Source organism: Hyla sarda, chromosome 7 (genome assembly GCF_029499605.1).
Source record: "Hyla sarda isolate aHylSar1 chromosome 7, aHylSar1.hap1, whole genome shotgun sequence".
NCBI classification, from domain to species: domain Eukaryota; kingdom Metazoa; phylum Chordata; class Amphibia; order Anura; family Hylidae; genus Hyla; species Hyla sarda.
Window position 1 is genome coordinate 612147 of NC_079195.1, and position 72089 is coordinate 684235.

The following is a 72089-nucleotide window of genomic DNA, read 5'->3' on the forward strand; positions in this document are numbered from 1 at the left end:
GTATACATCCACAGCGTATACATCCACAGCGTATACATCCACAGCGTATACATCTACAGCGTATACATCCACAGCACATACATCCACAGCGTATACATCCACAGCGTATACATCTACAGCGTATACATCCACAGCGTATACATCCACAGCGTATACATCCACAGCGTATACATCCACAGCGCGTACATCCACAGCGCGTACATCCACAGCGCGTACATCCACAGCGCATACATCCACAGCGTATACATCCACATCACATACATCCACAGCGTATACATCTACAGCGCATACATCCACAGCGTATACATCCACAGCGCATACATCCACAGCACATACATCCACAGCGTATACATCCACAGAGTATACATCCACAGAGTATACATCCACAGCGTATACATCCACAGCGCATACATCCACAGCGTATACATCCACAGCGTGTACATCCGCAGCGCGTACATCCACAGCGTATACATCCACAGCGCGTACATCCACAGCGTATACATCCACAGCATATACATCCACAGAGTATACATCCACAGCGTATACATCCACAGCGTATACATCCACAGCGTATACATCCACAGCGTATACATCCACAGCGTATACATCCACAGCGTATACATCCACAGCGTATACATCCACAGCGCATACATCCACAGAGTATACATCCACAGAGTATACATCTACAGCGTATACATCCACAGCGTATACATCCACAGCGTATACATCCACAGCGTATACATCCACAGCGTATACATCCACAGGGTATACATCCACAGCGTATACATCCACAGCGTATACATCCACAGCGTATACATCCACAGCGTATACATCCACAGCGTATACATCCACAGCATATACATCCACAGCGTATACATCCACAGCGTATACATCCACAGCGTATACATCCACAGCGTATACATCCACAGCGTATACATCCACAGCGTATACATCCACAGCGTATACATCCACAGCGCATACATCCACAGCGTATACATCCACAGCGTATACATCCACAGCGCATACATCCACAGCGTATACATCCACAGCGTATACATCCACAGCGTATACATCCACAGCGTATACATCCACAGCGTATACATCCACAGCGTATACATCCACAGAGTATACATCCACAGCGTATACATCCACAGCGTATACATCCACAGCACATACATCCACAGCGTGTACATCCACAGCACATACATCTACAGCGTATACATCCACAGCGTATACATCCACAGCGTATACATCCACAGCGTATACATCCACAGCGTATACATCCACAGCACATACATCCACAGCGTATATATCCACAGCGTATACATCCACAGCGTATACATCCACAGCGTATACATCCACAGCGTATACATCCACAGCGTATACATCCACAGCGTATACATCCACAGCACATACATCCACAGCACATACATCCACAGCGTATACATCCACAGCGTATACATCCACAGCGTATACATCCACAGCGTATACATCTACAGCGTATACATCCACAGCGTATACATCCACAGCGTATACATCCACAGCGTATACATCTACAGCGTATACATCCACAGCGTATACATCTACAGCGTATACATCTACAGCGTATACATCCACAGCGTATACATCCACAGCGCATACATCCACAGCGCATACATCCACAGCGTATACATCCACAGCGCATACATCCACAGCGTATACATCCACAGCGTATACATCCACAGCGTATACATCCACAGCGTATACATCCACAGCGCATACATCCACAGAGTATACATCTACAGCGTATACATCCACAGCGTATACATCCACAGCGTATACATCCACAGCGTATACATCCACAGCGTATACATCCACAGCGCATACATCCACAGCGTATACATCCACAGCGTATACATCCACAGCGTATACATCTACAGCGTATACATCCACAGCGTATACATCCACAGCGTATACATCCACAGCACATACATCCACAGCGTATACATCCACAGCACGTACATCCACAGCGCGTACATCCACAGCGCATACATCCACAGCGTATACATCCACAGCGTATACATCTACAGCGTATACATCCACAGCGTGTACATCCACAGCGCGTACATCCACAGCGTATACATCCACAGAGTATACATCCACAGCGTATACATCCACAGCGTATACATCCACAGCGCATACATCCACAGCGTATACATCCACAGCGCATACATCCACAGCGTATACATCCACAGCGCATACATCTACAGCGTATACATCCACAGCGTATACATCTACAGCGTATACATCCACAGCGTATACATCCACAGCGCATACATCCACAGCACATACATCTACAGCGTATACATCCACAGCGTATACATCTACAGCGTATACATCCACAGCGTATACATCCACAGCGTGTACATCCACAGCGTATACATCCACAGCGTATACATCCACAGCATATACATCCACAGCGTATACATCCACAGCACATACATCCACAGCGTATACATCCACAGCACATACATCTACAGCGTATACATCCACAGCGTATACATCTACAGCGTATACATCCACAGCGTATACATCCACAGCGTGTACATCCACAGCGTATACATCCACAGCGTATACATCCACAGCATATACATCCACAGCGCATACATCCACAGCACATACATCCACATCACATACATCCACAGCGCATACATCCACAGCGCATACATCCACAGAGTATACATCCACAGCACATACATCCACAGCACATACATCCACAGCGTATACATCCACAGCATATACATCCACAGAGTATACATCCACAGCGTATACATCCACAGCGTATATATCCACAGCGTATACATCCACAGCGTATACATCCACAGCACATACATCCACAGCACATACATCCACAGCGTATACATCCACAGCATATACATCCACAGAGTATACATCTACAGCATATACATCCACAGCATATACATCCACAGCGTATACATCCACAGCGTATACATCCACAGCGTATACATCCACAGCGTATACATCCACAGCGTATACATCCACAGCGTATACATCCACAGCGTATACATCCACAGCGTATACATCCACAGCACATACATCCACAGCGTATACATCCACAGCGTATACATCCACAGCGTATACATCCACAGCGTATACATCCACAGCGCATACATCCACAGAGTATACATCTACAGCGTATACATCCACAGCGTATACATCCACAGCGTATACATCCACAGCGTATACATCCACAGCGTATACATCCACAGCGTATACATCCACAGCATATACATCCACAGCGTATACATCCACAGCGTATACATCCACAGCGTATACATCCACAGCGTATACATCCACAGCGTATACATCCACAGCGCATACATCCACAGCGTATACATCCACAGCGTATACATCCACAGCGTATACATCCACAGCGTATACATCCACAGCGTATACATCCACAGCGCATACATCTACAGCGCATACATCTACAGCGTATACATCCACAGCGTATACATCCACAGCGTATACATCTACAGCGTATACATCCACAGCGTATACATCCACAGCGCATACATCCACAGCGTATACATCCACAGCGCATACATCCACAGCGTATACATCCACAGCGTATACATCCACAGCGTATACATCCACAGCGTATACATCCACAGCGCATACATCCACAGCGCATACATCCACAGCGTATACATCCACAGCGTATACATCCACAGCGTATACATCCACAGCGTATACATCCACAGCGCGTACATCCACAGCGTATACATCCACAGCACATACATCTACAGCGTATACATCCACAGCGCATACATCCACAGCGTATACATCCACAGCGTATACATCCACAGCGTATACATCCACAGCGTATACATCCACAGCGTATACATCCACAGCGTATACATCCACAGCACATACATCCACAGCGTATACATCCACAGCGTATACATCTACAGCGTATACATCCACAGCGTATACATCCACAGCGTATACATCCACAGCGTATACATCCACAGCGTATACATCCACAGCGTATACATCCACAGCACATACATCCACAGCGTATACATCCACAGCGTATACATCCACAGCACATACATCCACAGCGTATACATCCACAGCGTATACATCCACAGCGTATACATCCACAGCGTATACATCCACAGCGTATACATCCACAGCGTATACATCCACAGCGTATACATCCACAGCGTATACATCCACAGCGTATACATCCACAGCGCGTACATCCACAGCGTATACATCCACAGCGTATACATCCACAGCGTATACATCCACAGCACATACATCCACAGCGTATACATCCACAGCGTATACATCCACAGCACATACATCCACAGCGTATACATCCACAGCGTATACATCCACAGCGTATACATCCACAGCGTATACATCCACAGCGCGTACATCCACAGCGCGTACATCCACAGCGTATACATCCACAGCGTATACATCCACAGCGTATACATCCACAGCGTATACATCCACAGCACATACATCCACAGCACATACATCCACAGCACATACATCCACAGCGTATACATCCACAGCACATACATCCACAGCGTATACATCCACAGCACATACATCCACAGCGTATACATCCACAGCGTATACATCCACAGCGTATACATCCACAGCACATACATCCACAGCGTATACATCCACAGCGTATACATCCACAGCGTATACATCCACAGCGCATACATCCACAGCGTATACATCCACAGCACATACATCCACAGCACATACATCCACAGCGTATACATCCACAGCGTATACATCCACAGCGTATACATCCACAGCGTATACATCCACAGCACATACATCTACAGCGTATACATCCACAGCACATACATCCACAGAGTATACATCTACAGCGTATACATCCACAGCACATACATCCACAGCACATACATCCACAGCGTATACATCCACAGCACATACATCCACAGCACATACATCCACAGCACATACATCCACAGCGTATACATCCACAGCGTATACATCCACAGCGTATACATCCACAGCGTATACATCCACAGCGTATACATCCACAGCACATACATCCACAGCGTATACATCCACAGCGTATACATCCACAGCGTATACATCCACAGCACATACATCCACAGCGTATACATCCACAGCGTATACATCCACAGCGTATACATCCACAGCGCATACATCCACAGCGTATACATCCACAGCGTATACATCCACAGCGTATACATCTACAGCGTATACATCCACAGCGTATACATCCACAGCACATACATCCACAGCGCATACATCCACAGTGTATACATCCACAGCGCATACATCCACAGCGCATACATCCACAGCGCATACATCCACAGCGTATACATCCACAGCGTATACATCCACAGCGTATACATCCACAGCGTATACATCCACAGCGCATACATCCACAGAGTATACATCTACAGCGTATACATCCACAGCGTATACATCCACAGCGTATACATCCACAGCGTATACATCCACAGCGTATACATCTACAGCGTATACATCCACAGCGTATACATCCACAGCGTATACATCTACAGCGTATACATCCACAGCGTATACATCCACAGCGTATACATCCACAGCGTATACATCCACAGAGTATACATCCACAGCGTATACATCCACAGAGTATACATCCACAGCGTATACATCCACAGCGTATACATCCACAGCGTATACATCTACAGCGTATACATCCACAGCGTATACATCCACAGCGCATACATCCACAGCGTATACATCCACAGCGTATACATCCACAGCGTATACATCCACAGCGTATACATCCACAGCACATACATCCACAGCGTATACATCCACAGCGTATACATCCACAGCATATACATCCACAGCGTATACATCCACAGCACATACATCCACAGCGCGTACATCCACAGCGCATACATCCACAGCGTATACATCCACAGCGTATACATCCACAGCGTATACATCCACAGCGCGTACATCCACAGCGCGTACATCCACAGCGCGTACATCCACAGCGCGTACATCCACAGCGCATACATCCACAGCGTATACATCCACAGCGTATACATCCACAGCGTATACATCCACAGAGTATACATCCACAGCGTATACATCCACAGCGTATACATCCACAGCGCATACATCCACAGCGTATACATCCACAGCACATACATCCACAGCGTATACATCCACAGCGTATACATCCACAGCGTATACATCCACAGCGTATACATCCACAGCGCATACATCCACAGCGCATACATCCACAGCGTATATATCCACAGCGTATACATCCACAGCGTATACATCCACAGCACATACATCCACAGCACATACATCCACAGCACATACATCCACAGCGTATACATCCACAGCGTATACATCCACAGCGCATACATCCACAGCGCATACATCCACAGCGTATACATCCACAGCGTATACATCCACAGCGCATACATCCACAGCGTATACATCCACAGCGTATACATCCACAGCGTATACATCCACAGCGTATACATCCACAGCGTATACATCCACAGCGTATACATCTACAGCGTATACATCCACAGCGTATACATCCACAGCGTATACATCCACAGCACATACATCCACAGCACATACATCCACAGCGCATACATCCACAGCGTATACATCCACAGCACATACATCCACAGCGCATACATCCACAGCGTATATATCCACAGCGTATACATCCACAGCGTATACATCCACAGCGTATACATCCACAGCGTATACATCCACAGCGTGTACATCCACAGCGCGTACATCCACAGCGTATACATCCACAGCGTATACATCCACAGCGTATACATCCACAGCGCGTACATCCACAGCGTATACATCCACAGCGTATACATCCACAGCGTATACATCCACAGCGCATACATCCACAGCGTATATATCCACAGCGTATACATCCACAGCGTATACATCCACAGCACATACATCCACAGCACATACATCCACAGCACATACATCCACAGCGTATACATCCACAGCGTATACATCCACAGCGTATACATCCACAGCGTATACATCCACAGCGCATACATCCACAGCGTATACATCCACAGCGTATACATCCACAGCGTATACATCCACAGCGTATACATCCACAGCGTATACATCCACAGCGTATACATCCACAGCACGTACATCCACAGCGTGTACATCCACAGCACATACATCTACAGCGTATACATCCACAGCGTATACATCCACAGCGTATACATCCACAGCACATACATCCACAGCGTATACATCCACAGCACATACATCCACAGCATATACATCCACAGCGTATACATCCACAGCATATACATCCACAGAGTATACATCCACAGCGTATACATCCACAGCGTATACATCCACAGCGCATACATCCACAGCGTATACATCCACAGCGTATACATCCACAGCGTATACATCCACAGCGTATACATCCACAGCGTATACATCCACAGCACGTACATCCACAGCGTGTACATCCACAGCACATACATCTACAGCGTATACATCCACAGCGTATACATCCACAGCGTATACATCCACAGCGTATACATCCACAGCGTATACATCCACAGCGTATACATCCACAGCACATACATCCACAGCGTATACATCCACAGCACATACATCCACAGCATATACATCCACAGCGCATACATCCATAGCGTATACATCCACAGCGTATACATCCACAGCGTATACATCCACAGCGTATACATCCACAGCGTATACATCCACAGCGTATACATCCACAGCGTATACATCCACAGCGCATACATCCACAGCGTATACATCCACAGCGTATACATCCACAGCGTATACATCTACAGCGTATACATCCACAGCGTATACATCCACAGCGTATACATCCACAGCGCATACATCTACAGCGTATACATCCACAGCGTATACATCTACAGCGTATACATCCACAGCGTATACATCCACAGCGTATACATCCACAGCACATACATCCACAGCGTATACATCTACAGCGCATACATCCACAGCGTATACATCTACAGCGTATACATCTACAGCGTATACATCCACAGCGTATACATCCACAGCGTATACATCCACAGCGTATACATCCACAGCGCATACATCCACAGCGCATACATCCACAGCGTATACATCCACAGCGTATACATCCACAGCGCATACATCCACAGCGTATACATCCACAGCGTATACATCCACAGCGCGTACATCCACAGCGCGTACATCCACAGCGCGTACATCCACAGCGCGTACATCCACAGCGCGTACATCCACAGCGCGTACATCCACAGCGCGTACATCCACAGCGCGTACATCCACAGCGCGTACATCCACAGCGCGTACATCCACAGCGTGTACATCCACAGCGTATACATCCACAGCGTATACATCCACAGCGCATACATCCACAGCGTATACATCCACAGCGTATACATCCACAGCACATACATCCACAGCGTATACATCCACAGCGTATACATCCACAGCACATACATCCACAGCGTATACATCCACAGCACATACATCCACAGCGTATACATCCACAGCGTATACATCCACAGCGCATACATCCACAGCGCGTACATCCACAGCGCGTACATCCACAGCGCGTACATCCACAGCGTATACATCTACAGCACATACATCCACAGCGTATACATCCACAGCGCATACATCCACAGCGTATACATCCACAGCACATACATCCACAGCGTATACATCCACAGCGTATACATCCACAGCGCATACATCCACAGCGCGTACATCCACAGCGCGTACATCCACAGCGCGTACATCCACAGCGTATACATCTACAGCACATACATCCACAGCGTATACATCCACAGCACATACATCTACAGCGTATACATCCACAGCACATACATCCACAGCGTATACATCCACAGCGTATACATCCACAGCGTATACATCCACATCACATACATCCACAGAGTATACATCCACAGCGTATACATCCACAGCGCATACATCCACAGCACATACATCCACAGCGTATACATCCACAGCACATACATCCACAGAGTATACATCCACAGCGTATACATCCACAGCGTATACATCCACAGCACATACATCCACAGCACATACATCCACAGCGCATACATCCACAGCGTATACATCCACAGCGTATACATCCACAGCGTATACATCTACAGCACATACATCCACAGCGTATACATCCACAGCGTATACATCCACAGCGTATACATCCACAGCGCATACATCCACAGCACATACATCCACAGCACATACATCCACAGCATATACATCCACAGCATATACATCCACAGCGTATACATCCACAGCGTATACATCCACAGCGTATACATCCACAGCGTATACATCCACAGCGTATACATCCACAGCGTATACATCCACAGCGTATACATCCACAGCGTATACATCCACAGCGCATACATCCACAGCGCATACATCCACAGCGCATACATCCACAGCACATACATCCACAGCGTATACATCTACAGCACATACATCCACAGCACATACATCTACAGCGTATACATCCACAGCACATACATCCACAGCGTATACATCCACAGCGTATACATCCACAGCGTATACATCCACAGCACATACATCCACAGCGTATACATCCACAGCGCATACATCTACAGCGCATACATCCACAGCGCGTACATCCACAGCGTATACATCCACAGCGTATACATCCACAGCGTATACATCCACAGCGTATACATCCACAGCGTATACATCCACAGCGTATACATCCACAGCGTATACATCCACAGCGTATACATCCACAGCGCGTACATCCACAGCGCGTACATCCACAGCGCGTACATCCACAGCGCGTACATCCACAGCGCGTACATCCACAGCGCGTACATCCACAGCGCGTACATCCACAGCGCGTACATCCACAGCGCGTACATCCACAGCGCATACATCCACAGCGTATACATCCACAGCGTATACATCCACATCACATACATCCACAGAGTATACATCCACAGCGTATACATCCACAGCGCATACATCCACAGCGTATACATCCACAGCGTATACATCCACAGCGTATACATCCACAGCGCATACATCCACAGCGTATACATCCACAGCACATACATCCACAGCACATACATCCACAGCGTATACATCCACAGCGTATACATCCACAGCGCATACATCCACAGCACATACATCCACAGAGTATACATCCACAGCGTATACATCCACAGCGTATACATCCACAGCGTATACATCCACAGCGTATACATCCACAGCGTATACATCCACAGCGCATACATCCACAGCACATACATCCACAGCGTATACATCCACAGCGTATACATCCACAGCGTATACATCCACAGCGTGTTAGTCCGCTCACTGCCTCTAGAACAGCACATGTCAGGATGTCGGGAGCGAGCGCTCGCTCTGACAATTCAGGACGCAGTGGCGCGTGCACGTTAGAGTGGACGGAATGGGCGCATGCGCTGTGGAGTCAGTGTGTAATAAGACACAGCGGTCCCAGCGCTGGAAGGCAGGATAGGCGTGCTGGCGGTGGTGATTGGTGAACCCCAGGCCACGCCTACCCGACTGTACCTGACTTTTGGATAAAAGGTTTTTATAAGTAAAAAAAAAAAAAACAGCAATAAAGGTAAATGACTGCGGTCACCGTGTAATCATCTGGACACCATTACAGCGGTCTGGGGGGGGTCACAATATGATGACAGCTGCACTCTAAAGGAAAACTGTCAGCAGTGTCACTGACTAACCTCCTGTTATAGACGGGTGACACTGATGACAACCATCCTCCCGTGTCCGCGCTCCTGTTATAGACGGGTGACACTGATGACAACCATCCTCCCGTGTCCGCGCTCCTGTTATAGACGGGTGACACTGATGACAACCATCCTCCCATGTCCGCGCTCCTGTTATAGACGGGTGACACTGATGACAACCATCCTCCCATGTCCGCGCTCCTGTTATAGACGGGTGACACTGATGACAACCATCCTCCCGTGTCCGCGCTCCTGTTATAGATGGGTGACACTGATGACAACCATCCTCCCGTGTCCGCGCTCCTGTTATAGACGGGTGACACTGATGACAACCATCCTCCCGTGTCCGCGCTCCTGTTATAGACAGGTGACACTGATGACAACCATCCTCCCGTGTCCGCGCTTCTGTTATAGACGGGTGACACTGATGACAACCATCCTCCCATGTCCGCGCTCCTGTTATAGACGGGTGACACTGATGACAACCATCCTCCCATGTCCGCGCTCCTGTTATAGACGGGTGACACTGATGACAACCATCCTCCCATGTCCGCGCTCCTGTTATAGACGGGTGACACTGATGACAACCATCCTCCCGTGTCCGCGCTCCTGTTATAGACAGGTGACACTGATGACAACCATCCTCCCGTGTCCGCGCTCCTGTTATAGATGGGTGACACTGATGACAACCATCCTCCCATGTCCGCGCTCCTGTTATAGACGGGTGACACTGATGACAACCATCCTCCCGTGTCCGCGCTCCTGTTATAGACAGGTGACACTGATGACAACCATCCTCCCATGTCCGCGCTCATTTTATAGACAGGTGACACTGATGACAACCATCCTCCCGTGTCCGCGCTTCTGTTATAGACGGGTGACACTGATGACAACCATCCTCCCATGTCCGCGCTCCTGTTATAGACGGGTGACACTGATGACAACCATCCTCCCGTGTCCGCGCTCCTGTTATAGACGGGTGACACTGATGACAACCATCCTCCCGTGTCCGCGCTCCTGTTATAGACAGGTGACACTGATGAAAACCATCCTCCCGTGTCCGCGCTCCTGTTATAGATGGGTGACACTGATGACAACCATCCTCCCATGTCCGCGCTCCTGTTATAGACGGGTGACACTGATGACAACCATCCTCCCGTGTCCGCGCTCCTGTTATAGACAGGTGACACTGATGAAAACCATCCTCCCGTGTCCGCGCTCCTGTTATAGATGGGTGACACTGATGACAACCATCCTCCCATGTCCGCGCTCCTGTTATAGACGGGTGACACTGATGACAACCATCCTCCCGTGTCCGCGCTTCTGTTATAGACTGGTGACACTGATGACAATCATCCTCTTGTGTCTGTGCTCCGCGCTATGTTATAGAGAGGTGACACTGATGACAACCATCCTTCGTGTCTGCGCTCCTGTTATAGACAGGTGACACTGATGACAACCATCCTCCCATGTCCGCGCTCCTGTTATAGATGGGTGACACTGATGACAACTATCCTCCCGTGTCCGCGCTCCTGTTATAGACGGGTGACACTGATGACAACTATCCTGCTGTGTCCGCGCTCCTGTTATAGACAGGTGACACTGATGACAACCATCCTCTCGTGTCCGCGCTCCTGTTATAGATGGGTGACACTGATGACAACCATCCTCCCGTGTCCGCGCTCCTGTTATAGACAGGTGACACTGATGACAACCATCCTCCCGTGTCCGCGCTCCTGTTATAGATGGGTGACACTGATGAAAACCATCCTCCCGTGTCCGCGCTCCTGTTATAGATGGGTGACACTGATGAAAACCATCCTCCCGTGTCCGCGCTCCTGTTGTCTTCATCTGTTCCCTGTGTTCGTCCGGCAGGCTTGGGGCAGGGGCAGTGACGTCACCGCTGCTGTTTTCCTCGGTCTACTCGCAGCAGGGCCCAGCAGATAAACAGTTACATTTTCTGTACTCTTTACCTGTATTACTGAAGTGTATGCACTGACTGGTGTCTGGTAGCGCCCCCTACAGTACAGGAAGTATTACATGTTCTGCACTCTTTAACCTGTATTACTGAAGTGTATGTACTGACTGGTGTCTGGTAGCGCCTCCTACAGTACAGGGAGGTATTACATGTTCTGTACTACTCTTTACCTGGATTCCTGAAGTGTATGCACTGACTGGTGTCTGGTAGCGCCCGCTACAGTACAGGGAGGTATTACATGTTCTGTACTCTTTACCTGTATTACTGAAGTGTATGTACTGACTGGTGTCTGGTAGCGCCCCCTACAGTACAGGGAGGTATTACATGTTCTGTACTCTTTACCTGTATTAATGAAGTGTATGCACTGACTGGTGTCTGATAGCGCCTCCTGCAGTACAGGGAGGTATTATATGTTCTGTACTCTTTACCTGTATTACTGAAGTGTATGCACTGACTGGTGTCTGGTAGCGCCTCCTGCAGTACAGGGAGGTATTACATGTTCTGTACTCTTTACCTGTAATACTGAAGTGTATGCACTGACTGGAGTCTGGTAGCACCCCCTACAGTACAGGGAGGCATTATATGTTCTGTACTCTTTACCTGTATTACTGAAGTGTATGCACTGATTGGTGTCTGGTAGCGCCCCCTATAGTACAGGGAGGTATTACATGTTCTGTACTCTTTACTTGTATTACTGAAGTGTATGCACTTACTGGTGTCTGGTAGCACCCCCTACAGTACAGGAGGTATTACATGTTCTGTATTCTTTACTTCCATTACTGAAGTGTATGCACTGACTGGTGTCTGGTAGCGCCCCCTACAGTACAGGGAGGTATTACATGTTCTGTATTCTTTACTTCCATTACTGAAGTGTATGCACTGACTGGTGTATGGTAGCGCCCCCTACAGTATAGGGAGGTATTACATGTTCTTTACTCTTTACCTGTATTACTGAAGTGTATGTACTGACTGGTGTCTGGTATCGCCCCCTACAGTACAGGGAGGTATTACATGTTCTGTACTCTTTACCTGTATTACTGAAGTGTATGTACTGACTGTCTGTCTGGTAGTGCCCCCTACAGTACAGGGAGATATTACATGTTCTGTACTCTTTACCTGTATTACTGAAGTGTATGTACTGACTGTCTGTCTGGTAGTGCCCCCTACAGTACAGGGAGGTATTACATGTTCTGTACTCTTTACCTGTATTAATGAAGTGTATGCACTGACTGGTGTCTGGTAGCACCCCCTACAGTACAGGGTGGTATTACATGTTCTGTACTCTGTACCTGTATTACTGAAGTGTATGTACTGACTGGTGTCTGGTAGCGCCCCCTACAGTACAGGGAGGTATTACATGTTCTGTACTACTCCTTACCTGGTTTTCTGAAGTGTATGCACTGACTGGTGTCTGGTAGCGCCCCCTACAGTACAGGGAGGTATTACATGTTCTGTACTCTTTACCTGTATTACTGAAGTGTATGTACTGACTGGTGTCTGGTAGCGCCCTCTACAGTACAGGGAGGTATTACATGTTCTGTACTCTTTACCAGTATTACTGAAGTGTATACACTGACTGGTGTCTGGTAGCGCCCCCTGCAGTACAGGGAGGTATTACATGTTCTGTACTCTTTACTTGTATTACTGAAGTGTATGCACTGACTGGAGTCTGGTAGCGCCCCCTACAGTACAGGGAGGTAGACTCCTGGGGTTGTTGTTGGTGATGAGGATCCTGTGGTTGTTGTTGGTGATGAGGGTCCTGTGGTTCACGATTCGGCAGGCTGGAGGTGGATCCTCTGTGTCAGAGAGGGATTGGCGTGGACCGTGTCGGTGGACCGGTTCTAAGTTGCTACTGGTTTTCACCAGAGCCCGCCGCAAAGCGGGATGGTCTTGCAGCGGCGGTAGCAACCAGGTCGTATCCACCGGCAACGGCTCAACCTCTCTGACTGCTGAGATAGGCGCGGTACAAGGGATAAGGCAAGAGCAAGGTCGGACGTAGCAGAAGGTCAGGGCAGGCAGCAAGGATCGTAGTCAGGGGCAACGGCAGGAGGTCTGGAACACAGGCTAGGAACACACAAGGAAACGCTTTCACTGGCACAATGGCAACAAGATCCGGCGAGTGCAGGGGAAGTGAGGTATAAGTAGGGAGTGCACAGGTGATGACACTGATTAGGCCTGCTGCGCCAATCAGTGGCGCAGTGGCCCTTTAAATTGCAGAGACCCGGCGCGCGCGCGTCCTAAGGAGCGGGGCCGCGCACACAGGGACAACACAGACGGGGAACGGGACAGGTGAGAGACTTGGGATGCGATTCGCGAGCGGGCGCGTCCCGCTATGCGAATCGCATCCTCCGCCAGCAATGACAGTGCAGCGCTCCCGGTCAGCGGGTCTGACCGGGGCGCTGCAGAGAGAGGGATGCCGCGAGCGCTCCGGGGAGGAGCAGGGACCCGGAGCGCTCGGCGTAACACTGTGGTTGTTGTTGGTGATGAGGGTCCTGCAGTTGTTGGTCATGAGGGTCCTGTAGTAGTTGTTGGTGATGAGGGTCTTGTGGTTGTTATTGGTGATGAGGTTCCTGTATTTGTTGTTGGTGATTATGGTCCTGGAGTTGTTGTTGGTGATGAGGGTCCTGTATTTGTTGTTGGTGATTATGGTCCTGGAGTTGTTGTTGGTGATGAGGGTCCTGTATTTGTTGTTGGTGATTATGGTCCTGTGGTGGTTGTTGGTGATGAGGGTCCTGTATTTGTTGTTGGTGATTATGGTCCTGTGGTGGTTGTTGGTGATGAGGGTCCTGGTGTTGTTGTTGGTGATGAGGGTCCTGTGGTTGTTGTTGGTGATGAGGGTCCTGGTGTTGTTGTTGGTGATGAGGGTCCAGAAAGCCCTGGAGGGGACAGAATGGGAACGGAGGGGCCCCATGACAGTGGTATTATGCGGGCAGGTAGGGGTTAAATGTGAGGAGGGTAGAGGAAGGAGCTAGGGAAGCGCAGGCTTTTAGTGAGGGAGTGGGGAGGAGTTAAGGAGGGTATATAGGATAGGGGATTTGTGCGGGGGCCACAATCTGCGTGGCTGAAAAAGTGTCCCTATCTGTGCCATGGCAGACGTGGAAGCGATTCTGCGGCGCGTGCGGGATGAGGTCCTCCGGTGCGGCTCCCAGTGGCTGGAGGACGCGCCCCCATCCCTCACCGCCTCTCCGGAGCGCCTGTCACCTGCTGCTTCTCCTATTCCCAGACATTGACGGGTGAGTCCTTCTCCGGGCGCTTCCTGCCGTGGGTCCGGAGCGTCGGGCGGGGAGCGGTCCGGGCAGGCACCCCTCGGTCGGCCTGTTGTGAGGAGCGGTGCAGGGCGCGTCCCAGGGCCTCAGTGAGGGACCGGCGCGTGGTGCGGCCCGCTCTGGAGAGCGTGCCCGGCGGAGATCCGGAGCTGCTGCTTTCTCTGCCCCTCAGTCGGGGGGGCAGTCTCCTGCAGGCCTGGTTGCTACCCGGGCCGTGATTCATGGTGCGCCCTCTGCTTCCTCTTCCAGGGGGAGCAGGAGGGCTGATTCTGCAGGGTCCCCTGCTGCTGCTGCCGGCAGGGGGGCGGTGCTTCTGGGAGGAGACGAGATCGAGGCTGCTCTCAGTGAGGACAGTGAAGATGATCTGCTGCTGCTGGCTGGAGAATCCACAGAGACCCTGGACCCGCTGTCTTGTCCCCTGCTCCCCTCCGGGGTTGTAGCGGGTGTTGGCGTCAGCGGGGTCCGGTCGCCGCCACTGTCCGTCCACGCCGCTGGTGCCCCACTTCTGCTGCTGCGGAGTCGTTGGACGGGGTCCCCCCGGTCCTCTCCTTGGTCGATGTGCCTGCAACCCGTGATGTCCGGAGTCGCCCTTCTTCTGGAGTTACGGCCGCTGGTTCCGAGCCGGTGAGGTCGGGTGAGTCTACCACTGTCTCCAGCTGGGGGTTTTTGGGGGGGGGGTGGGCGATTTACAATTGTTTTTTAATGGCTTGCATGCTTTACTGCGGTGGAGTGGTCTGGGGGCGGGGGGTTCCCAGGTGTCTCCGGTACCTGTTTGGGGGGATGGGGGGGTGCAGCAGGCTGGGGGGGGGGTGGTGGGGTGTTAGGTCCGGTTGGGGGGTCTGGGTCGGGCTCGTCGGTGGGGGCCCCGGTGGTGGCGGCGTCGGGCTCTGGGGGAGGGGTCCGGCTTACGGATGCGGCTAGGGGGGAGATCTATGCTTGTTTTGAGGGCCCGTTGGGCGCTCATCTCAAGGCGGAGGTCAGGGGAAAAATTTGGAAGCGGGAGTATGTTGACCTTTTTTCGCACCTGCCGCTGGATAAGTTCAACTTGGACAGGGTCCGGCCGGATGAGTCTAAGCGGTTGGAAAAAGTGGAAGAGGAAGATTGATTGACTGATACCGCGGACGTTCTCCAATTGGCTTCAGGCCTTCGCCATTTTGGCTAGCGTGGTGGGTGAGAATGCGCTGGAGTCCTGTTCCGGTCTCTTCTGCTACATGGATGCGTGGGGGAGGCGTATCGGGTTTATGGGGGCTCGGCGTGGCTTCGGTACGATGAGCAGTTCCGGCAACGCATGGCGGTGCGTCCGAATCTGCGTTGGGAGCATAAGGATATCGGTTTGTGGATGCGGCTGATGGCGGCTCCTCGTAGCGGGACCGGGCCGCAGTCCTTTCGGGACGGTGTCGGGGGTTCGGGTTTGGGGTCAGGGCGGTCCGGGGGGGCCGGGCGTGGGGTTTGTTGGCAATTTAACGAAGGGAGCTGCAAGTTCGGGGCGGATTGCAGGTTCAAGCACGAATGCTCCGGTTGCGGGGGTGGGGGACACGGTTTGTCACGCTGTTTTCGGCGGGGGAAGGGTAAGCAGGGAGAGGCTGACCAGAAGAGGGGTGACGCCGGTGCGGGTGGAAATGATGTTGCCTTTCCTCGCGCTTTACCCAAATAGGGAGGCGGCGGAGCTGTTGCGCTTGGGTTTTGCGGAGGGTTTTCGGATCCCTTTTTCCGGGTCGGCGGGTTCGGGGGGGCTGGTGCGGAATTTGGTTTCCGCACGGACCCGTCCCGAGCTTGTGGAAGAAAAGCTTTTGCGCGAGGTGGAGCTGGGGAGGATGGCTGGCCCCTTTGGTGGCCCTCCTATTGAGGGATTGCGTGTGTCGCCTTTGGGCCTTGTGCCCAAAAAGGAGCCTGGCAAGTTTCGCCTCATTCACCATCTCTCTCACCCTGAAGGGGGGTCGGTGAATGACGGCATTGACCCGGCCTTGTGTGCGGAGTCGTAAACTTCCTTTGACGCTGCGTTGGTGTGGGTGCGGCGTTTTGGGCAGGGGGCTTTATTGGCGAAAACTGACATAGAGGCGGCTTTTCGCCTGCTGCCTGTTCATCCGGACAGTTTTTACCTGTTGGGTTGTTGTTTAGGCGATCGTTTTTTCGTTGACCTTTGTTTGCCCATGGGATGTTCTATCTCGTGTGCATTTTTTGAAAAGTTTAGTTCGTTTTTAGAGTGGGTGGTGCGGCGGGAGTCCCAGTTGGACTCGGTGTTGCACTACTTGGACGATTTTCTTTTTTTGGCCCGGCAGGGTCTAGGGTCTGTGCGGTGCTGTTGCAGGAGATCGAGCGGGTCACAACGTGGTTTGGCATCCCGTTGGCGCCAGACAAGACAGAGGGCCCGTCTACGGCTGTTAAGTTTCTGGGTATCATTATTGATACCGTGGCGATGGAGTGTCGGCTGCCAGATGAGAAGCTGAGTGAGCTGAAAGGGGAAGTCGATAGGGAATGCAGGGTTAAGAAATTGCAGTTGCGGGAGGTCCAGTCACTACTGGGTCGTCTCAATTTTGCCTGCAGGATCATGCCTATGGGGAGGGTTTTTTGCCGGCGGCTGGCGGCGGCTACTGCGGGGGTTTCGCGGCCTACTCACTATGTCAGGTTGTCGGCAGACTTGAGGGCGGATTTGTGGGTTTGGCAGGAGTTTTTGGGCAGGTACAACGGTCGGTCGGTGGTGATGGGTTGCCCGGTTTCTAATTGGGATTTGGAGTTGTTTACCGACGCGGCGGGCGGTTGCGGTTTTGGGGCCTATTTGCAGGGTCAATGGTGTGTGGGTCAGTGGCCGAAGGTCTGGCGGGTGGCGGGTTTGACACGGAACTTGGCTTTGCTTGAATTGTTTCCGATTGTGGTGGTGCTGGAGGTGTGGGGGGACTTGTTTCGCAATAGGAAGGTTTGCTTTCATTGCGATAATATGGGGGTGGTACAGGCCATCAATAATCAGACGGCGAATTCTCCGCCGGTGGTTACGCTGCTGCGTCACCTGGTGCTACGGGGTTTGGAGCTTAATTCGCATGTTGTCGCTTTGCATGTGCCAGGGGTGGCACCGGAGGCCGAGGAGCCTTGTCCGGAGTGGCTGTGGAGGCTGGTTTAGCTTTGGCGATGGGCCGTGTGGGGCGGTCTGTGGCCAGGTCAACGTAGGAGTCCTATAGTCGGTGGTGGGCAGATTGGGAGCTATTGCTTCGGCAGCTTTCCATTGCGGGCGCACCTTCGGAATGGGAGGCGACCCTTTTATTTTATGTGGGCAGGGCTTTTTGTGAGCGGGTGTCCCCGTCGGGTCTGGGTCGCCGGATGGCAGCTCTGACTTTCTGGTTCAAGGTCAGGGGAGTGCCGGATGGGACGAAGTCTTTTTTGGTGCGGCAGGCGGTGCGGGGGTTTCGTAAGGGGGCTAGTTCTAGGGATTTGCGCAAACCGGTGACGTTCTCTTTGTTGTTGCACTTGGGTTCTTTATTGGCTGGGGTGTGTTTTTCGGTATATGAGCAATGTTTGTTCCGTTTGGCTTTTGCGTTGGCGTTTTTCGGGGCTTTTCGTATATCGGAGTTGGTGTCTCCTAGTCGTTGTCGGGCCGGGGGGCTTCTTTTTTCGGATGTGGTTTTGGTGGAAGGGGTTTTGCAGTGCCGCGTTCGGCGGTCGAAGACGGATCAGATGGGTCGGGGGGCGGTGGTGCGTTTGGCTCGACTGGGGGGTTCGGAGATGTGCCCGGTGGCTTGTTACTCCGCGTTTTTGGCTTTGCGGGTGGGGGTTGTGGGTCCGTTGCTGGTCCATGCTGAAGTGGGTTTTCTGTCTCGTTTTGAGTTTGTGGGGGTTTTCCGTAAGTGTTTGCGAGCGGCGGGTTTGGTGGCGGAGGAATACAGTTCTCATTCCTTCCGGATAGGTGCGGCAACCGAGGCGTCTCGGTGGGGCCTGGGACCGGAGATGGTTAAGCGGATTGGGAGGTGGGAATCTGAGAGGTATAGGCTGTACGTTCGTCCTCATTTGTTGTGATGTGCGTGTGTTTGCCCTTGTGGGTTGTACTGTATTCTTTTTTGTCATTTCAGGTGGAGCGGCTGGGCTTGTCTGGATTGTTGGCCATTCATATGTGACGCGTGGGGCAGTACGGGCGGGGGTTCGGCCGGCGGGCAGACAGTTGGGATTGGACGGTTCAGTGGCCCAGGTTCGCTGGTTGGGAAAGGGGGGCATGAGATGGTCAGAACTGTTGTCCAGGGTCCAGTTCTTTGTCCAGCTAGACCGGTCCCCAGATGTCCTAGTTGTCCATTTAGGTGGGAATGATTTGGGGGTGCGCAGGTCTCGGGATTTGATCAGGGACATTAAACTGGACCTGTTGCGTTTGTGGTCCTCTTTCCCGGATTTGGTCCTGATGTGGTCCGAGATGGTTGCTAGGCAGAAATGGAGGCAGGCTCGGTCAGTGGTGGCGATCAACAAGGCGAGGATTAAGGTTAACAAGGCGGTGAGTAAGTTCGTAGCCAGGAATGGGGGTCTAGTGGCGCGGCACCGGGATTTGGAGGAGGGGGGTGCGGATTTTGTTGCCTCCGATGGTATTCATCTTAATGTGATGGGTATGGATCTTTGGCTTCTTGATTTGAAGGAGACGGTGGAGAGGGCATTGAGGCTGTGGAGGAACGGGGGCAAGTAAGGGGTCACTTGTCCCCGTTGTGGCGGGGTCAGGAGAGGAATCTGGGGAGGCACCAGTGGATGGGCATGGTATGTTGGATGGTGTGGAGGTGGGCTGGGAGCGGTTCACAGCCCGAAGGTGGAATTCAGGTTGGTGGACTTCATAAAATGGTGCTCCTGTGCAGGTGAGCTACGGCTAGGAGCAAGTGAAGATCCCACCACCTTTTGGTCTGGTAACGGTGCCCCTCAGGTTCTTCTCCTGCACTAATAGACATCCTAATGTTAGGACAGGTTATATTGTTATGTATGACGTTCATACATCCGTTTACAATGTTGTAATTGATTATTTATGTTATTTAATAAATGGGCTGCTGTGGCCTTTGTTTAACCAACACATGTCTTATGTCATTTATGGGAGGGGGAAAGTTAAGATTAAGGTAAAGGTGTTAAATGATAGATGATCTGGGGGGGGGGGGTGTCATAGCAGCTATAATATCCCCTAGTCATGGGGATGTTGTTATTGATGAGGGTCCTGTGGTTGTTGTTGGTGATGAGGGTCCTGTGGTTGTTGTTGGTGATGAGGGTCCTGGAGTTGTTTTTGGTGATGAGGGTCCTGGGGTTGTTGTTGGTGATGAGGGTCCTGTGGTTGTTTTTGGTGATGAGGGTCCTGGAGTTGTTGTTGGTGATGAGGGTCTTGTGGTTGTTGTTGGTGATGAGGGTCCTGTGGTTGTTGTTGGTGATGAGGGTCCTGGAGTTGTTGTTGGTGATGAGGGTCCTGGAGTTGTTGTTGGTGATGAGGGTCCTGTGGTTGTTTTTGGTGATGAGGGTCCTGGAGTTGTTGTTGGTGATGAGGGTCTTGTGGTTGTTGTTGGTGATGAGGGTCCTGGGATTGTTGTTGTTGAGGGTCCTGGAGTTGTTGTTGGTGATGAGGGTCCTGCAGTTGTTGGTGATGAGGGTCTTGTGGTTGTTGTTGGTGATGAGGGTCCTAGGGTTGTTGTTGGTGATGAGGGTCCTGGGGTTGTTGTTGGTGATGATGGTCCTGTAGTTATTGTTGGTGATGAGGGTCCTGGGGTTGTTGTTGGTGATGAGGGTCCTGTGGTTGTTGTTGGTGATGAGGGTCCTGGAGTTGTTGTTGGTGATGAGGGTCCTGTGGTTGTTGTTGGTGATGAGGGTCCTGCAGTTGTTGGTGATGAGGGTCCTGCAGTTGTTGTTGGTGATGAGGGTCCTGGGGTTGTTGTTGGTGATGATGGTCCTGTAGTTATTGTTGGTGATGAGGGTCCTGTGGTTGTTGTTGGTGATGAGGGTCCTGGAGTTGTTGTTGGTGATGAGGGTCCTGTGGTTGTTGTTGGTGATGAGGGTCCTGCAGTTGTTGGTGATGAGGGTCCTGCAGTTGTTGTTGGTGATGAGGGTTTAGTTATTGTTGGTGATGAGGGTCCTGCAGTTGTTGTTGGTGATGAGGGTCCTGGGGTTGTTGTTGGTGATGAGGGTCCTGTGGTTGTTGTTGGTGATGAGGGTCCTGGAGTTGTTTTTGGTGATGAGGGTCCTGGGGTTGTTGTTGGTGATGAGGGTCCTGTGGTTGTTTTTGGTGATGAGGGTCCTGGAGTTGTTGTTGGTGATGAGGGTCCTGCAGTTGTTGTTGGTGATGAGGGTCCTGCAGTTGTTGTTGGTGATGAGGGTCCTGGAGTTGTTGTTGTTGGTGATGAGGGTCCTGGAGTTGTTGTTGGTGATGAGGGTCCTGCAGTTGTTGTTGGTGATGAGGGTCCTGCAGTTGTTGTTGGTGATGAGGGTCCTGCAGTTGTTGTTGGTGATGAGGGTCCTGCAGTTGTTGGTGATGGAGGTCCTAGGGTTGTTGTTGGTGATGAGGGTCCTGCAATATTTGTTAGGGATGAGGGTCCTGTAGTTGTTGTTGGTGATGAGGGTCCTGTGGTTGTTGTTGGTGATGAGGGTCCTGTGGTTGTTGTTGGTGATGAGGGTCCTGGAGTTGTTGGTGATGAGGGTCCTGCAGTTGTTGGTGATGAGGGTCCTGCAGTATTTGTTAGGGATGAGGGTCATGTAGTTGTTGGTGATGAGGGTCCTGGGGTTGTTGTTGGTGATGATGGTCCTGTAGTTATTGTTGGTGATGAGGGTCCTGCAGTTGTTGTTGGTGATGAGGGTCCTGCAGTTGTTGGTGATGAGGGTCCTGTGGTTGTTGTTTGTGATGAGGGTCCTAGGGTTGTTGTTGGTGATGAGGGTCCTGCAGTTGTTGGTGATGAGGGTCCTGCAGTTGTTGTTGGTGATGAGAGTTAAGTTATTGTTGGTGATGAGGGTCCTGGAGTTGTTTTTGGTGATGCGGGTCCTGCAGTATTTTTTAGGGATGAGGGTCCTGGGGTTGTTGTTGGTGATGAGGGTTTAGTTATTGTTGGTGATGAGAGTCCTGCAGTTGTTGGTGATGAGGGTCCTGTGGTTGTTGTTAGGGATGAGGGTCCTGTGGTTGTTGTTGATGATGAGGGTCCTGTGGTTGTTGTTAGGGATGAGGGTCCTTGGGTTGTTGTTGATGATGAGGGTCCTGCAGTTGTTGGTGATGAGGGTCCTGGAGTTGTTTTTGGTGATGAGGGTCCTGGAGTTGTTTTTGGTGATGAGGGTCCTGGAGTTGTTTTTGGTGATGAGGGTCCTGGAGTTCGTAGCCAGGAATGGGGGTCTAGTGGCGCGGCACCGGGATTTGGAGGAGGGGGGTGCGGATTTTGTTGCCTCCGATGGTATTCATCTTAATGTGATGGGTATGGATCTTTGGCTTCTTGATTTGAAGGAGACGGTGGAGAGGGCATTGAGGCTGTGGAGGAACGGGGGCAAGTAAGGGGTCACTTGTCCCCGTTGTGGCGGGGTCAGGAGAGGAATCTGGGGAGGCACCAGTGGATGGGCATGGTATGTTGGATGGTGTGGAGGTGGGCTGGGAGCGGTTCACAGCCCGAAGGTGGAATTCAGGTTGGTGGACTTCATAAAATGGTGCTCCTGTGCAGGTGAGCTACGGCTAGGAGCAAGTGAAGATCCCACCACCTTTTGGTCTGGTAACGGTGCCCCTCAGGTTCTTCTCCTGCACTAATAGACATCCTAATGTTAGGACAGGTTATATTGTTATGTATGACGTTCATACATCCGTTTACAATGTTGTAATTGATTATTTATGTTATTTAATAAATGGGCTGCTGTGGCCTTTGTTTAACCAACACATGTCTTATGTCATTTATGGGAGGGGGAAAGTTAAGATTAAGGTAAAGGTGTTAAATGATAGATGATCTGGGGGGGGGGGGTGTCATAGCAGCTATAATATCCCCTAGTCATGGGGATGTTGTTATTGATGAGGGTCCTGTGGTTGTTGTTGGTGATGAGGGTCCTGTGGTTGTTGTTGGTGATGAGGGTCCTGGAGTTGTTTTTGGTGATGAGGGTCCTGGGGTTGTTGTTGGTGATGAGGGTCCTGTGGTTGTTTTTGGTGATGAGGGTCCTGGAGTTGTTGTTGGTGATGAGGGTCTTGTGGTTGTTGTTGGTGATGAGGGTCCTGTGGTTGTTGTTGGTGATGAGGGTCCTGGAGTTGTTGTTGGTGATGAGGGTCCTGGAGTTGTTGTTGGTGATGAGGGTCCTGTGGTTGTTTTTGGTGATGAGGGTCCTGGAGTTGTTGTTGGTGATGAGGGTCTTGTGGTTGTTGTTGGTGATGAGGGTCCTGGGATTGTTGTTGTTGAGGGTCCTGGAGTTGTTGTTGGTGATGAGGGTCCTGCAGTTGTTGGTGATGAGGGTCTTGTGGTTGTTGTTGGTGATGAGGGTCCTAGGGTTGTTGTTGGTGATGAGGGTCCTGGGGTTGTTGTTGGTGATGATGGTCCTGTAGTTATTGTTGGTGATGAGGGTCCTGGGGTTGTTGTTGGTGATGAGGGTCCTGTGGTTGTTGTTGGTGATGAGGGTCCTGGAGTTGTTGTTGGTGATGAGGGTCCTGCAGTTGTTGTTGGTGATGAGGGTCCTGCAGTTGTTGTTGGTGATGAGGGTCCTGGAGTTGTTGTTGTTGGTGATGAGGGTCCTGGGGTTGTTGTTGGTGATGATGGTCCTGTAGTTATTGTTGGTGATGAGGGTCCTGTGGTTGTTGTTGGTGATGAGGGTCCTGGAGTTGTTGTTGGTGATGAGGGTCCTGTGGTTGTTGTTGGTGATGAGGGTCCTGCAGTTGTTGGTGATGAGGGTCCTGCAGTTGTTGTTGGTGATGAGGGTTTAGTTATTGTTGGTGATGAGGGTCCTGCAGTTGTTGTTGGTGATGAGGGTCCTGGGGTTGTTGTTGGTGATGAGGGTCCTGTGGTTGTTGTTGGTGATGAGGGTCCTGGAGTTGTTTTTGGTGATGAGGGTCCTGGGGTTGTTGTTGGTGATGAGGGTCCTGTGGTTGTTTTTGGTGATGAGGGTCCTGGAGTTGTTGTTGGTGATGAGGGTCCTGCAGTTGTTGTTGGTGATGAGGGTCCTGCAGTTGTTGTTGGTGATGAGGGTCCTGGAGTTGTTGTTGTTGGTGATGAGGGTCCTGGAGTTGTTGTTGGTGATGAGGGTCCTGCAGTTGTTGTTGGTGATGAGGGTCCTGCAGTTGTTGTTGGTGATGAGGGTCCTGCAGTTGTTGTTGGTGATGAGGGTCCTGCAGTTGTTGGTGATGGAGGTCCTAGGGTTGTTGTTGGTGATGAGGGTCCTGCAATATTTGTTAGGGATGAGGGTCCTGTAGTTGTTGTTGGTGATGAGGGTCCTGTGGTTGTTGTTGGTGATGAGGGTCCTGTGGTTGTTGTTGGTGATGAGGGTCCTGGAGTTGTTGGTGATGAGGGTCCTGCAGTTGTTGGTGATGAGGGTCCTGCAGTATTTGTTAGGGATGAGGGTCATGTAGTTGTTGGTGATGAGGGTCCTGGGGTTGTTGTTGGTGATGATGGTCCTGTAGTTATTGTTGGTGATGAGGGTCCTGCAGTTGTTGTTGGTGATGAGGGTCCTGCAGTTGTTGGTGATGAGGGTCCTGTGGTTGTTGTTTGTGATGAGGGTCCTAGGGTTGTTGTTGGTGATGAGGGTCCTGCAGTTGTTGGTGATGAGGGTCCTGCAGTTGTTGTTGGTGATGAGAGTTAAGTTATTGTTGGTGATGAGGGTCCTGGAGTTGTTTTTGGTGATGCGGGTCCTGCAGTATTTTTTAGGGATGAGGGTCCTGGGGTTGTTGTTGGTGATGAGGGTTTAGTTATTGTTGGTGATGAGAGTCCTGCAGTTGTTGGTGATGAGGGTCCTGTGGTTGTTGTTAGGGATGAGGGTCCTGTGGTTGTTGTTGATGATGAGGGTCCTGTGGTTGTTGTTAGGGATGAGGGTCCTTGGGTTGTTGTTGATGATGAGGGTCCTGCAGTTGTTGGTGATGAGGGTCCTGGAGTTGTTTTTGGTGATGAGGGTCCTGGAGTTGTTTTTGGTGATGAGGGTCCTGGAGTTGTTTTTGGTGATGAGGGTCCTGGAGTTGTTTTTGGTGATGAGGGTCCTGTGGTTGTTTTTTGTGATGAGGGTCCTGGAGTTGTTTTTGGTGATGAGGGTCCTGGCGTTGTTTTTGGTGATGAGGGTCCTGCAGTTGTTGTTAGGGATGAGGGTCTTGGAGTTGTTTTTGGTGATGACGGTCCTGTGGTTGTTTTTGGTGATGAGGGTCTTGGAGTTGTTTTTGGTGATGAGGATCCTGTGGTTGTTGTTGTTGGTGATGAGGGTCCTGCAGTTGTTGTTAGGGTTGAGGGTCCTGGAGTTGTTTTTGGTGATGACGGTCCTGTGGTTGTTTTTGGTGATGAGGGTCCTGGAGTTGTTTTTGGTGATGAGGGTCCTGTAGTTGTTGTTGGTGAAGAGGATCCTGTGGTGGTTGTTGGTGATGAGGGTCCTGTGGTTGTTTTTGGTGATGAGGGTCCTGGAGTTGTTTTTGGTGATGAGGGTCCTGGAGTTGTTGTTGGTGATGAGGGTCCTGTGGTTGTTGTTGGTGATGAGGGTCCTGGAGTTGTTTTTGGTGATGAGGGTCCTGTGGTTGTTTTTGGTGATGAGGGTCCTGGAGTTGTTTTTGGTGATGAGGGTCCTGTGGTTGTTGTTGGTGATGAGGGTCCTGTGGTTGTTGGTGATGAGGGTCCTGGGGTTGTTGTTGGTGATGAGGGTCCTGCAGTTGTTGGTGATGAGGGTCTTGTGGTTGTTGTTGGTGATGAGGGTCCTGTGGTTGTTGTTGGTGATGAGGGTCCTAGGGTTGTTGTTGGTGATGAGGGTCCTGGGGTTGTTGTTGGTGATGATGGTCCTGTAGTTATTGTTGGTGATGAGGGTCCTGCAGTTGTTGTTGGTGATGAGGGTCCTGTGGTTGTTGTTGGTGATGAGGGTCCTGGAGTTGTTGTTGGTGATGAGGGTCCTGTGGTTGTTGTTGGTGATGAGGGTCCTGCAGTTGTTGGTGATGAGGGTCCTGCAGTTGTTGTTGGTGATGAGGGTCCTGGGGTTGTTGTTGGTGATGATGGTCCTGTAGTTATTGTTGGTGATGAGGGTCCTGTGGTTGTTGTTGGTGATGAGGGTCCTGGAGTTGTTGTTGGTGATGAGGGTCCTGTGGTTGTTGTTGGTGATGAGGGTCCTGCAGTTGTTGTTGGTGATGAGGGTCCTGGGGTTGTTGTTGGTGATGAGGGTCCTGGAGTTGTTGTTGGTGATGAGGGTCCTGGGGTTGTTGTTGGTGATGAGGGTCCTGTGGTTGTTGTTGGTGATGAGGGTCCTGCAGTTGTTGTTGGTGATGAGGGTCCTGTGGTTGTTGTTGGTGATGGGGGTCCTGGAGTTGTTGTTGGTGATGAGGGTCCTGCAGTTGTTGTTGGTGATGAGGGTCCTGCAGTTGTTGTTGGTGATGAGGGTCCTGGAGTTGTTGTTGGTGATGAGGGTCCTGGAGTTGTTGTTGGTGATGAGGGTCCTGCAGTTGTTGTTGGTGATGAGGGTCCTGCAGTTTTTGTTGGTGATGAGGGTCCTGTGGTTGTTGTTGGTGATGAGGGTCCTGCAGTTGTTGTTGGTGATGAGGGTCCTGCAGTTGTTGGTGATGAAGGTCCTAGGGTTGTTGTTGGTGATGAGGGTCCTGCAATATTTGTTAGGGATGAGGGTCCTGGAGTTGTTGTTGGTGATGAGGGTCCTGTGGTTGTTGTTGGTGATGAGGGTCCTGTGGTTGTTGTTGGGGATGAGGGTCCTGCAGTTGTTGGTGATGAGGGTCCTGCAGTTGTTGGTGATGAGGGTCCTGCAGTATTTGTTAGGGATGAGGGTCATGTAGTTGTTGGTGATGAGGGTCCTGGGGTTGTTGTTGGTGATGATGGTCCTGTAGTTATTGTTGGTGATGAGGGTCCTGCAGTTGTTGTTGGTGATGAGGGTCCTGCAGTTGTTGGTGATGAGGGTCCTGTGGTTGTTGTTTGTGATGAGGGTCATAGGGTTGTTGTTGGTGATGAGGGTCCTGCAGTTGTTGTTGGTGATGAGGGTCCTGCAGTTGTTGTTGGTGATGAGGGTCCTGTGGTTGTTGTTGGTGATGAGGGTCCTGGAGTTGTTGTTGGTGATGAGGGTCCTGGGGTTGTTGTTGGTGATGAGGGTCCTGTGGTTGTTGTTGGTGATGAGGGTCCTGCAGTTGTTGTTGGTGATGAGGGTCCTGTGGTTGTTGTTGGTGATGGGGGTCCTGGAGTTGTTGTTGGTGATGAGGGTCCTGCAGTTGTTGTTGGTGATGAGGGTCCTGCAGTTGTTGTTGGTGATGAGGGTCCTGGAGTTGTTGTTGGTGATGAGGGTCCTGGAGTTGTTGTTGGTGATGAGGGTCCTGCAGTTGTTGTTGGTGATGAGGGTCCTGCAGTTTTTGTTGGTGATGAGGGTCCTGTGGTTGTTGTTGGTGATGAGGGTCCTGCAGTTGTTGTTGGTGATGAGGGTCCTGTGGTTGTTGTTGGTGATGAGGGTCCTGCAGTTGTTGTTGGTGATGAGGGTCCTGCAGTTGTTGGTGATGAAGGTCCTAGGGTTGTTGTTGGTGATGAGGGTCCTGCAATATTTGTTAGGGATGAGGGTCCTGGAGTTGTTGTTGGTGATGAGGGTCCTGTGGTTGTTGTTGGTGATGAGGGTCCTGTGGTTGTTGTTGGGGATGAGGGTCCTGCAGTTGTTGGTGATGAGGGTCCTGCAGTTGTTGGTGATGAGGGTCCTGCAGTATTTGTTAGGGATGAGGGTCATGTAGTTGTTGGTGATGAGGGTCCTGGGGTTGTTGTTGGTGATGATGGTCCTGTAGTTATTGTTGGTGATGAGGGTCCTGCAGTTGTTGTTGGTGATGAGGGTCCTGCAGTTGTTGGTGATGAGGGTCCTGTGGTTGTTGTTTGTGATGAGGGTCATAGGGTTGTTGTTGGTGATGAGGGTCCTGCAGTTGTTGGTGATGAGGGTCCTGCAGTTGTTGTTGGTGATGAGAGTTAAGTTATTGTTGGTGATGAGGGTCCTGGAGTTGTTTTTGGTGATGCGGGTCCTGCAGTATTTTTTGGGATGAGGGTCCTGGGGTTGTTGTTGGTGATGAGGGTTTAGTTATTGTTGGTGATGAGAGTCCTGCAGTTGTTGGTGATGAGGGTCCTGTGGTTGTTGTTGGTGATGAGGGTCCTGTGGTTGTTGTTGGTGATGAGGGTCCTGTGGTTGTTGTTAGGGATGAGGGTCCTTGGGTTGTTGTTGGTGATGAGGGTCCTGCAGTTGTTGGTGATGAGGGTCCTGGAGTTGTTTTTGGTGATGAGGGTCCTGGAGTTGTTGTTGGTGATGAGGGTCCTGCAGTTGTTGGTGATGAGGGTCCTGTGGTTGTTGTTTGTGATGAGGGTCATAGGGTTGTTGTTGGTGATGAGGGTCCTGCAGTTGTTGGTGATGAGGGTCCTGCAGTTGTTGTTGGTGATGAGAGTTAAGTTATTGTTGGTGATGAGGGTCCTGGAGTTGTTTTTGGTGATGCGGGTCCTGCAGTATTTTTTGGGATGAGGGTCCTGGGGTTGTTGTTGGTGATGAGGGTTTAGTTATTGTTGGTGATGAGAGTCCTGCAGTTGTTGGTGATGAGGGTCCTGTGGTTGTTGTTGGTGATGAGGGTCCTGTGGTTGTTGTTGGTGATGAGGGTCCTGTGGTTGTTGTTGGTGATGAGGGTCCTGGGGTTGTTGTTGGTGATGATGGTCCTGTAGTTATTGTTGGTGATGAGGGTCCTGCAGTTGTTGTTGGTGATGAGGGTCCTGCAGTTGTTGGTGATGAGGGTCCTGTGGTTGTTGTTGGTGATGAGGGTCCTGCAGTTGTTGGTGATGAGGGTCCTGCAGTTGTTGGTGATGAGGGTCCTGCAGTATTTGTTAGGGATGAGGGTCATGTAGTTGTTGGTGATGAGGGTCCTGGGGTTGTTGTTGGTGATGAGGGTCCTGGAGTTGTTGTTGGTGATGAGGGTCCTGCAGTTGTTGGTGATGAGGGTCCTGCAGTTGTTGGTGATGAGGGTCCTGCAGTATTTGTTAGGGATGAGGGTCATGTAGTTGTTGGTGATGAGGGTCCTGGGGTTGTTGTTGGTGATGATGGTCCTGTAGTTATTGTTGGTGATGAGGGTCCTGCAGTTGTTGTTGGTGATGAGGGTCCTGGAGTTGTTGTTGGTGATGAGGGTCCTGCAGTTGTTGGTGATGAGGGTCCTGTGGTTGTTGTTTGTGATGAGGGTCATAGGGTTGTTGTTGGTGATGAGGGTCCTGCAGTTGTTGGTGATGAGGGTCCTGCAGTTGTTGTTGGTGATGAGAGTTAAGTTATTGTTGGTGATGAGGGTCCTGGAGTTGTTTTTGGTGATGCGGGTCCTGCAGTATTTTTTGGGATGAGGGTCCTGGGGTTGTTGTTGGTGATGAGGGTTTAGTTATTGTTGGTGATGAGAGTCCTGCAGTTGTTGGTGATGAGGGTCCTGTGGTTGTTGTTGGTGATGAGGGTCCTGTGGTTGTTGTTAGTGATGAGGGTCCTGTGGTTGTTGTTAGGGATGAGGGTCCTTGGGTTGTTGTTGGTGATGAGGGTCCTGCAGTTGTTGGTGATGAGGGTCCTGGAGTTGTTTTTGGTGATGAGGGTCCTGGAGTTGTTTTTGGTGATGAGGGTCCTGGAGTTGTTTTTGGTGATGAGGGTCCTGGCGTTGTTTTTGGTGATGAGGGTCCTGGCGTTGTTTTTGGTGATGAGGGTCCTGCAGTTGTTGTTAGGGATGAGGGTCTTGGAGTTGTTTTTGGTGATGAGGGTCCTGTGGTTGTTTTTGGTGATGAGGGTCTTGGAGTTGTTTTTGGTGATGAGGATCCTGTGGTTGTTGTTGTTGGTGATGAGGGTCCTGCAGTTGTTGTTAGGGTTGAGGGTCCTGGAGTTGTTTTTGGTGATGACGGTCCTGTGGTTGTTTTTGGTGATGAGGGTCCTGGAGTTGTTTTTGGTGATGAGGGTCCTGTAGTTGTTGTTGGTGAAGAGGATCCTGTGGTGGTTGTTGTTGTTGGTGATGAGGGTCCTGTGGTTGTTTTTGGTGATGAGGGTCCTGGAGTTGTTTTTGGTGATGAGGGTCCTGGAGTTGTTGTTGGTGATGAGGGTCCTGTGGTTGTTGTTGGTGATGAGGGTCCTGGAGTTGTTTTTGGTGATGAGGGTCCTGTGGTTGTTTTTGGTGATGAGGGTCCTGGAGTTGTTTTTGGTGATGAGGGTCCTGTGGTTGTTGTTGGTGATGAGGGTCCTGTGGTTGTTGTTGGTGATGAGGGTCCTGGAGTTGTTTTTGGTGATGAGGATCCTGGAGTTGTTTTTGGTGATGAGGGTCCTGGAGTTGTTGTTGGTGATGAGGATCCTGTGGTTGTTTTTGTTGGTGATGAGGGTCCTGGAGTTGTTTTTGGTGATGAGGGTCCTGTGGTTGTTTTTGGTGATGAGGGTCCTGGAGTTGTTTTTGGTGATGAGGGTCCTGGAGTTGTTTTTGGTGATGAGGGTCCTGTGGTTGTTGTTGGTGATGAGGGTCCTGTGGTTGTTGTTGGTGATGAGGGTCCTGGAGTTGTTTTTGGTGATGAGGGTCCTGTGGTTGCTTTTGGTGATGAGGGTCCTGGAGTTGTTTTTGGTGATGAGGGTCCTGGAGTTGTTTTTGGTGATGAGGGTCCTGGAGTAGTTTTTGGTGATGAGGGTCCTGGAGTTGATTTTAGTGATGAGGGTCCTGGAGTTGTTTTTGGTGATGAGGGTCCTGGAGTTGTTTTTGGTGATGAGGGTCCTGGAGTTGTTTTTGGTGATGAGGGTCCTGGAGTTGTTTTTGGTGATGAGGGTCCTTGAGTTGTTTTTGGTGATGAGGGTCCTGGAGTTGTTTTTGGTGGTGAGGGTCCTGCCAGTGTTGTTTTTAGAGAAGAGTCCTGTGGTTGTTGGGTGTCTCTGTCTGGCACTCTTTTGGGGGTTTGGTGGATCTCACTGTCTTGAACCTTGGTATTTGAGAAAGGTTCCTGATCAGGTGATGGGAGTTTTTGGGGCTGCACATTGTAGACAAGTCTCTTCATGGTGATTGTGCTGCAGTGCAGAGCTATGAACGAGGTGCTCAGAGGGTTAACCCTGGTCTGTGCTGCGCTGTGTACATTCTATAGAATATTCTATACCTTCACCCTGTGGATCAATACTGTGGACATCCGGGAAAGGTACGGCCACCCACACAGGACCAGGGTCAGGCTGAGCGCTCACACCAGGAGGATATATGGCTCCACCAGCAGAGGGAGCTGTGGGACTGTGAGCAGAGGATGGGGGTGGTAGTTGGATTCCCTCTACGCCCACATATTCTGTATAAACAAACAGGATCCACAATCTCATCAGACTCTCCAGGACTCACCGGCTGCCGCACTCTCCAAGGTAAGGGCTGTAGTCAGCGACTAGGACAGGTCACATGTCAGGTGCGCATGGGAGAGAAGGGCAAATCAGAGACTACACGAGGGGCAATATATGGAGGGGCAATATATGGAGGGGGCAATATATGGAGGGGGCAATATATGGAGGGGGCAATATATGGAGGGGCAATATATGGAGGGGGCAATATATGGAGGGGCAACTCTATGGAGGGGCAACTCTATGGAGGGGCAATATATGGAGGGGCAATATATGGAGGGGGCAATATATGGAGGGGGCAATATATGGAGGGGGCAATATATGGAGGGGGCAATATATGGAGGGGCAACTCTATGGAGGGGCAACTCTATGGAGGGGCAATATATGGAGGGGGCAATATATGGAGGGGGCAATATATGAAGGGGGCAATATATGGAGGGGGCAATATATGGAGGGGGCAATATATGGAGGGGGCAATATATGGAGGGGCAATATATGGAGGGGGCAATATATGGAGGGGCAATCTATGGAGGGGGCAATCTATGAAGGGAGCAATATATGGAGGGGGTAAATCTATGGAGGGGGCAATATATGGAGGGGTAAATCTATGGAGGGGGCAATTTATGGAGGGGCAATATATGGAGGGGGAAATCTATGGAGGGGGCAATATATGGAGGGGGCAATATATGGAGGGGGCAATATATGGAAGGGCAATATATGGAGGGGCAATATATGGAAGGGCAATATATGGAGGGGCAATATATGGAGGGGGCAATATATGGAGGGGCAATATATGGAGGGGGCAATATATGGAAGGGCAATATATAGAGGGGCAATATATGGAGGGGCAATATATGGAGGGGCAATATATGGAGGGGGCAATATATGGAGGGGGTAAATCTATGGAGGGGGCAATATATGGAGGGGGAAATATATGGAGGGGGCAATTTATGGAGGGGCAATATATGGAGGGGCAATATATGGAGGGGGCAATATATGGAGGGGGCAATATATGAAGGGGCAATATATGGAGGGGGCAATATATGGAAGGGCAATATATGGAGGGGCAATATATGGAGGGGGCAATATATGAAGGGGCAATATATGGAGGGGGCAATATATGGAAGGGCAATATATGGAGGGGCAATATATGGAGGGGGCAATATATGGAGGGGGCAATATATGGAGGGGGTAAATCTATGGAGGGGGCAATATATGGAGGGGGAAATATATGGAGGGGGCAATATATGGAGGGGCAATATATGGAGGGGGAAATCTATGGAGGGGGCAATATATGGAGGGGGCAATATATGGAGGGGCAATATATGGAGGGGGAAATCTATGGAGGGGGCAATATATGGAGGGGGCAAATCTATGGGGGGCTAATCTATGGAGGGGGCAATATATGGAGGGGGAAAGCTATGGAGGAAGCAATATATGGAGGGGGAAAGCTATGGAGGAAGCAATATATGGAGGGGGCAATATATGGAGGGGGAAATCTATGGAGGGGGCAATATATGGAGGGGACAATATATGGAGGGGCAATATATGGAGGGGGCAATATATGGAGGGGCAATATATGGAGGGGCAATATATGGAGGAGGCAATATTTGGAGGGGGAAAGCTATGGAGGGGCAACTCTATGGAGGGGGCAAATCTATGGAGGGGGCAATCTATGGAGGGGGCAATCTATGGAGGGGGCAATCTATGGAGGGGGCAATCTATGGAGGGGGAAATATATGGAGGGGGCAATATATGGAGGGGGAAATCTATGGAGGGGGAAATCTATGGTGGGACAAATCTATGGAGGGGGCAATATATGGAGGGGGCAATATATGGAGGGGGAAATCTATGGAGGGGCAAATCTATGGATGGGCAATATATGGAGGGGGCAATATATGGAGGGGGCAATATATGGAGGGGGAAATCTATGGAGGGGCAAATCTATGTGGGGGGCAATATATTGAGTGAGGGAAAACGTATGAAGGGGCAATTCTATGAATGAGGACTTATCTAAAGAGGGGGATTTATTGAGTCTTCTAATACTGAGCAAAGTGTCACTGAGTATCTATCTCATATCTATCTATCTATATATCTCATATCTATCTATCTATCTCATATCTATCTATCTATCTATCTCATATCTATCTATCTCCTATCTATCTATCTCATATCTATCTATCTATCTAACTCATATCTATCTATCTATATCATATCTATCTATCTATCTATCTATCTCATATCTATCTATCTATCTCATATCTATCTATCTATCTCATATCCATCTCTCATATCTATCTATCTATCTATCTATCTATCTATCTATCTCATATCTATCTATCTATCTATCTCATATCTATCTATCTATCTCATATCTATGTCATATCTATGTCATATCTATCTCATATCTATCTCATATCTATCTATCTATCTATCTATCTATCTATCTATCTCATATCTATCTATCTATCTCATATCTATCTATCTCATATCTATCTATCTATCTCATATCTATCTATCTATCTATCTCATATCTATCTATCTATCTATCTATCTATCTGTCTCATATGTAGGATTAGGGTCCCATCAGTCAGATGCTATAATGTTTGGTGGAGGACGTCTCCTTCCTGTTCCTTATACATCACCTTTCCTCCATATTAATGCCGCCCCTCCAGTACTGTCGTGTAGAGTCCCCCCTGTGCACACAATACTGGACCGGGCCCCGGGGGAGACTGTAACCATCGGTCCTCTGTGTCTGGTCCCCAGTGAGGACCAGTGACTTGTGCCCCAAAACTTTACACTTCTGCCATGTCCAGAAGCCTCAAGGTCAAAGGAAAGAGGGGCAGTAATGTGAGTGGCGGTATTATTATAGTTGTGTATGCAGTAATGTGAGTGGAGGTATTATTATAGTTGTGTATGCAGTAATGTGAGTGGCGGTATTATTATGGTTGTGTATGCAGTAATGTGAGTGGCGGTATTATTATAGTTGTGTATGCAGTAATGTGAGTGGCGGTATTATTATGGTTGTGTATGCAGTAATATCAGTGGCGGTATTATGATGGTTGTGTATGCAGTAATGTGAGTGGCGGTATTATTATGGTTGTGTATGCAGTAATGTGAGTGGCGGTATTATTATAGTTGTGTATGCAGTAATGTGAGTGGCGGTATTATTATGGTTGTGTATGCAGTAATATCAGTGGCGGTATTATGATGGTTGTGTATGCAGTAATGTGAGTGGCGGTATTATTATGGTTGTGTATGCAGTAATATGAGTGGAGGTATTATTATGGTTGTGTATGCAGTAATATGAGTGGCGGTATTATGATGGTTGTGTATGCAGTAATGTGAGTGGCGGTATTATTATGGTTGTGTATGCAGTAATGTGAGTGGCGGTTTTATTATGGTTGTGTATGCAGTAATGTGAGTGGTGGTATTATTATGGTTGTGTATGTAGTAATGTGAGTGGAGGTATTATTATGGTTGTGTTTGCAGTAATGTGAGTGGCGGTATTATTATGGTTGTATATGCAGTAATGTGAGTGGCGGTATTATTATGGTTGTGTATGCAGTAATGTGAGTGGCGGTATTATTATGGTTGTGTATGCAGTAATATGAGTGAAGGTATTATTATGGTTGTGTGTGTAGTAATGTTAGTGGCGGTATTATTATGGTTGTGTATGCAGTAATGTGAGTGGCGGTATTATTATGGTTGTGTATGCAGTAATGTGAGTGGCGGTATTATTATGGTTGTGTGTGCAGTAATGTGAGTGGAGGTATTATTATGGTTGTGTATGCAGTAATGTGAATGGCGGTATTATTATGGTTGTGTATGCAGTAATGTTAGTGGCGGTATTATGGTTGTGTATGCAGTAATGTGAGTGGCGGTATTATTATGGTTGTGTATGCAGTAATGTGAGTGGCGGTATTATTATGGTTGTGTATGCAGTAATGTGAATGGCGGTATTATTATGGTTGTGTATGCAGTAATGTTAGTGGCGGTATTATGGTTGTGTATGCAGTAATGTGAGTGGCGGTATTATTATGGTTGTGTATGCAGTAATGTGAGTGGCGGTATTATTATGGTTGTGTATGCAGTAATGTGAGTGGCGGCATTATTATGGTTGTGTATGCAGTAATGTGAGTGGAGGTACTATTATGGTTGTGTATGCAGTAATGTGAGTGGCGGTATTATTATGGTTGTGTATGCAGTAATGTGAGTGGCGGTATTATTATGGTTGTGTATGCAGTAATGTGAGTGGCGGCATTATTATGGTTGTGTATGCAGTAATGTGAGTGGCGGTATTATTATGGTTGTGTATGCAGTAATGTGAGTGGCGGTATTATTATGGTTGTGTATGGAGTAATCTGAATGGCGGTATTATTATGGTTGTGTATGCAGTAATGTTAGTGTCGGTATTATGGTTTTGTATGCAGTAATGTGAGTGGCGGTATTATTATGGTTGTGTATACAGTAATGTGAGTGGCGGTATTATTATGGTTGTGTATACAGTAATGTGAGTGGAGGTATTATTATGGTTGTGTATACTCCAACCATGTATGGTGCTGCCGTACACATCCCTTGCGTTACTGCATACACAATGCTTGGAACACCGCTATTCACATTACTGCACACACAACCATAATAATACCTCCACTCACATTACTGTATACACAACCATAATAATACCTCCACTCACATTACTGCATACACAACCATCTTAATACCTCCACTCACATTACTGTATACACAACCATAATAATACCTCCACTCACATTACTGCATACACAACCATAATACCGCCACTAACATTACTGCATACATAACCATAATACCTCCACTCACATTACTGTATACACAATCATAATAATACCGCCACTCACATTACTGCATACACATCCATAATAATACCTCCACTCACATTACTGCATACACAACCATAATAATACCTCCACTCACATTACTGCATACACAACCATAATAATACCGCCACTCATATTACTGCATACACAACCATAATAATACCTCCACTCACATTACTACATACAACAACCATAATAATACCGCCACTCACATTACTGCATACACAACCATAATAATACCTCCACTCACATTACTGCATACACAACTATAATAATACCTACACTGTGTGAGTCAGTATGTAGTGTTGTGTGTGTCAGTATGAAGTGTTGTGTGTGTCAGTATGAAGTGTTTTCTGTCAGTATGAAGTGTTGTGTGTCAGTATGAAGTGTTGTGTGTCTCAGTATGAAGTGTTGTGTGTCAGTATGAAGTGTTGTGTGTGTCAGAATGGAGTGTTGTGTGTGTCAGTATGAAGTGTTGTGTGTGTCAGTATGAAGTGTTGTGTGTGTCAGTATGAAGTGTTGTGTGTGTGTCAGTATGAAGTGTTGTGTGTGTGTCAGTATGAAGTGTTGTGTGTGTGTCAGTATGAAGTGTTGTGTGTGTGTCAGTATGAAGTGTTGTGTGTGTGTCAGTATGAAGTGTTTTGTGTCAGTATGAAGTGTTGTGTGTCAGTAAGAAGTGTTTTGTGTCAGTATGAAGTATTGTGTGCGTCAGTATGAAGTGTTGTGTGTGTCAGTATGAAGTGTTGTGTGTATCAGAATGGAGTGTTGTATGTTTCAGAATGGAGTGTTGTGTGTGTCAGTATGAAGTGTTGTGTGTGTCAGTATGAAGTGTTGTGTGTCAGTATGAAGTGTTGTGTGTCAATATGAAGTGTTGTGTGTCAGTATGAAGTGTTGTGTGTGTCAGTATGAAGTGTTGTGTGTGTCAGTATGTAGTGTTGTGTGTGTCAGTATGTAGTGTTGTGTGTCAGTATGTAGTGTTGTGTGTCAGTATGTAGTGTTGTGTGTGTCAGTATGAAGTGTTGTGTGTGTCAGTATGAAGTGTTGTGTGTGTCAGTATGAAGTGTTGTGTGTGTCAGTATGAAGTGTTGTGTGTGTCAGTATGTAGTGTTGTGTGTGTCAGTATGTAGTGTTGTGTGTCAGTATGTAGTGTTGTGTGTCAGTATGTAGTGTTGTGTGTGTCAGTATGAAGTGTTGTGTGTGTCAGTATGAAGTGTTGTGTGTGTCAGTATGAAGTGTTGTGTGTGTCAGTATGAAGTGTTGTGTGTGTCAGTATGAAGTGTTGTGTGTGTCAGTATGTAGTGTTGTGTGTCAGTATGTAGTGTTGTGTGTCAGTATGTAGTGTTGTGTGTCAGTATGAAGTGTTGTGTGTTAGTATGAAGTGTTGTGTGTGTCAGTATGAAGTGTTGTGTGTGTCAGTATGAAGTGTTATGTGTGTCAGTATGAAGTGTTGTGTGTCAGTATGAAGTGTTGTGTGTGTCAGTATGTAGTGTTGTGTGTCAGTATGAAGTGTTGTGTGTCAGTATGAAGTATTGTGTGCATTAGTATGAAGTGTTATGTGTGAGTATTAAGTGTTATGTGTGAGTATTAAGTGTTGTGTGTCAGTATGAAGTGTTGTGTGTGTCAGTATGAAGTGTTGTGTGTCAGTATGAAGTGTTGTCTGCGTCAGTATGAAGTGTTGTGTGCGTCAGTATGAAGTGTTGTGTGTCAGTATGAAGTGTTGTGTGTCAGTATGAAGTGTTGTGTGTGTCAGTATGAAGTGTTGTGTGTGTCAGTATGAAGTGTTGTGTGTGTCAGTATGTAGTGTTGTGTGTGTCAGTATGTAGTGTTGTGTGTCAGTATGTAGTGTTGTGTGTCAGTATGTAGTGTTGTGTGTGTCAGTATGAAGTGTTGTGTGTGTCAGTATTAAGTGTTGTGTGTGTCAGTATGAAGTGTTGTGTGTGTCAGTATGAAGTGTTGTGTGTGTCAGTATGTAGTGTTGTGTGTCAGTATGTAGTGTTGTGTGTCAGTATGTAGTGTTGTGTGTCAGTATGAAGTGTTGTATGTTAGTATGAAGTGTTGTGTGTTAGTAAGAAGTGTTATGTGTGTCAGTATGAAGTGTTGTGTGTCAGTATGAAGTGTTGTGTGTGTCAGTATGTAGTGTTGTGTGTCAGTATGAAGTGTTGTGTGTCAGTATGAAGTATTGTGTGCATTAGTATGAAGTGTTATGTGTGAGTATTAAGTGTTGTGTGTCAGTATGAAGTGTTGTGTGTGTCAGTATGAAGTGTTGTGTGTCAGTATGAAGTGTTGTGTGTCAGTATGAAATGTTGTGTGCGTCAGTATGAAGTGTTGTGTGCGTCAGTATGAAGTGTTGTGTGCGTCAGTATGAAGTGTTGTGTGCGTCAGTATGAAGTGTTGTGTGCGTCAGTATGAAGTGTTTGTGTCAGTATGAAGTGCTGTGTGTGTCAGTATGAAGTGTTGTGTGCGTCAGTATAAAGTGTTGTGTGTCAGTATGAAGTGTTGTGTGTGTCAGTATGAAGTGTTGTGTGTCAGTATGAAGTGCTGTGTGTCAGTATGAAGTGTTGTGTGCGTCAGTATGAAGTGTTGTGTTTGTCAGTATGAAGTGTTGTGTTTGTCAGTATGAAGTGTTGTGTGCGTCAGTATGAAGTGTTGTGTGCGTCAGTATGAAGTGTTGTGTGCGTCAGTATGAAGTGTTTGTGTCAGTATGAAGTGCTGTGTGTGTCAGTATGAAGTGTTGTGTGCGTCAGTATGAAGTGTTGTGTGCGTCAGTATGAAGTGTTGTGTGCGTCAGTATGAAGTGTTGTGTGCGTCAGTATGAAGTGTTGTGTGCGTCAGTATGAAGTGTTTGTGTCAGTATGAAGTGCTGTGTGCGTCAGTATGAAGTATTGTGTGCCAGTATGAAGTGTTGTGTGCTTCAGTATGAAGTGCTTTGTGTCAGTATGAAGTGTTGTGTGTGTCTGTATGAAGTGTTGTGTGTGTCAGTATGAAGTGTTGCGTGTCAGTATGAAGTGTTGCGTGTCAGTATGAAGTGTTGCGTGTCAGTATGAAGTGTTGCGTGTCAGTATGAAGTGTTGCGTGTTAGTATGAAGTGTTGTGTGTGTCAGTATGAAGTGTTGTGTGTGTCAGTATGAAGTGTTGTGTGTCAGTATGAAGTGTTTGTGTCAGTATGAAGTGCTGTGTTTGTCAGTATGAAGTGTCGTGTTTGTCAGTATGAAGTGTTGTGTGCGTCAGTATGAAGTGCTGTGTGCGTCAGTATGAAGTGTTTGTGTCAGTATGAAGTGCTGTGTGTGTCAGTATGAAGTGTTGTGTGCGTCAGTATGAAGTGTTGTGTGCGTCAGTATGAAGTGTTGTGTGCATCAGTATGAAGTGTTGTGTGCGTCAGTATGAAGTGTTTGTGTCAGTATGAAGTGCTGTGTGCGTCAGTATGAAGTATTGTGTGCCAGTATGAAGTGTTGTGTGCGTCAGTATGAAGTGCTTTGTGTCAGTATGAAGTGTTGCGTGTCAGTATGAAGTGTTGCGTGTCAGTATGAAGTGTTGTGTGTGTCAGTATGTGGTGTAGTGTGTGTCAGTATGAAGTGTTGTGTGTGTCAGTATGTAGTGTTGTGTGTCAGTATGAAGTGTTGTGTGTGTCAGTATGTAGTGTTGTGTGTGTCAGTATGTAGTGTTGTGTGTGTCAGTATGTAGTGTTGTGTGTGTCAGTATGAAGTGTTGTGTGTGTCAGTATGTAGTGTTGTGTGTCAGTATGTAGTGTTGTGTGTGTCAGTATGAAGTGTTGTGTGTCAGTATGTAGTGTTGTGTGTGTCAGTATGAAGTGTTGTGTGTCAGTATGTAGTGTTGTGTGTCAGTATGTAGTGTTGTGTGTGTCAGTATGTAGTGTTGTGTGTGTCAGTATGTAGTGTTGTGTGTGTCAGTATGAAGTGTTGTGTGTGTCAGTATGTAGTGTTGTGTGTCAGTATGAAGTGTTGTGTGTGTCAGTATGTAGTGTTGTGTGTGTCAGTATGAAGTGCTGTGTGTCAGTATGTAGTGTTGTGTGTCAGTATGTAGTGTTGTGTGTCAGTATGTAGTGTTCTGTGTCAGTATGAAGTGTTGTGTGTGTCAGTATGAAGTGCTTTGTGTCAGTATGAAGTGTTGTGTGTGTCAGTATGAAGTGTTGTGTGTGTCAGTATGAAGTGTTGCGTGTCAGTATGAAGTGTTGCGTGTTAGTATGAAGTGTTGTGTGTTAGTATGAAGTGTTGTGTGTGTCAGTATGAAGTGTTGTGTGTCAGTATGAAGTACTGTGTGCATTAGTATGAAGTGTTATGTGTGAGTATGAAGTGTTGTGTGTGTCAGTATGAAGTGTTTTGTGTCAGTATGAAGTGTTGTGTGTCAGTATGAAGTGTTGTGTGTCAGTATGAAGTGTTGTGTGTGTCAGTATGAAGTGTTGTGTGTGTCAGTATGAAGTGGTATGTGTCAGTATGAAGTGTTGTGTGTCAGTATGAAGTGTTTTGTGTCAGTATGAAGTGTTTTGTGTCAGTATGAAGTGTTGTGTGCGTCAGTATGAAGTGTTGTGTGCGTCAGTATGAAGTGTTGTGTGCGTCAGTATGAAGTGTTGTGTGCGTCTGTATGAAATGTTGTGTGCGTCTGTATGAAATGTTGTGTGTGTCAGAATGGAGTGTTGTGTGTGTCAGAATGGAGTGTTATGTGTGTCAGAATAGAGTGTTGTGTGTGTCAGTATGAAGTGTTGTGGATGTCAGTATGAAGTGTTGTGTGTGTCAGTATGTAGTGTTGTGTGTCAGTATGAAGTGTTGTGTGTCAGTATGAAGTGTTGTGTGTGTCAGTATGAAGTGTTGTGTGTGTCAGTATGAATTGTTGTGTTGTGTGTGTCAGTATGAAGTGTTGTGTGTCAGTATGAAGTGTTGTGTGTGTCAGTATGAAGTGTTGTGTGTGTCAGTATGAAGTATTGTGTGTTTCAGTATGGAGTGTTGTGTGTGTCAGTATGGAGTGTTGTTTGTGTCAGAATGGAGTGTTGTGTGTGTCAGAATGGAGTGTTGTGTGTGTCAGTATGAAGTGTTGTGTGTGTCAGTATGAAGTGTTGTGTGTGTCAGTATGAAGTGTTGTGTGTGTCAGTATGAAGTGTTGTGTTGTGTGTGTCAGTATGAAGTGTTGTGTGTCAGTATGAAGTGTTGTGTGTCAGTATGAAGTGTTGTGTGTGTCAGTATGAAGTGTTGTGTGTGTCAGTATGTAGTGTTGTGTGTGTCAGTATGAAGTGTTGTGTGTGTCAGTATGTAGTGTTGTGTGTGTCAGTATGAAGTGTTGTGTGTGTCAGTATGAAGTGTTGTGTGTGTGTCAGTATGAAGTGTTGTGTGTGTGTCAGTATGAAGTGTTGTGTGTGTGTCAGTATGAAGTGTTGTGTGTGTCAGTATGAAGTGTTGTGTGTGTGTCAGTATGAAGTGTTGTGTGTGTGTGTGTCAGTATGAAGTGTTGTGTGTGTGTGTGTCAGTATGAAGTGTTGTGTGTCAGTATGAAGTGTTGTGTGTGTGTCAGTATGAAGTGTTGTGTGTGTGTGTCAGTATGAAGTGTTGTGTGTGTCAGTATGAAGTGTTGTGTGTGTCAGTATGAAGTGTTGTGTGTGTCAGTATGAAGTGTTGTGTGTGTGTCAGTATGAAGTGTTGTGTGTGTGTGTCAGTATGAAGTGTTGTGTATGTGTGTCAGTATGAAGTGTTGTGTGTGTGTGTGTCAATATGAAGTGTTGTGTGTGTGTCAGTATGAAGTGTTGTGTGTGTCAGTATGAAGTGTTGTGTGTGTGTGTGTCAGTATGAAGTGTTGTGTGTGTGTCAGTATGAAGTGTTGTGTGTGTGTGTTTGTCAGTATGAAGTGTTGTGTGTGTGTGTCAGTATGAAGTGTTGTGTGTGTGTGTGTCAGTATGAAGTGTTGTGTGTGTGTGTGTGTCAGTATGTGGTGTTGTGTGTGTCAGTATGAAGTGTTGTGTGTGTCAGTATGAAGTGTTGTGTGTGTCAGTATGTAGTGTTGTGTGTGTGTCAATATGAAGTGTTGTGTGTGTGTCAGTATGAAGTGTTGTGTGTGTGTCTGTATGAAGTGTTGTGTGTGTGTCAGTATGAAGTGTTGTGTGTGTGTGTCAGTATGAAGGATTGTGTGTGTGTGTCAGTATGAAGTGTTGTGTGTGTGTGTCAGTATGAAGTGTTGTGTGTGTGTCAGTATGAAGTGTTGTGTGTGTGTCAGTATGAAGTGTTGTGTGTGTGTCAGTATGAAGAGTAGTGTGTGTCAGTATGTAGTGTTGTGTATGTCAATATGTAGTGTTGTGTGCGTCAGTATGAAGTGTTTTGTGTCAGTATGTAGTGTTGTGTATGTCAGTATGTAGTTTTGTGTGTGTCAGTATGTAGTGTTGTGTGTGTCAGTATGAAGTGTTGTGTGTGTTAGTATGAAGTGTTGTGTGTGTCAGTATGTAGTGTTGTGTGTGTCAGTATGTAGTGTTGTGTGTGTCAGTATGTAGTGTTGTGTGTGTCAGTATGTAGTGTTGTGTGTGTCAGTATGAAGTGTTGTGTGTGTCAGTATGTAGTGTTGTGTGTCAGTATGTAGTGTTGTGTGTCAGTATGAAGTGTTGTGTGTGTCAGTATGTAGTGTTGTGTGTCAGTATTTAGTGTTGTGTGTGTCAGTATTTAGTGTTGTGTGTGTCAGTATGTAGTGTTGTGTGTGTCAATATGTAGTGTTGTGTGTGTCAGTATGAAGTGCTGTGTGTCAGTATGAAGTGTAGTGTGTGTCAGTATGTAGTGTTGTGTGTCAGTATGTAGTGTTCTGTGTCAGTATGAAGTGTTGTGTGTGTCAGTATGAAGTGTTGTGTGTGTCAGTATGTAGTGTTGTGTGTCAGTATGTAGTGTTCTGTGTCAGTATGAAGTGTTGTGTGTGTCAGTATGAAGTGTGTGTGTCAGTATGAAGTGTGTGTGTGTCAGTATGAAGTGTAGTGTGTGTCAGTATGAAGTGTTGTGTGTGTCTCAGTATGAAGTGTTGTGTGTGTTAGTATGTAGTGTAGTGTGTGTCAGTATGTAGTGTAGTGTGTGTCAGTATGTAATGTTGTGTGTCAGTATGTAGTGTTGTGTGTCTCAGTATGAAGTGTTGTGTGTCAGTATGTAGTGTTGTGTGTCAGTATGTAGTGTAGTGTGTGTCAGTATGTAATGTGTGTCAGTATGTAATGTTGTGTCTCAGTATGAAGTGTTGTGTGTCAGTATGTAGTGTAGTGTGTGTCAGTATGTAATGTTGTGTGTCAGTATGTAATGTTGTGTGTCTCAGTATGTAGTGTTGTGTGTATCAGTATGAAGTATTGTGTCTCAGTATGAAGTGTTGTGTGTGTCAGTATGAAGTGTTGTGTGTGTCAGTATGTAGTGTTGTGTGTGTGTCAGTATGAAGTGTTTGTGTCAGTATGAAGTGTTGTGTGTGTCAGTATGTAGTGTTGTGTGTCAGTATGTAGTGTAATGTGTGTCAGTATGTAATGTTGTGTGTCAGTATGTAATGTTGTGTGTCTCAGTATGAAGTGTTGTGTGTGTCAGTATGTAGTGTAGTGTGTGTCAGTATGTAGTGTAATGTGTGTCAGTATGTAATGTTGTGTGTCAGTATGTAATGTTGTGTGTCTCAGTATGTAGTGTAGTGTGTGTCAGTATGTAGTGTAGTGTGTGTCAGTATGTAATGTTGTGTGTCAGTATGTAATGTTGTGTGTCTCAGTATGAAGTGTTGTGTGTGTCAGTATGTAGTGTTGTGTGTCAGTATGAAGTGTTGTGTGTGTCAGTATGTAGTGTTGTGTGTGTCAGTATGTAGTGTTGTGTGTGTCAATATGTAGTGTTGTGTGTGTCAGTATGTAGTGTTGTGTGTGTCAGTATGAAGTGTTGTGTGTGTCAGTATGAAGTGTTGTGTGTGTCAGTATGAAGTGTAGTGTGTGTCAGTATGTAGTGTTGTGTGTCAGTATGTAGTGTTCTGTGTCAGTATGAAGTGTTGTGTGTGTCAGTATGAAGTGTTGTGTGTGTCAGTATGTAGTGTTGTGTGTCAGTATGTAGTGTTCTGTGTCAGTATGAAGTGTTGTGTGTGTCAGTATGAAGTGTGTGTGTCAGTATGAAGTTTTGTGTGTGTGTCAGTATGAAGTGTAGTGTGTGTCAGTATGAAGTGTTGTGTGTGTCTCAGTATGAAGTGTTGTGTGTGTCAGTATGTAGTGTAGTGTGTGTCAGTATGTAGTGTAGTGTGTGTCAGTATGTAATGTTGTGTGTCAGTATGTAATGTTGTGTGTCTCAGTATGAAGTGTTGTGTGTGTCAGTATGTAGTGTTGTGTGTCAGTATGAAGTGTTGTGTGTGTCAGTATGTAGTGTTGTGTGTGTCAGTATGTAGTGTTGTGTGTGTCAATATGTAGTGTTGTGTGTGTCAGTATGTAGTGTAGTGTATGTCAGTATGAAGTGTTGTGTGTGTCAGTATGAAGTGTAGTGTGTGTCAGTATGTAGTGTTGTGTGTCAGTATGTAGTGTTCTGTGTCAGTATGAAGTGTTGTGTGTGTCAGTATGAAGTGTTGTGTGTGTCAGTATGTAGTGTTGTGTGTCAGTATGTAGTGTTCTGTGTCAGTATGAAGTGTTGTGTGTGTCAGTATGAAGTGTGTGTGTCAGTATGAAGTTTTGTGTGTGTGTCAGTATGAAGTGTAGTGTGTGTCAGTATGAAGTGTTGTGTGTGTCTCAGTATGAAGTGTTGTGTGTGTCAGTATGTAGTGTAGTGTGTGTCAGTATGTAGTGTAGTGTGTGTCAGTATGTAATGTTGTGTGTCAGTATGTAGTGTTGTGTGTCTCAGTATGAAGTGTTGTGTGTCAGTATGTAGTGTTGTGTGTCAGTATGTAGTGTAGTGTGTCAGTATGTAATGTTGTGTGTCAGTATGTAATGTTGTGTGTCTCAGTATGAAGTGTAGTGTGTGTCAGTATGTAATGTTGTGTGTCAGTATGTAGTGTTGTGTGTCTCAGTATGAAGTGTTGTGTGTCAGTATGTAGTGTTGTGTGTCAGTATGTAGTGTAGTGTGTGTCAGTATGAAGTGTTGTGTGTGTCAGTATGTAGTGTTGTGTGTGTCAGTATGTAGTGTTGTGTGTCAGTATGAAGTGTTGTTTGTGTCAGTATGTAGTGTTGTGTGTGTCAGTATGAAGTATTGTGTCTCAGTATGAAGTGTTGTGTGTGTCAGTATGAAGTGTTGTGTGTGTCAGTATGTAGTGTTGTGTGTGTGTCAGTATGAAGTGTTTGTGTCAGTATGAAGTGTTGTGTGTGTCAGTATGTAGTGTAGTATGTGTCAGTATGTAGTGTAGTGTGTGTCAGTATGTAGTGTTGTGTGTCAGTATGTAGTGTAGTGTGTGTCAGTATGAAGTGTTGTGTGTCAGTATGTAGTGTAGTGTGTGTCAGTATGAAGTGTTGTGTGTGTCAGTATGTAGTGTTGTGTGTCAGTATGAAATGTTGTGTGTCAGTATGTAGTGTGTGTCAGTATGTAGTGTAGTGTGTGTCAGTATGTAGTGTTGTGTGTCAGTATGTAGTGTAGTGTGTGTCAGTATGTAGTGTTGTGTGTCAGTATGTAGTGTAGTGTGTGTCAGTATGTAGTGTTGTGTGTGTCAGTATGAAGTGTAGTGTGTGTCAGTATGAAGTGTTGTGTGTGTCAGTATGTAGTGTTGTGTGTCAGTATGAAATGTTGTGTGTCAGTATGTAGTGTAGTGTATGTCAGTATGAAGTGTTGTGTGTCAGTATATAGTGTAGTGTGTGTCAGTATGTAGTGTAGTGTGTGTCAGTATGTAGTGTTGTGTGTGTCAGTATGAAGTGTTGTGTGTCAGTATGAAGTGTTTTGTGTGTGTCAGTTTGAAGTGTTGTGTGTCAGTATGAAGTGTTGTGTGTGTCAGTATGTAGTGTTGTGTGTCAGTATGTAGTGTTGTGTGTGTCAGTATGAAGTGTTGTGTGTCAGTATGTAGTGTTGTGTGTGTCAGTATGTAGTGTAGTGTGTGTCAGTATGTAGTGTTGTGTGTGTCAGTATGTAGTGTTGTGTGTGTCAGTATGTAGTGTTGTGTGTGTCAGTATGTAGTGTTGTGTGTGTCAGTATGAAGTGTTGTTTGTCAGTATGTAGTGTTGTGTGTGTGTCAGTATGAAGTGTTGTGTGTCAGTATGAAGTGTTGTGTGTGTCAGTATGTAGTGTAGTGTGTGTCAGTATGTAGTGTTGTGTGTGTCAGTATGAAGTGTTGTGTGTGTCAGTATGTAGTGTTGTGTGTCAGTATATAGTGTAGTGTGTGTCAGTATATAGTGTAGTGTGTGTCAGTATGAAGTGTTGTGTGTCAGTATGAAGTGTTGTGTGTGTCAGTATGTAGTGTTGTGTGTGTCAGTATGAAGTGTTGTGTGTGTCAGTATGTAGTGTTGTGTGTGTCAGTATGAAGTGTTGTGTGTCAGTATGAAGTGTTGTGTGTCAGTATGAAGTGTTGTGTGTGTCAGTATGTAGTGTTGTGTGTGTCAGTATGAAGTGTTGTGTGTCAGTATGAAGTGTTGTGTGTCAGTATGAAGTGTTGTGTGTGTCAGTATGTAGTGTTGTGTGTGTCAGTATGAAGTGTTGTGTGTCAGTATGAAGTGTTGTGTAGGCTTTGTCATCTCACGTGCGCTCCGTTCCGCCCCGGTTCCGACCTCTTTCTCCGATGACCTATAATTATATTATCTGTTCTTTTTCTTCCTCCGGGTTCACAATGTTCCAGGAGAAGATGGACGGTGTATTAGTAAGCTGAGGATGGCGATGAGTCACCTGAGTGACATTGTCCATTGTTGTCTCCTCGCGCGTTGTCATCTACTCGTACTGAACGCCTGGGAACATGTCCTGCGCCGCGATAACAGAATAAACCATTAATACCTCCAGATTACTGAGTCAACAATCAATTTAGATGAATTGCCTCATGACTGATAGCGGAGATATTACCGCTTTATAGGAAGGAAACCCTAGTGGGTGAGGAAGCGGTCCCCATCACATGACAAGGGGACATCTTCTACGTCTTCAAACTGTGGACCTACAGCGGTAGCTAAACTATAAATCCCAGCATGCCCGGACAGCCAACGGAAAATGTCACCAATATTACAGACAGGATTTTTTACTGTAAGAGCAGAGACACTATAGAACTCTCTACATGATGTTGTGATGAAGGATTCTTTACTCTAAGAGCAGTGACACTTTAGAGCTCTTTCCATGTGATGTTGTGATGGATGATTCTTTACTGTAAGAGCAGTGACACTATGGAGCTCTCTCCACATGATGAAGTAATGGAGGATTCTTTACTATAATAGCAGTGACACTATGGAGCTCTCTCCACATGATGAAGTGATAGAGGATTCTTTACTGTAAAAGCAGTGACACTATGGAGCTCTCTCCACATTATGTAGTGATGGAGGATTCTTTATTGTAAGAGCAGTGACACTATAAAGCTCTCCTCACATTATGTTGTGAAGGAGGATTCTTTACTATAATAGCAGTGACACTTTAGAGCTCTTTCCACGTGATGTTGTGATGGATGATTCTTTACTGTAAGAGCAGTGACACTATAGAGCTCTCTCCTCATGATGAAGTAATGGAGGATTCTTTACTATAATAGCAGTGACACTATGGTGCTCTCTCCACATAATGTAGTGATGGATGATTCTTTACTGTAAGAGCAGTAAGACTATGGAGCTCTCTCCACATGATATATTGATGGATGATTCTTTACTGTAAGAGTGGTGACACTATGGAACTTTCTGCTACGTGGTGTTAAATCTATCATTCTTTACTGTATTACCAGGACTGTGTATGGCAGCTCCATATTACATGGTCTCCATGGTTGTGATGATTATTTTTACTGTAAGAGCAGTAACAATATGGAGATATCTCCACATGATGTTGTGATAGAAGATTATTTTATGTAAGAGCAGTGACACTATGGAACTTTCTGCCACAGGATGTTGTGATGGATGACTCTCTACTGTAAGAGCAGTGACACTATGGAGCTCTCTCCGCATGATGTTGTGATGCATGATTCTTTACTGTAAAAGCAGTGACACTATGGAGCTCTTTCCACATGATTAAGTAATGGAGGCTTCTTTACTGTAACAGCAGTGACACCATGGAGCTCTCTCCACATGATGAAGTGATAGAGGATTCTTTACGTAAGAGCAGTGACACTATGGAACACTCTGCCACATGATGTAGTGATGGAGGATTCTTTACGTAAGAGCAGTGACACTATAGAGCTCTCTCCACATGATGTTGTGAAGGAGAATTCTTTATTGTAAGAGCAGTGACACTGTAGAACTTTTTCTTTTAACCTTATCAACGTCACTGGTCCTCAACGCAGTCCTTAAGGCCCACCAACATTCCGGGATTTTTCACTAAAATAAAACAGAGTCATATCTCAATATTTGGATTGTTGGTGAACCTTGAGGACTGAGTTAGGGACCTCTGAACTATGTAAGTACCCAGGACAGTTCATGTTCATAATATCAGAAACATTTTAACAAGATAGAATACAATTAGAAATAAATATCCAGTTAAAGACGGATCATACAGCATGGTGTACAGTTGGGGTAGACTTGGTCATGGTCCATGGTCTTTCAATGACTTATGATCCATATTACCGTAGCCTTAACACCATACACTGGAGGACCCATAAGACACTTCTAGGTTTCTTGACTGGCCCTACGATTCCATTTCCCCAATCTTCATCCATTGGAGGACCCAGAAGACACTTCTAGGTTTCCTGATTGGCCCTATAATTCCATTTCCTAAACCCTCGTTCATTGGAGGACCCATAAGACACTTCTAGGTTTCTTGACTGGCCCCTATAATTCCATTTCCCCAACCCTCATCCATTGGAGGACCCATAAGACACTTCTAGGTTTCTTGACTGGCCCCTATAATTCCATTTCCCCAACCTTCATCCATTGGAGGACCCAGAAGACACTTCTAGGTTTCTTGACTGGCCCTACGATTCCATTTCCCCAATCTTCATCCTTTGGAGGACCCATAAGACACTTCTAGGTTTCCTGACTGCCCCTATAATTCCATTTTCCCAACCCTCATCCATTGGAGAACCCATAAGACACTTCTAGGTTTCTTGACTGGCCCTACGATTCCATTTCCCCAACCCACATCCATTGGAGGACCCATGAGACACTTCTAGGTTTCTTGACTGGCCCTACGATTCCATTTCCCCAACCTTCATCCATTGGAGGACCCATAAGACACTTCTAGGTTTCCTGACTGGCCCTACGATTCCATTTCCCCAACCTTCATCCATTGGAGGACCCATAAGACACTTCTAGGTTTCTTAACTGGCCCTACGATTCCATTTCCTCAACCCTCATTCATTGAAGAGCCAAAAAAAAGTTCACTCTATAGAGAAAAGTAATGTAAAATATTAAAATGTGTTGTATTATCGTAAACTAACCCAATGCTTCTGTTTTTTATGCAGCCCGACAGACACGATGAACCACACTTTATTGTTCGACAAATCTTCTGCTCTTCAGAATTCGATGAAGAACAACTGCGACCATTCCCCCGATGTTACACCATTCCTCGGGACCTCCTACAGCCTATTGATATTCTTCTGCTTGCTTGGGAACAGCTCCCTGATATACGTCATCTGGCGGAGGAAGGAGAAGGGCAACGTCACGCACATCCTGATCGCCAACCTGGCCTTCTCGGATATCCTGGTTGGGATTTTTTGCTTGCCCTTCACCGTGGTCTATACCATCATGGATTATTGGATGTTTGGTCGCTGCTTGTGTAAGATCACCAATTTTATTGGATGTGCATCGGTCACTGTCTCCATCATGATCTTAGTGCTTATTGCCTTAGAGAGACACCAACTGATCATACACCCCACCGGTTGGAAGCCCAGTGGCCCCCAGGCGTACACGGCCGTCCTGCTGGTCTGGGGGCTGGCTTCTCTTCTAGCTTTGCCTTTGGTCTATGCTGTAGACCTGCAGGTTTTGTACATTTTTCCTGACAAGTCTATGTGTGTGGAGTATTGGACCTCAGGCCAGCAGAGGTTGGCTTACACGGTGACTCTGCTCCTTCTACAATACGTCATACCCCTCTGTTTTATCATCTGCTGCTACGTTCGCATATCTGTTCATCTACAGCGCAGGGAGGGTCTATTCGGTAGAAGCTACAATCATATGAGAAGAGTGAACCTCATGTTGGCCTCCATGCTCGGAGCATTTGCCGTATGTTATCTGCCACTTCACATTTTTAACAATATAGTGGAATGGAACCACCAGCTGATCCCTGTTTGCTACCATAATCTTATCTTCGCACTGTGTCACCTGGTCGCCATGATCTCCACCTGCATCAATCCAATCATATACGGCCTCCTCAACAGCAACGTCAAACAAGAAGTAAAGATCCTGGTCCAAAGGTGCAAAGGGCAGAGGAAGAAGGGGGCAGATACATTGGATGAGGCTGAGAAACATCCATTATCCACCAAACACCCCAATGCTAACGCCATGTTGCCAGGGTCTCCATGTACAGAAGTGGAACAACTTTGAGGGAAGAAAGAAAAATAATATGGGTCACCACTTCTCTTAAAGACTTTCCAACACGACAAAATGAACAGTAGACTTTTGCTTTATGGTGATAAAAAAATCTAGCTTGAGATCAACGTTGTCCCCATAGGGGAAGACCATGGTGACCTCGGAGAAGGGGCCCAGTCTTGGTTGGTTTCCTCCCCTCGTGGCTGAATGGTGAAAACCCATGGAGGACAGATCTCCTCAGTGAAACTTACTTGGCACCAAAAAAGGGGTGGAGTAGAATGGGCACAAAGGAAGAACAAAACACCGGCCCTTGTTGATTTTTACCTATGGGGCCTGAATTCTGTGTAGACCACTGTGGAAAGTACAAAAACTGACATATCACAGCCTGAGATACAGAACTTTAGTCACTGAAGCCCCTAAGTGACCGAGGCTTGGACAATGGTGAACTGATGGTGGGACGTAGTGTGAACACGGCTACAGTGGTATCTTGTTGGTCACATCTCCAGGACACTGAGGTCTTTGGGGGATTGTGATCATTTTGAGTTGAGCGGAAATATCTGGAAGCCATTACACCGTCCCAGAGATGAATATGATACACAACGTTTCCTTTCTCCGCGGATGAAGACAAATATGTGAAGATTTTCCATCATTTCTGTGGGAAAATAAACAAGTCAGCGGCCGCGACCTGAGTCAATTGTATGTGAACTCTGCAGCACTGAGGATCCATGAGATCAGAGGCGACACGTTGTTCATGTTCCCTATAAAATACAGATTAATGGAGGAGTGCGGCAGGGTGTGATTGTCATGTTTATGGGACTGTATATTGTGTGTTGTATCATTTGTTATGTGACCCGTGTGACTTCTCTGCCTCTTCACAAAGTAACGTAACCAGAAAGATCTGTAGACTAAGGCCCTCAGGCAGGAGTAAGGTGCCCAGTGTGCCGCCATATGGTGTTTAGTATAGTGCTGTATAGGGGAGATATTTACTCATAGGGGAGAAAAGCTCCATTATATGGCGGTACAGTACAGCACCTAGGAAGTCTACTGGCCCATATTATGTCTTCATATAAACTCTATACAATTCTGTGCACCAGTGGTGTATTAAGGTTTCCTGCTACCCTAGACTGGGGGGGGGGGGGCTTCTAGTCGAGGTGGGTGCCCTAGCCGTGTATTAAGGTTTCCTGCTACCCTAGACTGGGGGGCTTCTAGTCGAGGTGGGTGCCCTAGTCGTGTATTAAGGTTTCCTGCTACCCTAGACTGGGGGGGGGGGGGGCTTCTAGTCGAGGTGGGTGCCCTAGCCGTGTATTAAGGTTTCCTGCTACCCTAGACTGGGGGGGCTTCTAGTCAAGGTGGGTGCACCGTGTATTAAGGTTTCCTGCTACCCTAGACTGGGGGGGGGAGGCTTCTAGTCGAGGTGGGTGCACTAGTCGTGTATTAAGGTTTCCTGCTACCCTAGACTGGGGGGCTTCTAGTCGAGGTGGGTGCCCTAGTCGTGTATTAAGGTTTCCTGCTACCCTAGACTGGGGGGGGGGGCTTCTAGTCGAGGTGGGTGCCCTAGCCGTGTATTAAGGTTTTCTGCTACCCTAGACTGGGGAGGGGGGGGCTTCTAGTCGAGGTGGGTGCCCTAGCCGTGTATTAAGGTTTCCTGCTAGCCTAGACTGGGGGGGGCTTCTAGTCGAGGTAGGTGCACCAGCCGTTTATTTTGGTGTTTTAAGGTTCCTGCTGCCCTAGGCAAGGGGGGGGGGGGGCTGGTGGTGGATGAGTTTGGGGGGTGTTCGTTAGGCTAGATTCCCCCCAGAAGGCAGTGATGTATTAGGGTTCCCGGCTGCCCTGGGCAGGTTTGATGGACTAGTTGAGAGGGTTCACCTTACCATAGAGGAGTGCTGACAGGACCAGGGACTTAGCATGCCCCCAACAGTTCCAATTTTGCCACTCTGTCCCGCTTTTATTGTCAGCTGTCCTGATTTTGCCAGGATAGTCCATGGCAATTTAAATTCCCAACAAAAAAAGGGATAGACTCAGTCCGCCATGTTTCTTGTAGACGGGACCAGGGACTTGGTGGCTTTAGGCTGCTGCCTCCTCTGCCAGCTTCTTCTGTGCCAGAGCAGCCTCCTCTCCCTTCTCCTCCTCAGGCATGTTCGAAGGCTGGTGGGGGGGCACTCATCCAGAGCACAAAGATAGAGCGGCGGGGAGTGTCAGCTGAGGAGAGCCGGCTGTGCTGGCTCGGAAGCTGTTTACACACTTGGAAGCTTTTGCCGCCCCCCTTAAGCTGGCGCCCTAGGCCTGGGCCTTATTGGCCACTGGTGTGCACGATGACCTGAGACTGATCGGGGTTGTATGATGGATATACGGAGGCTGCGATGGTATTCTAGAGCTTTGTTATTTATAGATCTCTATGTTTAACCTCTATTGTGGGAATTCCGCACATAATAGAGGACACATTGATCTGTAATAACCAAAAATCCCTCTGTAACCCTCCGCCTGCTGGAAAAAATACTGAACAGTAAAGATTATCGGATATGATGGACTCCGACATCTCACGTACAAGAACGTTTCTCATTCTGGTCATTGTTCAATAAACAGATTTGTCCGTCGCGTCTTGTTTCTCTGTTCAGTGTTGGATGTGGTGGAGACCTCCGGGGGGCAAAGGGGAACTCTTCTTACACACACATTGAGAGACATTTCAAAACATAGTGTGGGTTTTGTGCCACTTTTGACAAGTTTCTTATGGCACAAAACTCATCAAAAAGTGGCGCGAACATGATTTTAAAGGTTTACCCGACTAACTCCAGTGGACGTGGTGTCTGATTCATTCTGGATGTTTACAGTAAATGACCAAAATTGCACATTTTACTGTGATCTTACCGGATACAAAAGCTACGTGTGAACACAGTCTAAAAAGAGGCAAAAATTTCAATGACCAAATCAACAATTATATATTTTTTAGTGTGTTTTTTTCCTTTTTTTTATTATTATTTTTTAAGTAGGCACTTACCTCAGTATTGGATTGAGATTACAATGTTTCTTTGGTCGACCCCTGAGTGCAATGAAAATTATTGTCACATTAGATCCATAAATTTATGAATACATCTTAGGGTAGGTTCACACGATCTTACAGGGGTACTCCGGTGCTCAGAACGCTCGGAGCAGGAGGCTGGGATCGTGATGTCATGCCTTCTCCATTCATGTGTAAATCAGGGGGCACGTCGTCCCACACACTCCCTCCTATAGACATGAATGGAGGGGGCGTGGCTGTGGTCGAGTGCTGCTGGAGACAAAGGATAAGATGTCAGGCAGCGGAGTGCCCCTTTAACTTGCTGTGAGGTGCCGTTCCCTTCAATAGGTCTGCCAGCAATCCACAAGTTTGCAACTATAGTGAAATTTTAGGGGACCCATTGAAGTGAATGGTAACGGAGCATTGGGTTACCTTAGTCACGAGTTATGATGGTGCAAATGTTCCCTTAGGGGTATCCAAAAAAAGTCAACTTGGCCCCCCAGTTCAGTCCAATATATTGACACAACCCCTGGTCGGTATGAATGGAGTTTTAGACACCACCAGTATAGGTGAACCAGACCGGCTCAGTCCTGTTGGCCCTTGAGTTGTCTTGTACCTTCCTGTTATGTTTTTGGCCAGGACTGTACTAGGTCCTACGGATTGAAACCTCAACCACAATGGTGGTCCTGCCAACAACACTCATACCTTATCCACATGATTGCTGAGGCTCCAACCTGAGAACAAGAGCGGGGTCCAAATCCCAACCTGAATTGATGTGGTCACATCTGCCCACCGTGGCTCCCATCACTGTCTATGGGACTGCGGGGGTCCACCCAATGGAGGTGGTCACCATGGCTCCCATCACTGTCTATGGGACCAGGGGTCCACCCAATGGAGGTGGTCACCATGGCTCCCATCACTGTCTATGGGACTGCGGGGGTCCACCCAATGGAGGTGGTCACCATGGCTCCCATCACTGTCTATAGGACTGCAGGGGTCCACCCAATGGAGGTGGTCACCATGGCTCCCATCACTGTCTATGGGACTGCGGGGGTCCACCCAATGGAGGTGGTCACCATGGCTCCCATCACTGTCTATGGACTGCGGGGGTCCACCCAATGGAGGTGGTCACCATGGCTCCCATCACTGTCTATGGGACTGCGGGGGTCCACCCAATGGAGGTGGTCACCATGGCTCCCATCACTGTCTATGGACTGCGGGGGTCCACCCAATGGAGGTGGTCACCATGGCTCCCATCACTGTATATGGGACTGCGGGGGTCCACCCCTTGGCTATCTCCTGCTGTGTGTGTGGGATTCCGGACCCTCAGTTCTTGTGTTCGCTGGGAGTCTCAGAGGTTAATCCCCTAGTAAGCGTATAGTCATCCCCTATAAATGCTGCCGGTGGGATCGCCCCAATAAGTGTGTGGCGCCATTCATTTCACCTGGCGGGATCTTATAAATTATACATCGCGGCCTTCAAGCCTTTTGGGGAAGTTGTGTAAAACTGATCAGGAAATTACGTGAAATAAAAAGCTGGATAAAGATTTAGAGGGTTCTAAGAGATGCCCCATGGGGTACTATGAGGGGTCGTCCTGGTACCTGATCAGCCTTGTGGTCTCTTCTAGACTTGGACGGGTCTAAATATTTTCACCAAAATTCTATTTTCTGCCTTAAAACTTTAATTTCTGAATCTTCACACTCACAGAAAACAGTCCCATCTCTGATATGTAGTGGGGTCCCAGGAGGGCTCAGGGGCCCGGACCCCGGAGTGACCCCTACAGATACGCTCCTCATGATTTTGGTCTTTATTATTTGGATATGTCTGATGAGTGCGGAGGCCTCCAGTCTGGGTCATATTATGCAGTTGTCAGACCAAAAGTCTCCATGTAATCCCAGGTGAATAGTCACTGACCGGGATATCTATTGTATATACATTATCTATTACATCTATTATCTATTATATATACATCATCTATTACATCTATTATCTATTATATATACATCATCTATTATATCTATTGTATATACATTATCTATTACATCTATTATATATACATCATCTATTACATCTATTATATATACATTATCTATTACATCTATTATCTATTATATATACATCATCTATTACATCTATTATCTATTATATATACATCATCTATTATATCTATTATATATACATTATCTATTACATCTATTATATATACATCATCTATTACATCTATTATATATACATTATCTATTACATCTATTATCTATTATATATACATCATCTATTACATCTATTATCTATTATATATACATTATCTATTACATCTATTATATATACATTATCTATTATATCTATTATATATACATTATCTATTACATCTATTATATATACATTATCTATTACATCTATTATCTATTATATATACATCATCTATTACATCTATTATATATACATTATCTACATTATATATTATATATACAGTATCTATTACATCTATTATATATACATTATCTACATTATCTATTATATATACATTATCTATTACATCTATTATATATACATCATCTATTACATCTATTATCTATTATATATACATTATCTATTACATCTATTATATATACATTATCTATTATATCTATTATATATACATTATCTATTATATCTATTATATATACAATATATACATTATCTATTATATATACATTATCTATTACATCTATTATCTATTATATATACATTATCTATTACATCTATTATCTATTATATATACATTATCTATTACATCTATTATCTATACATTATCTATTACATCTATTATCTATTATATATACATTATCTATTATATCTATTATATATACATTATCTATTATATCTATTATATATACATTATCTATTATATCTATTATATATACAATATATACATTATCTATTATATATACATTATCTATTACATCTATTATCTATTATATATACATTATCTATTACATCTATTATATATACATTATCTATTACATCTATTATATATACATTATCTATTATATCTATTATATATACATTATCTATTACATCTATTATCTATTATATATACATTATCTATTATATCTATTATATATACATTATCTACATTATATATTATATATTATATATACATCATCTATTATATATACATTATCTATTACATCTATTATCTATTATATATACATTATCTATTATCTATTATATATACATCATCTATTATATCTATTAAATCATTGATATCTATCATATCTATTATCTATTGTATCTTTTATCTATTATCTATTACATATATTATATCTTTTATCTATTATATCTTTTATATAATTTATATCTATCATATCTATTATCTATTGTATCTATTACATATATTATATCTTTTATCTATTATATCTTTTATATCTATTATCTATTGTATCTTTTATCTATTATCTATTACATATATTATATCTTTTATATCTTTTATCTATAACATCTATTATATATACATTATCTATTATATCTTTTATATCTATTATCTATTGTATCTTTTATCTATATATATATTATATCTTTTATCTATTATATCTTTTATATCTATTATCTATTGTATCTTTTATCTATTATCTATTACATATATTATATCTTTTATCTATTATATCTATTATATATACATTATCTATTATATCTATTATATATACAGTATCTATTATATATTTTATCTATTATATCTATTATATCTTTTATATCTATTATCTATTGTGTCTTTTATCTATTATCTATTACATATATTATATCTTTTATATCTTTTATCTATTATATCTATTATATATACAGTATCTATTATATATTTTATCTATTATATCTATTATATCTTTTATATCTATTATCTATTGTGTCTTTTATCTGTTATCTATTACATATATTATATCTTTTATATCTTTTATCTATTATATCTATTATATATACATTATCTATTATATCTATTATATCTTTTATATCTATTATATCTATTATCTATTGTATCTTTTATCTATTATATATATTATATCTTTTATCTATGATATATTTTCCTCCCTCATGTTGCTCTGTGAGTGACCATAAAGCAGTGTTCAGACTTTGTTCTATGATGTCTATATCTCCGGCCATCCTGAACCATTAGGGCACAAGTCATTCCCATACGACGGAGGCCATCGTGTCGCTTCCCTGAGGTTCCCATCCACACATTGTTTTTACTGGGGAGGCCAAGATGCCGTATCACATGACCGCGCCGGTTTAAGTATAAAGAGGAAGTTGGAGAGCAGTAAACATGAAATAATATTTTTAGTGTCGGCCATAAAGAAGCCGTCATCTGTGGTAGATAAAGATAACATTGGTCTAGATACAAGGTGGAGGGATACGAGCTGCGTAATGTGGCCTATAGGGAGGTCAGTGTAGATCACTGCCATGAAGTGTTACTACGTTGTGTCACATTTTATTAACCCTCTGGTGTTCAGGGCCGGTGGTTCACTATACGGAGGTGCCCTCATAGCTTGTAGGAGGATGTGCCAGTGGTGGCGCCGCCCTAGGTAGAGTCAGACACTGATGTAGCTGTGTTTGCTGTGGTACATAGCGGATCAGTCTTTATAAGGAAGTGTTATGGTGGACAGGGAGTGTGTGGTGGAACCACATGAGGTGCAGGAGGCCCCCGGCTCTAGGTCTATAAGTGGAGTAATGTTTAAGATAATTGACTGATGGGAGAGAAGAAGAAGAATGGTCTTCAGACTATGGGACTGCTGGCACGAGATACATATAGACATCCGAAGACGCGCAAGAGAGGGGCAACACTGAGGGGCCTAAGGGCCATCTCCAAGGAGAAGACAGAGAGCTGGTAATGACTGTAAGAGACTGTTAGTTTTGGGTTGACCAGTCTGTGGTCGGGGACCATGTTCCTACCACACAGTGTGATATGATCGGCCTTGGGGGGGTTGGTCAATCCATGAAATCTAGTGGTCTAAAAGTCACAAGGACCCGAGGTGGAGCGGGCAGACCTGAGTGCAGCCATTGTTCTATCCTCATGGAGGAGCGGGATCTGGCCAGGAGAAACCTCCAAAGGATGGAAGCCAATAATCCTGGTGATATTAGAAGTAGAGCAGCAAAAAACCCTCAGGTATGGCGCTGCAGACTCTTGTAGACAGATGAGGCGGATGCCAAAGGTAATAGGAAAGTCCTCAGCAGGACATTTTATTTAAAAAAAACAATAAAATGGACAAGATTACGCGATCTTCCTCAGATCAGGATTTTATTGTTTTTTTAAATAAAATGTCCTGCTGAGGACTTTCCTATTACCTTTGGCATCCGCCTCATCTGTCTACAAGAGTCTGCAGCGCCATACCTGAGGGTTTTTTCCTGCTCTACTTCTAATATTGACTCCCAGGACGACTTGTTTCCTCCTGCAACCCATCGGCATAGCAGCGACTCGCACTACAGTACCCAGATTATATCGTGGGTGATATGCTTTTTTGCATAGATCTCAAGGTGAGCGGCCATCTATAAGCCCCGTGGGGTTGCCCCCCCCCACCCACCACCCGATCTATTGAGGGTAAATACACGAGGCGCCGTCCGTCGGTCCTTTCTTTTCTTTTCTCTACAGAATAATCCTGGTGGGTGTAACTTGATGCACTGGACCTGATGGAGTATATCTAAGCCCAAGAAACTTATGGGACCATTATATCACTTATAATCATATCTAAGCAGGGCTGATCCTACAATGGACCCAAGACCCTACAATGGACCCAGGACCCTACAATGGACCAGGACCCTACAATGGACCCAGGACCCTACAATGGACCCAGGACCCTACAATGGACCAGGACCCTACAATGGACCCAGGACCCTACAATGGACCCAGGACCCTACAATGGACCAAGGCGGCCCGAGAAGATTTTTGACCCCTTTGCGACCCATCGCGGACCTAGTCTGTCATGATGCCGCTCAGGGTGTATGGAGCTGTTTCTGACTTGAGCCCGCTCCATAGCTGGTGGCCCCAAGCTGATTTCAGTAGCTGGGAGCCATTGCTAATAGCTGGCATGCAGCGATTGCTGCAGCCAGTTATTAACCCTTTAGATCGCTGCTGTCAAAGATGACAGTGGGAGCCTTAAACAATCCCTGGGGGTCTAGTGGGGTGTATCGCTCGTGGGGGGATTCACTGTGCCTCTCCTTCTGTCCCGATCCTGGCTCTGCATGTGATAGATTTGGCTTCACCAGGCCCTACCAAATGAGCACAGAGCACACAGTTCAATGAAGTTCTATGGAACTCCTAATAGTCCCCTAAGGGACCAACAAAGTGTAAAAATTAAAAAAAAAAGTTTAATAAAGGTAAAAAAACACACACGCATTAACCCCTTCCATATTAAAAGTTCAAATCTTCCCTCTTTATAATATAAAGTATTTAAACATAATAAAAATAAACATATTTGGTATTGCCGCGTGCGTAATTGTCCAAACTATTAAAATATAACATTATTAATCTCCTACGGTAAATAGCGCAAAAGTAAAAAAATACAAAACCCCCAAATTGCAGCTTTTTTTTATCATGTCCTCCTTCTATGCAATGGCATCCATAGTACGGCACTGTTTAAGTAAAAAAGATAGTTTTTCTATTATTATAGATGTCCTTGTGGTAGGGGGTGTGATGCAGGGCAGATGTTGTTACCCTAGGGGCAGATGGTATTAACCCCTTGTATTCGTGATGCCAGGGCGTGGTTTAGCCTATAACTACCCGAAGGTATACCGCTGGATCCTGGGATGGCACGGGGGGCAACAATGACTCCGACGCCAAGTTATAGACAACGGTAACTTTACTGAGGGTAGACAGATGGTAAAGTCTATACAGTTCAGCCAGGACCACGGAGGTGACCAGTGTCTCTGAGAACCTTGCTGGGACTTGTAGTAGGACTGGACAATTGAATACAGACCACGCTGACTTGACAGATGACAGGGACTGACTTGACTGGAGACGGACTAAGCTGCAGATACTTGTAGACTTGAGGCTCCTATGACTCCAGACTCGACTGCACCTCAGCAAAGACTCAGGGACTAAGAGAGAGAAGAGACTCCTCCCAGGGCTTCTATGGGGGAGACTCTGGTGGGGTCCCATTGGTCACCCTTATGTCACCTGGTCACTGATACCTCCTGGGTAACAATCACATGACAACTGATGATCACATGTTACCTTTCTTAGGGGCCCAGGGGACACTGCAGGGAGGCTGCCTGACAGGACAGCAAGGGGTAACATCTCCCATACTGGGCCACCACATCCTGAAGTTCTGGGCCCCGGGCGGGAGAAATCTCCACAATTCATGAGCGACTGTAAATATAGGATGAATGTTCTGTCACTTTATATAGAGAGAAGAGTAACGGCCCCGACCTGTGGGACCACGGACTAGTGTCGGGATGTATGGAGGCGAAAAAAAAATACCGGCCATGCTAATTTGCATAATTAATTATATATGCGTGACATCACAGGATACAGACATGTGGGGGAAATATTGTCCTATTCTGATCCCAATAACTTTATTATTTCTCAATTTTTTGCCCCCGATCTGTAGTAACATTTTTGTTTTGATGGGACTTTTTGATCGCTTTTTTAATCAAATTCGGGAGTTGCAGTTAGTTACTAACTACAACTCCCAGCATGTTGGACTATATAGTAGTATATAGTATAGGTCAGTGTTTCCCAACCAGAGGTGCCTCCAGCTGTTGCAAAACTACAACTCCCAGCATGTTGGACTATATAGTAGTATATAGTATAGGTTAGTGTTTCCCAACAGGGGTGCCTCCAGCTGTTGCAAAACTAAACTCCCAGGATGCCTGGACAGCCGTTGGCTGTCCGGGCATGCTGAGAGTTGTAGTTTTGCAACAGCTGGAGGCTCTCTGGTTGGGAAACACTGGTATAGTATATGGTGCACCTTATAGAACATGTTGCAATGTTTTTGTCTCCCTCTTCCTGGCACTGTTGGTTTCGGGGTGCGGATCTGTGGTCACCGTATCTCGTGGTATTTGTCACCGTATCTCGTGGTATTTGTCACCGTATCTCGTGGTATTTGTCGCCGTATCTCGTGGTATTTGTCGCCGTATCTCGTGGTATTTGTCGCCGTATCTCGTGGTATTTGTCACCGTATCTCGTGGTATTTGTCACCGTATCTCGTGGTATTTGTCGCCGTATCTCGTGGTATTTGTCGCCGTATCTCGTGGTATTTGTCGCCGTATCTCGTGGTATTTGTCACCGTATCTCGTGGTATTTGTCACCGTATCTCGTGGTATTTGTCACCGTATCTCGTGGTATTTGTCACCGTATCTCGTGGTATTTGTCACCGTATCTCGTGGTATTTGTCACCGTATCTCGTGGTATTTGTCACCGTATCTCGTGGTATTTGTCACCGTATCTCGTGGTATTTGTCGCCATATCTCGTGGTATTTTGTCACCGTATCTCGTGGTATTTGTCACCGTATCTCGTGGTATTTGTCGCCGTATCTCGTGGTATTTGTCACCGTATCTCGTGGTATTTGTCGCCGTATCTCGTGGTATTTGTCACCGTATCTCGTGGTATTTGTCGCCGTATCTCGTGGTATTTGTCACCGTATCTCGTGGTATTTGTCATCCGATCCAGTGTCCAAAGCAACAAGTTCCTCCAAACATTGGATGAAGGTCAACACAGATAACCAATCCCATAGGGAAGGTCGGGGCTGAGATACGCGGTGTGTGGGTGAAGCTGAGATACACGGTGTGTGGGTGACGCTGAGATACACGGTGTGTGGGTGAAGATGAGATACACAGTGTGTGGGTGACGCTGAGATACGCGGTGTGTGGGTGACGCTGAGATACACGGTGTGTGGGTGACGCTGAGATACACGGTGTGTGGGTGAAGATGAGATACGCAGTGTGTGGGTGAAGCTGAGATACACGGTGTGTGGGTGACACTGAGATACGCAGTGTGTGGGTGGAGCTGAGATACGCAGTGTGTGGGTGACGCTGAGATACACGGTGTGTGGGTGAAGCTGAGATACGCAGTGTGTGGGTGAAGCTGTGATACGCAGTGTGTGGGTGACACTGAGATACACCGTGTGTGGGTGAAGCTGAGATACACAGTGTGTGGGTGACGCTGAGATACGCGGTGTGTGGGTGACGCTGAGATACACGGTGTGTGGGTGAAGCTGAGATACACGGTGTGTGGGTGAAGCTGAGATACGCAGTGTGTGGGTGAGGCTGAGATACACGGTGTGTTGAGGGTCACCTGGTCACTACCTCCTGGGTAACAATCACATGGTAACAGCTATTAAAGAAACAGTACATTTTATTATACATCTTATGTACAGTACATAAAGGGGCCCTGGGGACATGGAGAGACTCTGCCTGACAACACCATCCCGTACTGGGCCACCACAGGAAGATTCATCAAAACCTGTAAGGATGAAAAGTTGCTGAGTTGCCCATAGCAACCAATCAGATCACTACTTTCACTTTGCAGAGGCCTTGTCAAAAATGAAAGCAGTGATCTGATTGGTTGCTATGGGCAACTCAGCGACTTTTCCTCCTCACAGGTTTCGATGAATCTCCTTTTGGTGGTTTCCTGGCGTAGGACGACATGTTCTGAATTCTTCCCTCACATGAGAACATCTGGTAAATGATTGAAGAGATGATCGTTCTGAGCCGGGAGGAAAGGTGCAGCCATATCTTCATTTATCATCCTCACCGCGACCAATGGCGGCCATAAATCACGGCCCCTGACAGAGTGAGAGCGCGGTAAACTGATCCTACAATGAGAAACCAACCGGTCCTGGTGCGGTGACCGGTGCGAGCCGCCTCTCTGATCAATGACAGCGCCGACCTCTATAACCACCGCCGACCGTACGCGGAATGTCACCAGGTTATAGGCTATTATTACCCCGATCTCTCCTGTATACGGCTAGCGTAATCTTTATGATTAATTATATATGCGTGACATCACAGGATACACATATGCGGGGGAAATTTTGTCCTATTCTAACCCCAATAACCTTTATATTTCTCCTTATAAGGCCTGTATGAGGGACATTTTTTGTGCCCCGATCTGTAGTTCTAAACAGGACCATTTTTGCTTTTGATGGGACTTTTTGATCGCTTTTTAAAAGTAAATTCAGGATGCTGGGAGTTGCAGTTTTGCAACAGCTGGAGGTGCTCTGTTGGGAAACACTGGTATAGTATATGGTGTAACATTCCGGGAGTTGGAGGATTGGTTGGATAAATACCGGCCATTGCAGGGCAGCCAAAATACCGACTGTGCTGGAAAAATACCGGCCAGGTGTTAAATGTCAGAAGAGGTTACAGGTCAGAGGGGAGGATCAACAGAAGACACAGGTCAAAAGAGGTTACAGGTCAGAGGGGAGGACGAACAGAAGACACAGGTCAGAAGAGGTCACAGGTCAGAGGGGAGGATCAACAGAAGACACAGGTCAAAAGAGGTTACAGGTCAGAGGGGAGGACGAACAGAAGACACAGGTCAGAAGAGGTCACAGGTCAGAGGGGAGGATCAACAGAAGCCACAGGTCAGAAGAGGTCACAGGTCAGAGGGGAGGACGAACAGAAGACACAGGTCAGAAGAGGTCACAGGTCAGAGGGGACGACATACAGAAGCCACAAGTTAGAAGAGGTAACAGGTCAGAGGGGAGGACCAACAGAAATCACAAGTCAGAAGAGGTCACAGGTCAGAAGGGAGGACCAACAGAAGACACAAGTCAGAAGAGGTCACAGGTCAGAGGGGAGGACCAACAGAAGACACAAGTCAGAAGAGGTTACAGGTCAGAGGGGAGGACCAACAGAAGACACAAGTCAGAAGAGGTCACAGGTCAGAGGGGAGGACCAACAGAAGACACAAGTCAGAAGAGGTCACAGGTCAGAGGGGAGGACCAACAGAAGACACAAGTCAGAAGAGGTCACAAGTCAGAGGGGAGGACCAACAGAAGCCACAGGTCAGAAAGGTCACAGGTCAGAGGGGAGGACCAACAGAAGCCACTGGTCAGAAGAGGTCACAAGTCAGAGGGGAGGACCAACAGAAGACACAGGTCAGAAGAGGTCACAGGTCAGAGGGGAGGACGAACAGAAGACACAGGTCAAAAGAGATTACAGGTCAGAGGGGAGAACCAACAGAAGACACAGGTCAGAAGAGGTCACAAGTCAGAGGGGAGGAACAACAGAAGTCACAAGTTAGAAGAGGTCAGAGGGGAGGACCAACAGAAGACACAGGTCAGAAGAGGTCAGAGGGAAGGACCAACAGAAGATACAGGTTAGAAGAGGTCACAGGTCAGAGGGGAGGACGAACAGAAGACACAGGTCAAAAGAGGTTACAGGTCAGAGGGGAGAACCAACAGAAGACACAGGTCAGAAGAGGTCACAAGTCAGAGGGGGGAACCAACAGAAGACACAGGTCAGAAGAGGTCACAGGTCAGAGGGGAGAACCAACAGAAGACACAAGTCAGAAGAGGTCACAGGTCAGAGGGGAGGACCAACAGAAGCCACAAGTCAGAAGAGGTCACAGGTCAAGGGACAGCACAGGTTAGAGGAAGGCACAGATCAGAGGAGGTTACAGGTCAGAGGAGGGCACAGGACTTGACATGACTTGACTGGACTGACTTTTTGTGCAATCACATCACGATTTTACCATCCTATTTTCTCTCACGGTTTTTTACCTTCAAATGATATAAATCTTCATTCCATATTGTATCTATTGGCGTTTTTTAGATCAGGGGTAAATTTTTGGTTGACCACTACTTTTCGCCCAGATTTAAAATCAGATCGAAATCGTGTCCGATTTTTTTTTATTATTATGGCCTATGGAAATCGTAGAGAATCGCAGTAGCCTCGGAAAGTGCTAGAAACTTCAAAATTCTTCAAGATTTTTTTTTTTTTTTATCGGATTAAATTTTCTACCATACGATTTTCGGATACAATTTAAAATCGGATGCCAAATAAATATTTAGATTATGATTTTATTCGATTTCAGGTAATCTGATTTTGTCTGATTTTACTATCCGTTAATTGGATGGTAAAATCGTGATGTGAACCAGGCCTTAGACTTGACTGATATAGACTTTGGAGCTGACTATAATTAACTCTTACAACTTCACCAAGTGGAATCCAAATATGGGTGCTTACCGCCATGCTGGACTTGTGTGGACAGAAGTGGCCGGAGGATCTTCACTCGCTGTATCCTTTGCTTTGACTATGGGGCCTGACGGCTCAGTGGTGCTTATCCCCAAAGCTGACTGGAAATTGACAGACTAACGACCTGGTCGGTGGGATCCTGGTGAAGGGGAATGTCGCTCAGGATCTGGAATCTCTGCACCAAAGTCTTTGGGGTCTGTCCTCATGTGGTGAGGTCTGAACAGGACCTCCACTAACTCTCCTCTACACTACTAACTAGCTCCTCCCTGGGAGCCGGGCAAGAAGCCCCGATTGGCAAAAGTGCTCATGTGATTAATTGATAAATCGCAATAAAGTAGAATAAATCCCATAACAAGGTAACCTAGAGCTGGGGTTCGGGGCAGACACCAGAAAGGGACATCTACCCAACAGGGCAGGTGGACAAGAGTGTTCCGCACTGGGATACCACACTTGTAATGGGGCCGGCAATCAGCTGACTTTTTTTGTTGGCCGATTGCTATGCCTCTCCGTATAATATAGTCCCAGTACTGCAGGGTGGTAAAAGCCGACAACCGCCCAGGAGGCAAAGTGACTGATGTTGGGTTCAGTAACGCTCAAGCACCAGACATATTCTGCCACCATTAAGCTTTCTGCACCATCTTGTGTCTTTGCAACTGCCAAGCCTACCGTGCCGACTGTTTCCCAACCAAGGTGCCTCCAACTGTTGCAAACTGACACTGTGTTCCACAACCTCGCCTTTGTAGCAGAGTTTGGCTGTTCATCGCCCAGTTTTTAGCCTCCTACACAGATTCTTCTCTTTCAGTTAATGACTATATTTCAACCTACATATAAAAATGATGAACAGTATTTTCTGTTTGGTAGAAGTGGTTGCAAAACTACAACTTCCAGCATGCTGTAATGATTAAGGATTCTTTACTGTAAGAGTAGTGACACTATGGAGCTCTCTCCACATGCTGTAATGATTAAGGATTCTTTACTGTAAGAGTAGTGACACTATGGAGCTTTCTCCACATGCTGTAATGATTAATTACTCTTTATTGTAAGAGCAGAGACACTATGGAGCTCCCTCCACATGCTGTAATGATTAAGGATTATTTACTGTAAGAGTAGTGAGACTATGGAGCTTTCTCCATATGCTGTAATGATTAATTATTCTTTACTGCAAGAGCAGAGACAATATGGAGCTCCCTACATATGCTGTACTGATTAAGGATTCTTTACTGTAACAGTAGTGACACTATGGAGCGCTCTCCACATGCTGTTATGATTAAAGATTCTTTACCATAAGAGTAGTGACACTGTGGAGCTCTCTATACATGCTGTAATGATTAAGGACTCTTTACTGTAAGAGCAGTGAAGTATCACACGGTGAAGAGATTCTTAGGGAACAAGCCATAATATTGGGTTCTGTAACACTCAAGCACCAGACATATTCTGCCACCATTAAGCTTTCTGGGCCATCTTGTGTCTTTGCAACTGCCAAGCCTACCGTGCCTCTACAACTGTCCTGTTACCATTAAGATCTGGACGGCCGAGAGAGAAAAGGTCGTCTGTTCAACTCTTAGTCTGTGTCTAAATCTCCATAACCGCCTCATAGAAGCTGGAGGTAGGGAAGCCATGTTTACTGGCAATCGGCCCTACTAACCCCGGGGCCAACAGGTGAGCAAACAAAACGGGAGCACGAGGAACATCCATATGATATCCACCCATATATATCCAGGACTCGGCTGCTGCTCCGTACACTAAAGGAACAAGTCACAGACGTTTTTGGGACTGGTGGGGGTCCCAGGTGTTCAACCCCCATTTATGACCCCCTAAACTGTGGACAGACCCTAATAGGCCAAGCCTGAAGGGGTTAAAGCGATATATATCAGCCCTCAATGACGGAGGAGACTTTGCGGACTCCGAGCGACTATATGAGCGTCTCACCGCGCTATTCCACGTAAGTTTTCTCCAGTAGGGCAGCGATTCCCAACCAGGGGGCCTCCAACTGGAGGATTCTTTACTATAAGACCAGAGGGACCATGGAACTCTTTGCCACATGATGTAGTGATGGAGGATTCTTTACTGTAAGAGCAGTGACACTATGGAGCTCTCTCACCATGATATTATGATGGAGGATTCTTTACTGTTAGAGCAGTGAGACTATGGAACTCTCTGCCACATGATGTAGTGATGGAAGATTTTTTGCTGTAAGAGAAGGGAGACTAATGGCTGTCCGGGCATGCTGGGAGTTGTAGTTATGCACCAACTGGAGGTCCACAGTTTGGAGACTACCGCTCTACATCTAGAGTAAAGAGGGTTTCACCATTATCACAGACAGGATTTTTTACTGTAACAGCAGTGACACTATGGAGCTCTCTCCACATAATTTAGTGATGGAGGATTCTTTGCTGTAAGTACAGTGACACAATGGAGCTCTCTTCGTATCTCTTCTAGTGATGGAAGAATCTTTACTGTAAGAGCAGTGACACTATGGAGCTCTCTCCACGTGATGTAGTGGTGGAGGATTCTTTACTGTAAGAGCAGTAAGGGCAGCTTTTTCCAACCATGGGGCCTCCAGCTTTTGCAAAACTACAACCTCCAGAATGTACAGACAGCCATTCGCTGTCCGGGCATGTTGGAGGTTGTAGCTGGACAGCTGGAGGCCCCCTTGGTCGGAAAACACTGGAATAGAGTCACACATCCAGATGTCTATCCTCATATATACCCCATGGGTTAAACCTCTTCGTTTTCCATAGTTGAGTAAATATTTTCCGGCTGAAGAATTGCGTAAACAGGGAGAAGGTGAAGAGACGGAGAACAGAACCCCGCCGCGAACCGCATCGGCCCCAGACAAAGGACTCTCCATTTAATAACGCGGCTCATTGTGAGGACTCGGTTTGTTCCGGACACAACAGTCGCCCTTATCTCGATTCCTCAGGACTAGTTTACTTCCAGATTAGTCACTTTTTGTGTGCAGGCGGCGTGCATAACAAATACGAAGGATACCGCGCCAATGTTTAATGATTAGTAAAGGGGACATTAAAGAAGGTGATAGATCACGTACACGAGGCTGACAGATGGGGCCGCCGCAAGCCTCCGCAACGCTATCAGTGTTTTCATAGACTTCGCTATCGTACAGGGAAATGGAATGTTATGTGATCTATATCCATTATGTATGGGGGTGGGGCGGTATTATATGTGGCGTTAGATATTGTCACAGGAAGCCACCAAAAATGAGACGACATTTTATAAAATGCAATAAAGAATAGACTATACCTGTACATAGAGTGTCATAGAGGCGGGGCCTAGGAACTGCTGTGCTGTCCTGTTCCTCTATAGGCAGACAGATCCTGCGCATGCGCCATTGTTATACCTAGCGGTGCAAGCGCAGTAACCTCCTGAAGTGCATGCGCCGCCAGAATGACAGCAGTTAGAAAGATATTCTTGTCAATCCCTGGCGGCGTGGACGTGGTGAGTGTGACAAGTGAGTTGGTGGCTCAGGAGTTCACCACGCCTGCGCCACTAGGTGGATCAACGCTGCATGCATAGGATCCGACGAGGGCTTGGCTCTGTAAGCTGGGACCTTGCTTGTCTATCAAAGAGTGGGAGGGTGGTGATTGAGAGCACACAAGTGTAGTGGCCTTAGGGCAAAGCAGCCTTAGGCCCCGCCTCTATGACACATGAACAACAGAAAAAATAAGAAAGAGAAATAGAAAGACGCACACAAGATTTACAGGTATATTCTGTATCCTTTATCGATGTTGGCTGTCCGGACATGCTGGTAGTTGTAGTTTTGCAACAGTTGGAGGCACAATGTTAGGGAAACACGGATCTAATGTGCATTGGGGCCTCCGGACTCTCCCCTGACAGCAGATGTTGGGGAAGATAAGAATTGGCCAATTAGATATCAACATTCTTGACCATTTCACTTATCCCCTCCATTCAATGCCTGAGCTGAAAGTCACACTGGCTGCAATAGCTGTCCCGCTGCTGCTGCGGTAATCAGTCATCGTCCAACATTTGTAAAGTTGAGTTCGACCGTGTTGGAATGTTGCAGATTCACCAGTGTTGAGGAAGACCATTTTGGCGCTGTAAGTCTTGGAGGACACACTTTAAGGCATAAAGTGAATGCAAAACCTCCTGGACATGGCAAGGGCATCCCTGAGACTGACATGCGTTTTTAAGTAACCATATTTGACACGTTTCCTACAGTCATCATGTTTATGGGAAGAGCTGTTGGTAGTACAAGCATCATCTGGCAGCCATCTTGAGTACAGTCCCTGAAAACCGCGGTAATTTTTTTCCATTTTTACTGCAGGGTCCAGGAATAAGATAGACCGGACACTCCTGCGTCTTCCTTGTCTCAGCCAGACTAAACTTCCTCTCTTTAAGAGACATGCGGCTTGGCCAGGGCATGCGTCTCCCACCTTCTAGAACATTCCACACATGGAGAAGTCTCTAACTATAGGGATCCCATTGCTCACGGCCTACAGTTAAAGGGCGTCACTATACAAAAACAATCTAGAGTAGTATAAATACAATAAAATCATGTTATAAAATATATAAAACCTTCGCTCCTTTAGGATTAGAGGACAGCCCCTAATTATAGAGACCTCCTGAGTATGAAGGGATCCTGGGAGACATCCAACACTGATCCCCACAGGGTCACAGACAGGACACGCTCCCTCTCCATGTATTTTATTATTTTTGCATTTTGAGGAATTATTGTTTATATGTGTGTGACCACAGGCTCCGCCCCATTAGTGAATATTCGGGAATAGTCAAGAGTCTTGGGAATCTTAGGAAGGATGGCCGAGAGATGTGCAATCTTTTTTATGCTCAGTGCCTCACTCTACACATGGTCCAGGAAATGTTCTAGAGCAGTGGTCTCCAAACTGTGGACCTCCAGCTGTTGCAAAACCACAACTCCCAGAATGTCCGGACAGCCGTTGACTCATTTAATGCACCAATCTTTTATGTGGCACCGGATCAAATGCTGTGGAGAAAT

At 46.5% G+C, this 72089-nt stretch overlaps 1 protein-coding gene across 3 annotated transcripts; it reads left to right on the plus strand.

Moving 5' to 3' along the window:
• The first annotated feature begins 16487 nt into the window (after positions 1-16487).
• On the plus strand, positions 16488-53080 carry LOC130281775 (neuropeptide Y receptor type 4-2-like). Of its 3 annotated transcripts, none has more exons than XR_008846105.1 (2): positions 16488-16758; positions 20183-20845. XR_008846105.1 is itself a non-coding variant. In XM_056529374.1 (2 exons), the coding sequence occupies exon 2, from the start codon at positions 50886-50888 to the stop codon at positions 51948-51950; it is 1065 nt and encodes a 354-aa protein (XP_056385349.1). In that variant the 5' UTR covers positions 16488-16758; positions 50873-50885; the 3' UTR covers positions 51951-53080. The 3 variants fall into 3 exon arrangements, 2 of the variants coding, with proteins under 2 accessions (XP_056385349.1, XP_056385348.1); XM_056529374.1 differs by lacking the exon at positions 20183-20845 and adding an exon at positions 50873-53080; XM_056529373.1 differs by lacking the exons at positions 16488-16758; positions 20183-20845 and adding exons at positions 32160-32579; positions 50873-53080.
• The last annotated feature ends 19009 nt before the right edge of the window (positions 53081-72089 follow it).

What these genes read in the sequence shown, in the direction of transcription:
- LOC130281775 (XM_056529374.1), top strand. Translation starts at nt 50,886, where the DNA reads ATGAACCACACTTTATTGTTCGACAAATCTTCTGCTCTTCAGAATTCG.